At 40.2% G+C, this 72,089-nt stretch overlaps 2 protein-coding genes across 3 annotated transcripts in view; one reads left to right on the forward strand and one right to left on the reverse strand.

Annotated features, from left to right (window-relative positions):
- Positions 1-16,597, reverse strand: part of sppl3 (signal peptide peptidase 3) — a 37,094-nt gene extending 20,497 nt beyond the window's left edge. For both annotated transcript variants that reach the window (XM_080047231.1, XM_080047230.1), the window contains exon 1: positions 16,153-16,597. In XM_080047231.1, coding sequence (XP_079903357.1) covers positions 16,153-16,178 — 26 coding nt within the window. In that variant the 5' untranslated portion in view covers positions 16,179-16,597. The remainder of the gene's footprint in view (positions 1-16,152) is intronic.
- Positions 16,598-29,408: 12,811 nt separating this feature from the next.
- gnaz (guanine nucleotide binding protein (G protein), alpha z polypeptide) lies at positions 29,409-60,389 on the forward strand (the record flags this gene model as incomplete). Its single annotated transcript, XM_080046826.1, has 3 exons — positions 29,409-29,531; positions 45,601-46,932; positions 60,045-60,389. Exons 2-3 carry the CDS (start codon positions 46,210-46,212, stop codon positions 60,387-60,389), a joined length of 1,068 nt encoding a protein of 355 aa, XP_079902952.1. The 5' UTR covers positions 29,409-29,531; positions 45,601-46,209.
- Between the last annotated feature and the right edge of the window lie 11,700 nt (positions 60,390-72,089).

Below are 72,089 nucleotides of genomic sequence, written 5' to 3' on the forward strand. Positions count from 1 at the left end.
GTCTTCTAACTTTATAACTCGCATGTGGGTATTTTGACAGCAAATGTTATATACTACTAGGGTTGCAAAGGGGTGGAAAGTTTCCGGTAAATTTCCAGAAACTTTCCGGAAAATTTCCAACGGAACTTTCGCTCGGGAATTTTGGGAATATTCAAAATTGTGAATTATAGGAATTAACTAAATGGCGGTCATTTAAATGATTTTTTTTCATATCCAAACATAAATCTAATAAACACTATATTTTGTCATAGGCAGACATACATCCATGCAAACTAATACAATTAAAAAACATTACATTTGAAAAAATTTATTTTTAAGTAGAACTTTATCAAGTTTTGATTATTTTATGAACCCCCCCCCCCCCCCCCCCTTCTGATGGAGGAATGCACAGTGAATGTAGGGGGCGTGGCCTCAGTACACCTGTAGTAAGCAGTGTGTGCAACCTGCCCAGCTTACTTGCATGAAATCAGGTTGTTTTAAATCAAGATTATGCTAAAATATATTTTCCCAAACTATATTTAAAATCACTGTTTAAGCCTCTGTAAACCTAGTCTAGTAAAAATCAATATGTGATATCAAGTTGGGTTTCTCAATAGGCTTTAAAAAAATCTGATTTGAAATTTTATGTTCATAAATATTTTAATACTTGGTTGAAGAAACTGCTTTTTACTGTCTAGAACGTTTGCCAGGACTGAAATAACATAGTTAGAATGACTTAGTGCATTTGGGTTGCTTTAAATTGAGTAAATTCACGTTTATTCCCGTTAATTCCCAAAATTCCTGTTAATTCCCATAAATTCCCGTTAATTCCCATGGAAAGTTTCCAACTTTGAAAATTTCCGGAATTTTGCAACCCTATATACTACGCATACGTGAAGTGGAGCCGTGACGTCAGCGTTACCAGGGAAAATGGTGTTTACAAGAAACCAAAACCGTTGTGTTTTCCAAAAAATCCTCCCTGGGAGTAATCTCAAAAACTTGCGGTTTCATGCTTGCGTTTGCTGTTTTCATGTAAATGATATAGTGCAACCGCGAGAATATTTCCGCGTTTGCACCGTTTCGTGTTGTTGTGTAAAGTGCCCCTAAGAGTATTGTTATTTTACCTAGAAATGTATATTTACTGATTTGAACTGTTGATTTGTAATTGGGTTTACATACTTGACTGAAACTTTAATGGAGGCACAGAGATCTTAGGTCTCCCCCTCCCCTTTGTCCTGCTCATCAGTGACCATAGAACAAAGGTTTTTCACACCTCCACACACACACACACACACTCGAAAGCTAATTCGAGTAGCAAACACACACACTGTAGTAATAGTGTAATTTTGATTTTAGATGTGTTGATTTCATTACTTTGTTATTAAATTACATGCATTTTCTTTTTGTAACTAGAAGTTTCCGTCATTCATTTGTGTGAATATTTTGTGGCATGTCAACCTCTAACACGACTGTAGCCCCTTTTACACAGCCAGTGAAAGCCGGGAATATGCCGGCCTTTCGGCCCTCCGCCCTGCTGTATAAATGCGACAGTTGCGGAACGAGGGAAGAAAGATGCGAGTGATCGTTCCGGGAATTTTACTACCTCGGGGGGGTAGTAAGATTCCCGACACAATCAGTTCCGCCTCTCTGTTTAAATGCTCCAGCTTGTTGTTGCGGAACAGGGGGGCGTTTGACGTTCCATAGTCTACGTTCTAAACATGCGACCATGTTAGCAGTTGAAGGACGTGTGTTTAACATTAACCACGGCGGCCTGATGTCCCGTAAAAATCACCAAATAAAAGGAACGGTGTATAATCTAGCTCAGGGGTGGCCAACCCGAGGCTCGCGAGCCGCATGCGGCTCTTTGCCCAGCTTCGTGCGGCTCTTCAGTTCATATCAAATTATGTGATTATAATTTTTTTTTTTTTTTTTTTTTTTTTATACTTTTTTTTTGTGTTGGTCTATGTGTGTGCATGTTCGCAAACGTTTCATGCGGCTCTTACGTTCGTTTTACATGTTGTCTATTATTTCCTTTTTTATTTCATTAATGTGCAGGCCCTATGTGTATGCCTGTTCGCAAATGTTTAATTGAGGACGCAACATAACGTTCGCAAACGTTTGGTGCGGACGCAACATAAAACTGCCCGCTCAGCTTGGAGGGAGGTTTTCCGTGAGTAAACTATTTGTGTCAAGTTCGTTCCGAAACAGAGTGGGAGAGTTCATATTTTTTGTTGAACATTATGCCAAGCCATTCTGCCTTATATGCCAGGTGTCATTTGCGCATTTCAAGGCTTCAAATCTTCGGCGCCACTTCACCTCTCTCCATGCTAAAAGTAAGTCCCACAAAGCAACATGCATAGTAAGAGAAAAACGCTATTTTAAATTGTTATATTTTTGTTTGTGGACTTGGTTGAACTGAGAGTTTGTGTGTGAGGCAGTGCACACAATGTTCATTGTTGAAAATGACTGCCCTGTCGTCTTTAGTACTGTAGGAGTCCAGTCCTGTCATTATCACAGGGGCGGCCTTAACGATCTGGGGGCCCGTTTCAAGTCCTAGTGTGGGGCCCCCTGTTTTTTTTTTTTTTTTGATAAATAATGCTTGTGCATGCATGTGCAAGCTCCCCGCGAAAATAAAAACGCCCCCCCCCCCCTGAAATCTTACTGGCCACCCCAGTGCCCCCCCCCCAGTTCAAATGTTATTTTTTATTTTCATTTTATTTTTTTAATTAAATTTTTTTCCTGATATGTATCCTAGTTCAGAGATGATATGTATTTTTTTTTTCTTTCTTAACTTTTTTTGATAGGTAGTTGCCAAGTTCATCACACAAACACTCCAATCCACTGATATGAGATCAGTTTTCAATTACTAAATTAATGGTAGGCACTAGAACTGGTCTCTGGTCAGCAAAGGTCTTGAAAACAGCATAAGTGTGCTTGTGACATGCGTGCCACCCATGCATGTGTATAGGCACGTGTCCCAGCAGATTTTTGAAATCTGAATAAAAAAATTAAAGTTTGTAGTTAGCGAGTGTAACATGTTCTTAGCAAGGGCAGACTTTCATAAATAAAGGTTTATTTTTTTAGCAAGATATTTGTTCAAAAGCTAGTGGTCATCCGTCCCTCTGTGCAGTTGTTAGGCATCTGGCTGCTAGCAAGTTATGTTGTCTTGCTAATTTTACTATTCATCTGAGCTGAAATAAATATTGACTTTTTCCTTTATTATCTTCGCCAGAATGCACCAGAATGCTTAGATTACATGTTAAAAACACAAAAAAAATCTTCTGGGGGGGGATGCCCCCAGACCCCCCTTCAGGGGTTTAGTTTTCTGACAAACATTACAATGGATACTAACATGATGTGGGCATTTGGGATTATAAATCATCTTTGAATTGGTTGTACAGCATATCACATGCTATTCATTCAGGGGTGCGATGGCCACCCCACTCTAACTCTGTGGCCCACCTTGGCCACCCCCAGTCAAAATTTCCTGGAATCGTCACTGTGTGTACCCGTGTGTACGATGTGGCTCTTTGCAGTAACACAGTTAAAAATGTGGCTCTTTGTCTCTGACTGGTTGGCCACCCCTGATCTAGCTGATCATAAGGTCCGTTGCTCAATCCAAACCCCCGCGCTTCATTTTGCAGAGTGTATGAGTCTATTTCTGCCCAGGAGAAGTTGTACAATGGGAAAGCTAGGCTAGGCTAAGTAAGGGATAAAGTATAGCGAACGGGTCACTTGCTAGAAATAAAGACCGACAAGCTGAAGCAGGAGTAACCTAGTAACGGGGGAATAGTCTGCTCGCCCCGCTAGACTGTCTGCTTCAGCTGACTGAGGGCTCCGGCTCAGCTGTTAGCCACAGAGCTACTGTTTTGCTAACACATTCCGCTGCCGCTATTATTATCCTAAGTCTGAACACTTTATTTCTGTCTACAGTAACGTGACTTCACACACTGTGTGTATGTGTATGTTTATGTCTGATTGGCAGATCGCTGCCCTCACAAAGAGACTCGCTCACAACCAACCTGTGTCTCACACACACACACACACACACACACACACACACACACACACACACACACACACACACACACACACACACACACACACACACACACACACACACACACACACACACACACACACACACACACACACACACACACACACACACACACACACACACACACACACACACACACACACACACACACACACACACACACACACACACACACACACACACACACACACACACACACAGGTGAAGCGGTCGGATTGATTTAGTCAGTTTGGTTAACTGTCCCAGTGATGTTGGACTCAGCGCGTAGCGAGATCAACTGGCACATCGTGGGGTCAGTAAAATACGGCCCTCTTACTGCAAGCTCCAGCACTTCTGCTCTCAATTCAGTGTTGTTGTTGTAAAGCAGCTGACCGGCGCGGCGCTAAATGTTTACGTCACACCTGACGCTGTTTACAAGCACCTCTTTCATTCCGGAACGCTGTGTAAAAGGAGCTACTGATGCGCCAGCAGGCCGGCGTTGCTTGGTTCTGTGTAAATAACACAGAAGCAAGCAAAGCCGGCATATTGGAGTGATGTTGTTCCGTCAATATGCCGCAATCTCTGTGTAAAAGGGGCTAATAATTCATTAGCCTTCGGTATTGTGGTTATATTATCAGATTTATAAGCTCAATAATAATTGATTTATTATTAGATGTTATAGAGTGATAATTCGACTAGGTTTGATTAATATTGATTTATTTAACTGATCACTAGACTAATCATTAAAGACAAACCATTGATAAAACGAGACAAACTTGCTAGTATTTTTCCATTCTTAAGAGAATGGTGGCAACTTTAGTAAATTATTAATGTATTGTTATTTTCAGATTTATTTCTAATAGCAAAATTAATCTGAATGAGCCTGTAACCACTACAACAAGTATTCGAATACTCGCTCGAAAAGACTAACGAGTATTCAAAGCCTATAAAATGGTATTCGGGACAGCCCTACACACCACGTACAACAAAATTAGCGAAAAGGAACACCACCGGCCAACCCGAGTGGATGAGACTTCTGGATACTTTTTTTTTTTTTAATTTTTTTTCGTGGCATTTTTATGCTTTTATTGATAGTGTAGAGACAGAGGTGAAATGGGGCAGAGAGGGGAGTGACATGCAGAGAACGACCGCGGGCTGGAATCGAACCCGGGTCCGCTGCTGGCCGAGGCCCATGGGGGGGGGACGCCCTACCAACTGAGCTAAGGGCGCCCCCTGACTTCTGGATACTTGTTCACCAAAAGATACAGCACCAAATAAATAACCAGTTTATTTCACCACTACTTAACACATTTGTTTTTTTAAATTAAAGTTTGATTCCAAAGCTTTGAAAAGCTAAAATGTCTCCCACTCTACTAACACAGCAGCAACCCAATCCTGAATTGGTCATGGTGAAACAACACGCATTGAATAAAAAAGGTTGGCCTCTGCGACAGACTATATCACAGCAGGCTGCATTTCAGTTTGTGTTGGCAATGTCAGCAAAACCTGAACGAGTGTAATATGATCAAAAAAGGTTGATTCACTTGAATAATATCTGTTAACAGGGCACTAAGAGGTTACTATTTCTCATGTGTGTAGTGTAGAAATATCAGGCCCTGTCAGTAAAATTGGAGCATGCAGAGAATATTGTTCCAGTTTCACTGGGCTGCATTACTGTTTTTTTTCTTCTCCCAAGACTGAGAGAACAGCCCTTGCATAAAAAGTCTAAGAGCTCTCAATCATTTTTCATTCTGGTGCGCATGTGACACAATAATTTACTGTTTTCATTGTGATGCTGAGGGAAGGAAAAAGCAAGAACTGCCTGTCTCTTTCTTTCATTCATTCAGTAGCACAGGAAAGACTAGGGGTGTCCACGAGGGGAGGGCTAACATGTAGTTCACTGTGGAAACAGGACACCGGGACAATGCTGCATCATGTAGCTTTGACCCGGTCTTGTTTGTCCAATACAGGCATCAACTTAAGGACATAAAAACACACTCGGAACGGTTTCTCTTTAGGCAAGGCAAGGCAAGGCAAGGCAAGGCAAGTTTATTTATATAGCACAATTCAGACACAAGGCCACTCAAAGTGCTTTACAGGGGCAAGATTAGAATACATAAAACACATTATAAAACATTTAAAAGCGAAAAAATAAGCAAATAAAATAAAAATTGCAGGTTAAAATGGAAACACATTATAAAACATTTAAAAGCGAATAAAAGAAGCAAATAAAATAAAAATTGCAGGTTAAAATGGAAACAAAAAAGTCTTCAGACTCGATTTAAAAGAACTGAGAGTTGCAGCAGACCTCAAGTTTTCTGGGAGTTTGTTCCAGATTTTTGGTGCATAATAACTAAAAGCTGCTTCTCCTTGTTTAGTCCTAACTCTAGGGACTGTAAGTAGACCTGTCCCAGACGATTTAAGGGCTCTGGACGGTTCATAACGTATCAGCATATCAGTAATGTATTTTGGCCCTAAACCATTTTAGGGATACTTCATATAGAAATAGAGTCCGGTGTGCTTGACCTAAGATGTAGTTCATAAAGGACATCTAACAATACAGCTCATCTAAATTTGATTCCATTCTAATATTTAGTAAAGTGTGTTTTTTGTCATTCCTTGCCACCAGTTTGGCCATGAGCATTTAGAAAGTGATCAGGAAACTGACCTTGTTCTTCTACAAACAGAGTAGACACTTATGATGTCACTGCTTCACTGTCAACACAGTGAGCACATAGATAGCTAGTTTAATCTACCACAGGCCTAATTCATATTCTAGTATCGAACGTCTTCGTCTGAATTCTGCCCACAGTGGCTTGTAAAACATGGGTAAGATAGATGAATGGAACATTTAAAAACAAAATACAATCCCGGACTGTTGAGGGCTGGATGGCAGCCCAAAGTGCAATAAGACGTCCTTGTTCACTGGCTGACTAGGTTTTCAATAACACAATTCCAATACCGTATTCCATCAACCATGTTGCATGCAGGACTCTTTTTTAATTTATTTTGGAAACGCTGCCCCTGTGAGGTATAGATATATCTAGAGATTGATTGTCCAGGAAAATGTACTTAAATCTCACCAGATTATACACATGGAGATGATTCAGGTTACTCAAACTGAAAAATTGTAAGCACCTAGAAATGATCTAATCTTGACTTTAAGTCCTACACGCATGCAGTGGTCACTGGCTGCCTTTGGACCTGCCGTTGGGAAATTATATATATATTTGCCTCCACTTTCTCATCCAACTATGAATGTGAGAGGTTAAATCCTTCAGGAACAAGAATGTAATTTATGATCAACGTGATCTTTTTTGCCTCCATAAAAAAACAATTGCTGCTCTGGTGCATGTTGTTTACACCCTTTGATGGTATTTGTTGTCCCTCTATGTGAATGAGTTGAGGCATCAACATAGAAATGAATTGAAAAGGAGCAACGTCATGTGAGGTCCAAGGTTTGTCCCTGAGGCTACGATGATACGATCCAATTCTCAGCTCCGGAGTCACAAGAATGCCGTGCACCACCATGCTTTTTAGAACATTTTAGGGAAAAGACGGATCTAAGCTAGCAGCTGGTCAAAACATCAATCCTGAGGTCTAAATCTAACCATTCTGTTCAACTTCTCACAGCACATGAACACAGTGAGTCTCAGCCTCAAAATATAACATGCGCTATAGCCTACAGTCCCTCCAAATTAAAACTCTTCAGGCTTATGAATTCCGAAGGCTTTATCTGAAGTGGTGCTTCTGTTCAGGACAACAAGCAACAAAGCGAGGTATGTTGAGTCTTAAGCAGAGTTTTCAGCATCACAAAAGTGGCTCTCTTTTAACCAGGCTATAGATCACCATGCTAACTAATTTTAAACACTTAACATTATCTAATTAGGTAATGGTCAGACTTTCAGACGGAAATCAGATAAAAAGCAACACTCTCTTACCAACCAACTCCTTTGGAAATGTTGTGGAATCGACAATAGTCTCCACGTGTGATACATTGTGATCTGCAAAGTTGTTGAGACGAATGTTAATGAACTGAACTAAATTCTTGCAGTGAAAACTTTTTTGCCAAAGTAACCTAAATAATACACGTTATTAAAGCATAAAAAATATAAAATACTGTATGCTGCATTTTTCACCAAGTGTTCACAAAACATGTTCAGGTCATTTGCACACAGTGGTAAAAAAAAGAAGCCTTCTATAAAATTGCAGGCAGCATACATTAATGGTTTACTATATTATTATTTAGAATGATGTTCTTATTCAATGCGATATCCTTTATTCAGATACCCTGTAAAGGTTCACTAACCTATCACCACATACCATGTGACTGGAGCCTCAGGCTAACATGAGGGCGATAATGAACACAAAATGTGTCACTGACACTGCATCAATGTTCACATGAACTTAATAATCATATCAACTTTTAAGGCAATTTAGGCCAGAATTCTCACACCTTATTTGCAGCAATAGCGACTTTTAGGAATACCATATACATAAACCCAGATTGAGTACGAAAAAATGCTCAGCTCTCACTGTCATCTTTGTTCTTTGATGTACCACGGATTGTCATTACAAAAGATACATGGGCTCATCAACGCTAGATATAACTGCTAGGCTAATTATGTATAGAGGCTTATTTCAAATGTGCACAAGTCAACATTTTAAACAAAGCCTTCTTTGTGAGTGGTGTGGATGATTAATTACTTACTCAGGGTCTGGAAAGGCCAAACTGGAATTAGATTGTACTGTGGATATTCTTTATAATAGGATTTTGGGATTAGATTTTAATAATCATGTTTCCAAAGGAAGGATGTTTTTTCTTCTTCCTTAAATTCATTAATACAAATGCTAAAGGGAAAGGAAAGACATACATTTGGACTACTGCTAGCACCACTGTTTGGAAGGGCATATTCAAGATTAAAATTTGTGACAAACCTTTATAGAATCAGTGGAATCATAGTTCATGGACAATATCCCATAATCTCTGAAGCTCTTGGTTACATTGATAATGGATGGAGACAACACCATTTTATAAGTATGTACTGTGAAGTAATAACAGTAATGACTGAAGGCAGGCAGCACCTAGGATTGACATATTGCCCTATTGTCAGAGGGCTATTATTTTGACACAAATACTTTTTATGTCCATACACTTATTTGCTTTTTGAAGTCATAATGTACAGTACAACACAACAACCTTGGTGATCATACTTGTGAGAACCACTATGATGCAATAAAAAATAGTTGCAGACAGTGCATAGCAGGTAGCTAGGCCTGTCGCGATAATTACCGCTATATCCACTTATTATACGATATTGCCTCGTTCGGTTACCAGTAGGGGTGTGAACGTTTACAAAAATGTCTAACCGTGTACACACACACACACACACACAAAAGTTCGCCTGTCATGTGCGCCGTCATTACCGGCCTTCATTAATTTCCTGATTAATATAGCCTCTCGCACAAATTTCTACATGTCCACGTTTATGCAGGTTGAACAGGTGTTATAAAGTTCGGGCTACTTACAAGCGTAGTTCACGACAACCGAGTAACTTTAATATTTAGGTTATCTTTCATCACTCGTCCGTGGCTGTGAGTCGAGCCCCAGCACGGCGACTCCCCGCATGTGTGTGTGCGCCGATACACACACTCACACACTCGCCGAGGGACAGACCGATTAGGCAGACTAGCTTTTATCATCCCCAATTAGTTTATTAGTGATGTAAAATCAATAAATGCGTGTCTCCAGAAAATTTTTAAAAACTTTGAAAAAGGGAAAATTAAAAATTTGAAAAAAATAAAAAATAAAAACGGTTTTCGTTTATTGATTTTTCCTTAGTCTCGCAAAGCCAGACCAAACTACAGCACGTAGTATGGTCTGGAAGCACTCTGTTTAGAGCCGTCTATTCGGGTGGGGAAACCGGGGGAAACTGGGCTAGCCTGTTTGTATTTGTTTAAACCAATCACAATCATCTAGGGCGGGGCTAACCCCGGGAAGCAGCAGCGGTGTCCTGCAAAATAGTGCCGGGGGGGACTTATTTTGATGGAACGTCTTCACGTCCAGAGACTGTCAGAGAAATGGCTAAACCCGCAAACGCCACACAAAAACTATTAAAGACAAAATAAATATACATAGTGTGTTGCTTTCTAACCAGCATGTCAAGACACCATACACTTTAGCCCCCGAGGAGCTCATGGGATAACTTAACCGGAGTTAACTAGCCACGTAGTGTTATCTCTGGTAACATTATCATCGGCGGTTGAGTAGAATTTCTAGCATTCGAGAACTTATGTCACCACCTCCTATCGCTGTAGTCAGAGCCGTAGTCCGTCTGTTTACAGGCAGAACAGGGTTTTGACGTTGTGAGCGCTACACCAACTGCAGCAAGTAGCCGTAAGAGTCGCTAGGTGATAGTGGAAGCCGTTGGAATCTTTCCCCGTCGCTAAAACACCGCTGCTTAGTCCCTAATTCACCAAAGAGAGGGAACGGCGGATCTTAATCTAGCTGGTTATAAGGTCCGGTGCTCAATTCAAACCCCCACGCTTCATTTTCCAGAGTTTATGAGGGTATTTCTGCCCGGGGGTAGTTGTACAATGAAGTTGGACAGCTAGGCTAGGCTAATCTAGGCTGCGTCCCGGACCGCCGCCGCCAATATTATTATCCCGAAGTATCGCCACACTTTATTTCTGTCTACAGTAATGTGACTTCTCACACCCTGTGTGTGTGTGTGTGTGTGTGTGTGTGTGTGTGTGTGTGAGAGAGAGAGCGCTGCACATAAGCACACGGGTTGACTGTGAGCGAATTGTTTCCGAATTTGAGGGGGATCACAATAGGGGAAAGCCAGCAACCGGAAAAGGAGGAGGCTGCGTCAGGGCTGCGTAGCTTGCCGCCGCAAGCGAATAGACGCTGGCGGAAGTGGTCATGCCAGACAAATTTTTCCTAAACGGTTATGATTTACTTAACGGTTACACGTGTACACGACACCCCTAGTTACCGGCCATCTGAAAAGGTGCCGAAAAGGTGGAGCTACACACTGCCTTTCCTACCGTCAGCTAACACGCCTAAAAATGCGATTCTAGATATTTTTATATCTTTTTCACATTTCAATTTGTGAATATTCTTGCGCATTAAAAATTCTCTTTGAACTGTTATGCTGTACAATCATATCAGTGGAATACAATTGTCTTAAAGTGATGTCAACAATATTGTTTATCGTGACATTTTCTGGGAAAATATATCGGCCAATAAATATTTTATTGTGAAAAAACTACACGTAGCCTCAATTAGGCATTGAGCTGACACTGCACGGATACAGTAATGTAACCATTTCTATCTTGTGACAATGTTAAAACACAGACCGCAAAGCTCACAAATCAATCTTCTCAGTGTGTACCATCTACAGATTTAACTTCAAAACGATAGTGATTAAACTGTCATTTTATCAATTAGTTGATGAGCAAACAACCATGTAAGTCATTTATAAAGTATAAATACCAGGGTTGCTGGTTACAGCTTTTTGTGTGTACTCGCATACAGTATGTGTGGGAAATACTGCTGCCGAGCAGAATTTCCGACTTTAAGTGAGACATGGCAGACAATGCGGCAAAGTGGTTTAACTATAATATCCCTTTACCCGCCTTTGGTCTAATTTTTTGATCTAATTGAACCAGCCGTGAGATTTTGATTCTGAAGTGTTGTCTGCTACTTCACTTGTGCTTAAAACTAAAGCTTGATTTGTATAGCATCTGCATCAATGTGGCTGCAATAATTCATGTGAAGTAAATGTCATCACCTACAGTAAACGGGCGTGTTTGCAAATTGACGGCCTGCATCACTTCTAGTATTACTCTGTAACTGGGGTGGCTGTGGTAAGCAGGTAAAGCAGTCGTCCACTGATTTCAGGGTTGGTGCTTCAAACTCTGCCTTCTGCCTCATGTCTAAGTGTTCCTAGGCAAGAAACTGAATCCCAAATTGCTCCCAATGGTTAGCTTGCACCCTGCATGGTAGCTGCTGCTATCGGTTAATGATTGTGTGTGTGTGTGTGTGTGTGTGTGTGTGTGTGTGTGTGTGTGTGTGTGTGTGTGTGTGTGTGTGTGTGTGTGTGAGACAAATTATGTAAGGCACTTTGGATAAAAGCGCTATATAAGAGTGTAGACCTTTTACCATGCCATTTTGAAAGCAAAAGGGGTATTTTGACGGGAAGATCTTGCCCACAACACATCCCATCATATTTACCGTTGATTGTTCACATGGCTGCAATGCTTACCATATACTTCCCTCACCACATCACAAAAGTCCTATCTTTCTCAGTAATATTTTAACACTTACTAGGATATCATTGTTATGTGTGCTCTTAAGGCCAGGACACACCAGCCCGATAATCGCCGTCGTCAAAAAAAAAGACGAATCTGTTTGGTGTGTGCCGTGACGTCGGCCGACGTAGAGGTCGTCGGGCTTGTTTTGAGCCTGTCATCGGCGGCCGACCGTCTTTCATTTGGAGCAATTTGATTGGTGGAGGGCTAGCGAATCAGTGAAGCCCGGAAGTGAGGCGGGTAGCACAAACAGCTAACAACAGCTAGCCATCGTTTTAATGTGTTTGTTTGTTTCGTTTTGAGAGTACTCACATGCGTCAACCCTTGTTGACTGCTCGACACCATGCTCGACACTCTCTGCTAAAAATTGTGCTCTTATGGTCCATAAATATAAATACGTATTTCTATCTATGTTTATGCTCTAGAGAGATGTCCAATCATTTCCGGCTTTCGTATTTTTTCGGGCCACAATACAGATTAGCGCCGCCTGCTGTTGTGGAGACATTACGTCCCGCGAGCGTACGGAAAATAAACAGTCGTCTCGGTGTGTTCTTTGGCCGCGACGGGAAGACTGGAGCTTCCTGAAACGGCCGACTCCATTTTTTGCGTAGTCGGAACATGTCGGACTGGTGTGTCCTGGCCTTTACAACCACTGAAGATAAGATTGACTGGCCCCTTTGGCTGTTCAACAAAGCATTCAATTGAGATGCTGGAGGAAAGCAAAGGCAACTGGACAAAAGCAATGGCTACAGCAACAGTTGTGAATTAAAATGACACAGAATGAAGGTCAATATGATGGAATGTCTATTTTGGGTCTCAATGTGATAGCAAATCATGGCAAAATACAATGGTCGTTCAATAAAGATGATTTCTCTCCTAATTAGCAGATAAAAGCTTTGACAAGCTGGCCTCAACAAGTGCAACTACTGATTACTCTTTCACATACAAGAAAAAGAAGCACACAACCTTTGACAGTTGCCTGGATGGATAAATACAATGAAATACTTGATGAGAACTGCGTATGGCTGCTCTTACCCAATACGTTTATGAGGCTGTATATAACTGTGTACATTTCAGGAACTACTTCACAATTTCACCCAACATGGTGATTTTACAATTGAGTACACTTGCACAGCATGCATTTGACAAGCTGCAAAACTGAAAATGAGGAAGAGAAAGTGGGAGAAAACATCTCCCTTGAAAAACAGATGTAACAGTGTGATGGTAACAAAGTAATCTACCAATGGTTGTAAATCAGGCAAGCTACTTGATGCTGTGATAGCTGAAACTACAATTTGTCAGCTCTCAAACGAGACACCTTTGAAACAATTAGCCAGTTGTTACCACATGGCTTTACAGGGTTTGCTGTGGTTTACTTACCAGGGATTCATCCAGGCATCAATATAGTACCTATAAAACTAATTGTGCAGAACATAATGTGCAAATGCTTCCAAGCACAGCATCCTAACCAAATGTGTACACAGTGTTGTTAAAAGGTATAGTGTTCTAAGACCTGTTTCAATCAAATACCACCAACACAATAAATTGTATCATTCACACCACTGGTTGCTGAATTTAAAAGGTTTCAGTATTGAAATAATATTGCATAACTTAGTTTTTTGTTATCCTCTTAAAGAAGAACTGCTCCACTATTTCGGCACCCTTTCAGACCGCTTGGTACCCCAACAGTATAGTGTCGAAATAGGAGTGGAGAGTCTGATTTAAAATTGCTATTGCTCATTTAAATAAATATACAGAACACATCAAGTTCAAATAGAGTTAAGATAAGAAAAGTAAAGTAATTTTACCTAACTGATGAAGTACAAAGTAAAGACACCACCCCTGGAGCAGGTAATGGAAGTGAATATTCTGAAGTGAAAGTAAGATGGTACAACACAGTTAACTGAAAGGGCGCAACAACATAAATCTGAACATTTTCAGTTTTTGTTTAAGGGCTCCTACAATAAATAAATGAACACAGTTGTTCAAAACAGAATGTCTCACCTGTCACAGGTACATCGCTATTGCAATGATATTTAGGTCTATTTAGATTAATTACTATGTAGGAGGGTTGGGTGATTTAAAAAAGGGGTAACATCATAGGAAATGCACTTTCTGTCTTAATAGGAGATCAACGATTCCTCTTAACATATGGTCTATGTGCTTCATTGAACAAATGGACATGCTTAGCTCAACTCAACTGGAAGCTACCACATCTACAGTATATGAGAACATTCTGAAGCAGGTGGAATTGGTATCTCTCTGTTTTTTGTTGTTGACGAAGGCTAATCATTTTGAATTTCTGTTTCCCTTTGTTCTAAGCTTGGTTTAAAAAGCCAAAACACCTTGTATTACTTCAGTATATTAAACACTATTTCCAGCTGGCATTAACATGTGATCGGTCGCCTGATAACCTATCTGGATAAGGAAAAAAACATGTAATGCCAGGTTTAAATGTGCAAAGAACGCATTGTGATTGGAAATGCAGTCAGATCAGCCTGACCACCTCTAGATTAAGTCAAAAGCTACAAGTTGTAGTAGTTGCTAGTAAGTCCCGAACCACAAAACAACATAACACAGATAACTGTCCGTTACAATCCATCACTCACTGGAACAACAAAGGCCATGCAAATATTCGCAATATTATCCAAACAATACAGGAAATATCTGGAACAAAATCCACACTCAACCCCAAACTATTCCCCGATAAAACACAATAGTGGTAGGCCTGTAAGCAAATTTCCTAACTGTGCAGCTGTGTGACTTAGTATTTATGAAAACTACAGTGACCCAAAGCCATTATATTGACAAAAAAAAGAGTCACTGTTCACAAACACAAGTGATGTGACAAGACTATAAATGTGACAACAAATATGATGACAATAAAGAAGAGCTGGACAAACCGGCATGAGATCAAGCCCTAGCAGTTCACTGGACATCTAGCACTCAATGAACCATGGCTGCTATAAAGGAGTCATTGGTTTGGGCTATTCATGCACACAAGAGGATGCTGTTCAAAAACACTTCACCCGTGTTGCGTGGATCAAACAAGCATAATATAGACTAAGTTAGTTAGCTAGGCCTCAACAAAAGTCGGGTCAGTTTCATTCATGGGTACAGCGCATTTCATTGATCCTGTCCGTCTGGTTTCGTCTAACCTATTTTTTCTCTAAGCACTACAATACACAACTTTAGCGGGTGTGTGCCTCATTATACTGCCATTATCATTTGTTAAGACCTGCCATGCCAAGCTCACCCTGAAAACTGGCATTTTTTTTGGGACCTGACTGCGATGCCAGTTAGCTAGCTTAGCTCCACGACTGAACCTTTGTTATTGTGTGCAGCGGCTCGACGACGAACGTAACCATTTTATCCGCTAACGCTAATTTGTTCGCACAGCTACCGTCCGCTAATCTGTCTAACACTGGCATGCGACCTAGTGGAACATTTCAGTTAATTTGTTATGCCTTCGAAACAGCCATTCATTGACTGGCCAACCCAAAAAGCGTTTGCGGGGCAGCTAGCTTGGTTTTGGGTAGCGTTAGCGCAGCATCAGCTGGTGGAGCTGATTAGCCGCTGCTAGCTAACCAGCCAGCTCGAGTTAGCGGTTAGCGATAATTTTTTTTTGGATGAGTGACATTTTGCTCTTTACACGGTGACAAATGCATCTGAAGGCGATAGTGAGAATAGTCAAGTATAACAGTGAAAACCAGTCGTACAATCAAATGGTTCAGTGACCTATATCACGCTTGGCAGTAGCAGCAGCTAACGTAAGGTAGCTGCTGCTAATCGGCAGCGCGACGCCTGTGCACACTCACCAGGATGAGTAGCCCTGCTCCGCCATATCGCTGCCGAAAACAGAGGGCTCCGCGACTGTGGCTAACACAGATTCAGGTCCCGGTGACAACCCCGTTAGGACCTCGGTGAGGTTTTTCAGTGTATCCTTCACAATCCGACGTCCTAGCTGTTACTTTTAGGTGACAACATGGTGATACATCCTGGCGGCAGCTAGTGATCACTAGCTGGATATCGCTGCGATTGAAATAGGAATGATGATTTGCTAGGTGGACAAGACAAAGCACCCCGAGAAAAAAAACACTGTTATTTGTCGTCGGTTTTGCTACTGTCCTGCCGTCCCAGCCGAAAAGGCTCGGTCTCCAACGATGCTACACCCACTGTAAATCCATATTCAGCATGATGTATCCAGGATAGATGTCGGTTATTCCTCAAGTCTGCACCCCTAGCTGTTATGGAAGACGTTCAGCTTTGTTTTCTATGGCGAGTCACGGGAACGCGCAAAATCGCCCTGCCGTAGAGCTTTACAAGTAGGACGTGCACTGTAGCGCTTTTGTGCACTGAGGACGTTTGCAATGGTTTCCCTTAAGCTGGCAGTATTGCATCCTATCCTATTTTATATACTACTGTATATATGATCCTATCACACACTTTACAACCAAAGCCGCGAGCATCACGTCGATTATGGATAGAAATCGACGGATAGAAATTTTAGTAATTACCCAATAATTTCATATTAATCGCAAAACATGATTTTAATCGCAGACGAAATAATGTAAAACCAAGAACCCATTTAAAGATTGTAAAAACAAACATTATCTAAACATGTGAAATGATGCATGTGCTTGAGGTACATTTATATTTTTTTGCAAAGACTGTCGGAAAACAAATGTTTCATAAAGTTATCTGGACAATTTGTTGATAGAAATCTGTAACAGGTTCTTTGAAACCAGTCCAGGGTCTGAAGCCCCCTGTATAAAAGACATATACAATTAAAAACAATAAAATCAACACAACTGAATATGAAACATCATACCTGTTATTTGTTGCAATAAGCCCATTTTTTAAAAAAAAACGATTGAGAATATTTGAGTCCTTACAGTCAATTGGCCTCAGACGTTGTGGCACCCCCTTTCCTTAGTCTGATCAGTGTAATTACAGAAATGCTAGATCCTACGCTGGCTGTCATTCTCCTGTATTGGATGAGAAAGTATCAACCAATTTCAGCAGTGCTTGAACTGAAAAGAAATGTCGTTGTTCTGTAACGGTGCAATGACAAATAAAGTTGATTCTGATTCTGCTCGCAGTGCCGATGGTCAGAGTAGAATCCTTATTAGTAGGGGAGACCGGGGCTAGTAGGCACACTTTTTACTCTAGTGAGAATTGCCTAAACATCATTCAATAGTCATTCCTACATTAACCCTCTGAGCGCGCATATCTTTATTAATATCTCCCTGAAGATATGACTGAAACAAAAAATTAAAACATCATCTCAAACTAGAGGCTCTCCTGTTTCCAGGGAATGTTCTTGTGATACTGTCAGTCCCTTACAGGCTTAGAAAACACCATGAGAAGCAAGACCCAGAAGCTCCCCAGCTACCACTTAGCTTGTAAATAGTGCATGCCATAGAGTATTACATAGTGTGAAAGTAGTTTGTTATTATTGTTTTTATATTTACTTAATGGTTTGTTTGAAAAATGTTTTGTGATGCTTCCTCTTTTATTGTACATCCCATGAATCATCATATGTGGTTCAAAGTCTTCATTCAGTCTAATTTCCTTATGTTTTTTGAAAGTAGAGACAACATTTCTACCAAAAAGCGTCTGGACCAAATTTTATATTAGTCATGTTTTGTGCACTCCCCTACTGTGTTTTGGAAAATTTCCACTGCATTTTTGAAGCTAAGGCTTAGGAGAATCAATTTCAAGAGCCAAAACAACTCAACAGGATGACTAAATGTTCTTCTTTCACACACATTTCCAGGTTTTTCAAAAATCGCAATACATTTTTCAGCATTTAAGCCAATTATTTATATACACAATGGTCTAGGACATAAGTAGACCTCAGAAAACAAAGGCCTAATGTGTTCTGAACATTTCCATATAAAACACTTTGGTATAATTTATCTTCTTGCACATTTGAAATAGGTATATAGAAGTATGTAAAATCGGAGAAAATACCCCTAGACCTCAGAGGGTTAAATTGAAGCTTAAGGTGTTGGCTTGAAATGTGTACCCCTCACTTTTTCTAACTTATTGTAATGAAGAAGAAATTTACCATCAAATACACTCTAACACATTGTGACAACCAACCCCATCAAGGGGTCGGTTTGTCACAATGTTATCAATGATATGTTAGAAAGCAGAACTAAACATGAAAGTTTATTTTAATTGTCAAGTTGAAAAATAGGCCTACATAACTTTATGCATCTTAACACAAAATGAGCAAGGAATAAACAAACAGGAAATCCATATTAAGACCAGACTACTGTATGTAACCACATAAAGAACAAACCAAATAGGTCTAACAATAATAGCCTACTCAAGTAGGCTACACACATCTTCTGTTTCCTCTTCCCCAGTTGGTGTGGAGTGCACTGTGGTGCAGTAGCATTGGCAACTGGTCTAGTTTGGGATGCACTAGGTCGTTTTGATTTTGTTGCCCTTTTTCTCTTTTGCATGATAGCTGCCTTTTCCTGCTCTATTCTCTCCTTCTCTGGGGTGTCAGTGAGGATACAGCTTGACATTTTCTGTTGTTATTGGGTTCCTTTTCTGGCTGCAGCCTTTGGATAACATGTGACAACTAACTCCGTAAAAAATGTGACGACCAACCCCAACTGTAATTTCTTGCTAGCATCAAGGCCAACAACCATCTGACAAATAATTAGCTTGCTAACAACAATCTAAACTGTAGCTTACCCTTCACACTTTTTTAGGGTAACAAGTGTTTTGTTATAAACCCATTGTGTAAAAGCCTAGAAGAAAAATACAGAGGAGCTAAATATTTTCAATTCGACTTGAAAAACACTAACAGTCCTCTCACCTCAAATTCAACCGTCTAACTCCAAGGAAGACTATGTAGGTGACCTCTGATACCAATTCTGGATATTTACATACCACAATTTAACAGACAGTGCCTTCTTGTTCCGAGATATAACGATTGTGACAACCAATCCTTTTTGGAAAAGGGGTAGGATTAAATAAGTGTATACTTCTTCCTGCTCCTTTTCAGGCATATCTCAGCAATACAGATAATTTGTTTTATTTAATTTTTTTGTGAAAACATAATTTTTGTTTATTGTATTTCCATGCTTTTCATTTTGTTTTGTATGTTTGATATGTCTGAAATAAATTGAATCAAATCAAATCAAATCAAATCAACCCGTGTGACATATAACCCCGTTCTCCCCTATATTCACTGCAATTTGCAATGGTTGCAGAAATGGCACACATATGCTACCTATCCCCAGGGGAGTTATCTGATATATGAAGCTGAACCTTTAATAGGCCTTTAATAATAAACACAATACCAAATGTCCCAGTTTCCCCAGTACCCGTAAAGTGAAATGCACCCAAGTTGTGCAGTGCTTAAATATTACATCTATATAGATGTAAAAAGGTTCAGGTCTTAACTATTGACATATTGATAATAATACTAATAATTCATTTTATTTATAGGCGTCTTTCAGAGCACCCAAGGTCACCTTACAGGGCAGAGTTAAAAAGAACAAAAACAGCAATAATAAAAGAACAAGACAATTTACACAAATTACACAAGTGGGATGAATATGGGTGAAAGACACCGGTTAAACGGAGTATGCCAGTTTAAAAAGATGTGTTTTAATTTGGGCCTTGAAAGTTGTAAGGTTGGCAGAATTATGGATGACTGGTGGGAGGGTATTCCAGAGGTGAGGGGCAGATCTGCTGAAGGCTCTGAACCCCATAGTAACCAGGCGGGCGGGAGGCACAGTGAGCTGAATGGAGGATGAAGACCTGAGAGTGCGGGTGGGTGTGTTTGTGTGTAAGACTCCAGATAAGTACGAAGGAGCGAGGTTGTGGAGGGCCTTAAAGGTGAGGAACAGAATCTTGTAGTGGATGCGTGTTTTGATCGGGAGCCAGTGAAGCTGCTGTAGGACAGGGGTGATGTGGTGAGAGGAGGGTGTTCTGGTGATTATTCTTGCTGCGGAGTTTTGGACTAGTTGTAGTTTGTGGAGGTTTTTTTTGGGGAGACCGAAGAGGAGGGAGTTGCAGTAGTCTAGTCTTGAGGTGACTAGACTGTGGACCAGGATGGCAGTGGAGTGCGGAGTGAGGGAGGGCCGGAGACGGTTGATATTGCGGAGGTGGAAATAGGCAGTGCAGGTGATATTGTTTATGTGTGATTGAAAAGACAGATGGATCAGTGTTTCCCCAGCAATGCCTAAGATGTTGTGTGTACAAATGAGCAAATATTATGATTCCCTAAATAGGGCGATTGGTCTAAAACCTCATTGGCACCCACAAGAGACTGCAACATACAGTATCCCTCAAGTTGTAAAACATTTTTTGGATGGAACATGCAACATGTATTTTGTATCAGTCGAGTCAGAAGCGTGGCTCTATGGTTGGCATTGTTACATGTTTCCACTTTGGCCCAAACTAATATATCTCTGCTATCACTGGATAGGTTGCAAGCAAATTTTGTACAGGCAATCATGGTCTCCAGAGGATGAAGTCTACTGATTTCATTAATCACTTTTTGTTTCCTGTAGCGCCAACATGAGGCTGACATTGTGAGTTTTTGTCAAATAATTCAACAACTATGGAATAAATTGTGTGTATTTGGTGCATGCATTCCCGGTCCTTCTCCGCTTGGGGATCCCCTGAATCTTCATCTCTTGTCATCATCAGGTCAAAATCAATCAATTTGTGCAATGATTAATACATTTTCTATCGAACGGTTATTTTTTCTCAACAATGAGCATTATTGCCTTACAGATACGTTAGCTTGGCTTTAGACTCTTTGTCTTGTGCTGTTCAAAGACCCTTATCAGTATGCAGCACAACTTAAAGACGTAGGGTTCAATAGAATCAGGAATCGAAACCTTTCGATGGAAAACCAAAAGGATTCATAACAGTTTATATCAGACAATATTAGTGGTGCAAAAAGAAAGCCTGATGGAATGTTTTCCTCAGAGTAGCAACAATATGCTCTGTTAATTCAATGTAAAACTGGCCATCAGACATTAATATTTTATATTTTGGCCAGATGATGGGGAGAGAGTAAGGGTTACGAAAAACACTAGGGTTCATCCTCCATGGACCATTACAAGTCTACAGGAAATTTCAGCAAAATCATGCATATAACAATTTGTCACAATGGGGGTTGGACTTAAAGAAAGGGTTTCCAAAATAGAAATGGTCTATCCTCTGTTGAAGTGGTCCGTAAAGTTCATGGCAATCTGCCCATTAGATTTTTCTTGCGTTCAAGTGAAAATTGTTAATGTGATACTGAGCGAATCAAGTGATACATTAGGATTCTTAGGTAAGTCTTACACGTTGAATTGAGTCCAGTGGGATGAACATTCATGCTTGACAATAGAAAAACCCTCCTATGAGAGCTTAGCTGGCGCCAGACGAGACCATGTCTTTCCTGTAGATAAAGATGGTATTAGGGTTTCGAAAGGGGTCAGTGGGATTCCCATTTGCCAAAGGGTGTGGGGATTACAAAAGTCTGCAAAGAGCTGCTTTTCTTACAGATTATGCACAATCTGTTCTCAGCAGCACAGCCACATGCATTCACGATAAGATACAGTCGCAGCATTAACTTAAAGCCTTTTTCATGTGAGGGCGTATAAGGTTATTCTACAGCTTCAACCTACACCCTGCTACCCTGGGACAAAAACCCAGGGTAGCTGTTACTTACTTACTTACTTAAAAGAAGGACGTTTAGAATAACTAATTAAGTATATGTAGTTAGGTTATTACTAACTAAGTATAAAGTATACCACATAACATCTAAATTATCCATTTTAGTACACATTATGACCCCACTGTTGTGTAGAACATCAGTGAGGAATGTCAATTGTTGAATTATTTACATTTATAGAAGTCACAATTTAGGTAATACCCAGGGGGCAAAGTGATTTTATGGACATGGAGCGTTGTAAAAGGTTGTTCACGAAAAATGACATCTAGGACCTTCCACGATCACAACCTGGGTGGACAACCTTGTCAACAAGCTGCTGGAAAGCTACAGCGGGCCGACATAGCAAATCAGAACCACTGTTTAAGTGAATGGGGGTGAATGGGGATGGGCTAATGGGGAATTTTTTTAACTTATAGATATCATTGTGAAACTTTGCCAGTTGATTACTGCCATTAAAACAAAAACCTTTTGTATTACAGTATTTTCCAAAATGTTTAAATAAATATGAAAAATCATCAATATCTTACTAATGATGCGTACATTTGCATATCTGCAAAGCCCCAAAATCTAGATGTTGGAAGAAAACAAAGTCAATTTGTTTTTAAATTTTGAAAACAAAACAAGTGTCCAACTGTCTGAAGCCTTTCCTAATCACAGTTAAAATTTGATCAATAACCCATAGAAAATAAATTCTTTACACAGTTACATTTCATGTCCCATGGACCAAAAGTGTCCTTTTGGAGTCTCCAGCTGGTATTTTAGGAAACGGCTAGACATTCCCTTGGAAAAAACTGTAAAAAATTAATTTTCTATGGGTTATTGATAAAATGTTAACTGTGATTAGGAAAAGCTTCAAGCAGGTGGACACTTGTTTTGTTTTCAAAATTTAAAAACAAATTGACTCTGCTTTTGTCCAACATCTAGATTTTGGGGCTTTGCAGATATGCAAATGTAGCATCATTAGTAAGATATTGATGCTTTTTCATATTTATTCAAACTTTCTGGAAAATACTGTAATACAAAAAGTTGTTGTTTTAATGTCAGTAATCAACTTGCAAAGTTTCATAATGATATCTATAAGTTTAAAAAATTCCCTATTTGCCCACCCCCATTCGCTTAAACAGTGGTTCTGATTTGCTCTATGTCGGTCCCCTGTAGCTTTCCAGCAGCTAGTTGACCAGGTTGTCCACCCATGTTGGGATCTTGGAAGGTCCTAGATATCATTTCTGGTGAACAACCTTTTACAACGCTCCATGTCTGTTTAAAAAAAAAAAGGGGTTTTGCCCCCTAGGTATAATATCAGAGATACCAGGAGGGGGTAAAAGCAGCAGATAGAAGTTCTGTTCATAGAACTGGCAGCCACAAATTTGAAATGAATGGTAGTTTAAACATCAGCGGATAGTCTCAACCAACTACTTAAATCTTGAAACTTGGCAAGGTGAAAATAAATCATTCACTATTTTTGCTAACACCAACTGTGGCCTAGATCAGTGTACAAAGAAAAAGGGGCAAGTGTAAAGATTTTTAATCAAGTCTTTGATTGCTGAGAGGATGTTTAAATGATACGGGTTAAAGTGGTTGGCATTACTTCTACAAAGTCAATAGGTTGTGCACCGATCTCATATTGATGTCAGCTACATGGCAGCTCCAGAAAGGTGTCACTTATAATGTAAGCGTGAATAACAAGAGCTGTGAAAATGTTGATAAGAGCATATTAGCCAGCTCACTGGTGTTTGTTAAGTAAACCAAAGATAAGAATTGAGGTGTAACCACCATTAAGTAAATATATGATCAACTAAAGAAACAGAAACTACAGAAATGACTGCGTCCAATTTAAGATTTTATTGAATACAAAACATTTCTTCTTTCAAATTAAATTTGGTTTGTGTTGTTCATGAATCAAAATTAAGTAATTTGAGGTTGAATTGATGGGGATTGGTGTTAGCAAAAATTATTATTATGTTTTTTAGCTTGAAAGAACATTCAAGTATACGAGGTTTTCTTTTTAACAATGTAGTACATTTACTTGGCCACTAGATGTCATGTCAGCCTTTACAATAAGAAAGTCAACTCACGGTCAGACCAGAGCCAGTCACACAAGGGTAGGTGTTTTTATACCATTGAACAGTTCCTTCAGGTTTTTTCACTTCTTCTTGCCACATTCCCATTTTGATCTTAAACTTTGAATGTACCATTATGATTTTTTATAATCGATGCAAGCAGCACTGTGTTGTAGGTCTTGTTTTGAAAATAAAGACCTTAATTCGACATTTTATAGGCCAGTGCTAAATGTTTTGTTACTTTTGCTGACATTGAGTACCTGATTACACTTCTGAACTGGTTACATTGGGAAGACTGATCTGCAGAGGTCCAGCAGTCAGGTAATGTGGCTGAGAAGGAAAAACATTTACGTACCAATTATTTTAGTTGTTGGCTCTGTAAATTACTCCTAAACATGATCCTAACAATGTAACCTATCCACTTGCTGCACTGCGGTATTTACAAGCTGTGTGCAAAGTTTGATAGAGAATGAATAACTAAAAGAATGCAAGAATTGCTTAGTCAAATATTTACTGTGTTATTTATGTAGATCGTGGCATTCATTCAAATGCAGTAAATTCATGTTTTACAGGGTTGCCCACTTCAAAACACAAAACTAAAGTGAAAGCAGAAGGTTTTGTTTGAGTTGTTATATTGCAGTGTTTTGGATCAATGTTGGCACAAAGCAGAAAACACTTTGGAACAATTCAGTGTGTGCACTCTGTTAAAATGCTCTCTGAAAACATTGACCTTTAAGGAAGGCTAATTTGGCTCCATGATGGATTTGTGCCACAAGATCACCAGGTGTTTTGTGACGTGCCTCCCACTCATGGTCAGGTATTATCCCTGGCTGTGGATCGCTAGACCAAAACACCAGTGACATGGATTCCATTCTTGCTGTTAAGGACACCACCGACAAAAGCAGAGGCGACTTTCACATCCCTGCACTGTAGACTGTTCTCGGCCGCAAATGGCCTCTTCACTGGCTGCTAATCTCCTTTTCCCATAGAAAGTGTAGTTCATGCAGGAAAAAGCTAAAAGCAAAGATGCCATATCAGATCAATAGTCTTAAAGGCGATGTCAGCGATTCTGGAAAATGCTTGTTGTCAAAATCACTTTTTGTCAAAATCCTTGAATAACTCCTCACAATCCGCTACCAGTATATACTGTACTGTTTGTATGCTGAGAAAAACTCCAGTGTTAATAAACAGCCTAGTGCTGTAAACGGGCATGTTGCTAGCTACTGTGGGCCTTCTTTGTTAAAAAACACTTTGTTTAAATACCAGTTTACAGAGCCTAGGGTGTATTAACACCCTACGGAAAGGTAACGGATCGTGAGGAGACATTCACTTATTTCGACAAAAATTGATTTTGACAAACTCCACCTTTAAACAGTGGTGCAGATGTTTGTAAGTGAGAAACAAAAGGCTACTGTCAAGAGACTGTGGCTGGTTGTTGAGACTGGAACACTGCATCATCTCTTTCCCCCTTCACCCTCAAGCAGAGTCAGGGGGTGAACGCCTGTTTGAAGCTCTCCCCCTGGGCTCCGGGGTTCTGTGGGATCCGGGTGTGCTGACACTGTTAGCACGCCTGATATGAGAGCCTGATCAAAGCTGGCTCATTCTGCCTGACCGATTTCCACAGGATTAAGGATTAGGGAGACAGGAAGCTGGGAGAGGCACAGAGGAAATCTAGGAGAGACAAAAAGGGATATGGAGAGTGAAAGGGATGGAAATATGTTGAAGGAGAAAGAGGGGTCATAAGTCACAGGCAGAGAACATCTTGAGAAAGAGAAGGCAGATAATAAAGTCAGTGGCGTGATTGACAACACATAAAAAGTCAGTGCAGCAGTAGGTAGACTACAAAGTACATTAAATAGAAGATTATAAAGATGTTTTTCTATAAAAACAAAGACCAAAAAAGAGCTTTTGGAGTGATTTAAGAGACAATCTTGTAGCTTTAGCTCTTCTGGCTGGATCTTGAGGGAGCGAACCAAGTTCTCCCAGAGGACTGGGCTGTGCTGCAGCTCATGAAGCGGTAAGTCTGATAGCTAGAAGCCAAACCCTGCAGCATTTTACAGTGAATACTAGTGAATTCTAGTGAAAGTCGTAGGAGACCAAAATATAAAGTCTGTGAGCTACTGCGACCAAAAGGCCAAGAAGTTTTGAAAACATTTCAAGAGTAAAAGTTGTCGCTAAATGGCAACATGGCTTATCATCGTCACATACTGTATGTTTACATGGAACTTGACTGAGAGATAAAAACCCTTTGTATTGAAATACACCAGACCTCATGTTAATGCCTCTATCGTACCGGGAGGTTTTTCTCCTGTGTGTGGTGGTCAAGGAGACAATCAAAGGTTTGACGTTTGAAGGTGAAATGCAAAGTACATACATTGGGCGTAAGTGGTAACATCCTTGTTTGAAGCTGAGGATATTCTAGGCAACGTCTTGTCTGATCCTCTGCATATCAAAGAGCTGTGAAGATGCTGTCCTGTTCTTTTGTCACACGGTTCGTGACTGATACGGATAGGTAGCCTACTTCCCAGTGTGGGTTCTGGTGGTCTTGTAACAGGTTGTGTCAAGTTTCAAACACCTGACTAACGTTTTGTGGCTGCGCTTTTGTCTGGTTTCTGTCACTCATTTTTGGGAAGTTCAGAGCGTTAAGTTTGAAACCAAGACTGAGGAAGTGACTTTTTTATCAAGAGTGAGCTGCTGTTTAAGGTTATTAATGATGTCGTTTGAAATAGGGTAATCGGGATAAAGAGACACAAGCCCCTTTTACACAGAGATTGCGGCATATTGACGGAACAACATCACTCCAATATGCCAGCTTTGCTTGCTTCTGTGTTATTTACACAGAACCAAGCAACGCCGGCCTGCTGGCGCATCAGTAGCTCCTTTTACACAGCGTTCCGGAATGAAAGAGGTGCTTGTAAACAGCGTCAGGTGTGACGTAAACATTTAGCGCCGCGCCGGTCAGCTGCTTTACAACAACAACACTGGCCGGTGAATTGAGAGCAGAAGTGCTGGAGCTTGCAGTAAGAGGGCCGTATTTTACTGTCCCCACGATGTGCCAGTTGATCTCGCTACGCGCTGAGTCCAACATCACTGGGACTGTAAACCAAACTGACAAAAGCAATCCGCTTCACCTCTGTGTCTGTGTGTGTGTGTTTGTGTGACAGGTTGGTTGTGAGCGAGTCTCTTTGTGAGGGCAGAGATCTGCCAATCAGACATAAACATACACATACACACAGTGTGTGAAGTCACGTTACTGTAGGCAGAAATAAAGTGTGGATATACGCTCAGACTTAGGATAATAATAGCGGCGGCGATCCGATCGCAGCCTAGCTTAGCCTAGCTTAGTCTAGCTTAGCCTAGCCTAGCTTTCCCATTGTACAACTTCTCCTGGGCAGAAATAGACTCAGGTGTTGTGCACTGCCCCCTCCCCCCTCAGTAACCTAATGGTCTGTTGTTATACACATACTTGATCTCTTGGCACGTTGGCACTTCTTATTGATTATATCATTTATTATTTACTCATTTTTGCACAATATATGTTGGTTTGCACTGTCTTGTCCTGTCTTGCACCTGTCCTATTGTAAACTCCACTGTACCAAATCAAATTCCATACATGTTCACATGTCATGGCAAATAAAGTCTTCTGAATCTGAATCTGAATACACTCTGCAAAATGAAGCGCGGGGGTTTGGATTGAGCAACGGACCTTATGATCAGCTAGATTATACGCCGTTCCTTTTATTTGGTGACTTTTACGGGACATCAGGCCGCCGTGATTAATGTTAAACACACGTCCTTCAACTGCTAACATGGTCGCATGTTTAGAACGTAGGCTATGGAACGTCAAACGCCCCCCTGTTCCGCAACAACAAGCTGGAGCATTTAAACAGAGAGGCGGAACTGATTGTGTCGGGAATCTTACTACCCCCCGAGGTAGTAAAATTCCCGGAACAATCTCTCGCACCTTTCTTCCCTCGTTCCGCAACGGTCGCATTTAAACAGCAGGGCGGAGGGCCGAAATTCCGGCATATTCCCGGCTTTCACTGGCTGTGTAAAAGGGGCTACTGTGAGGGAGCAAGAGTGACAGGGAGAAAGAATGGGGACAATACACCACCTGCCTGCCAGAGCGGATTAGAAGGGCCAGATGATAGGTCAGGGAGAAGCAAAGTTGTTCACCCCCCGCCAGATGTGCTCTTGCGCTGGCCTATAGCCGATTAATTATCTCACTGTTCATGACTCCAGGGTTGGTGTCCAGGCAATTACATTACACCACACTTCAGGAGTAAACTGATCTGGGGAGCTTTTTCTGATAAATATTGTGTGTGTGAGTGCGAGGAAGAGGGGAGGAGCCTCTTTACACACTGGTGGCATCCATAATGACAAAGCGATAATTCACATCGTGCTCCAGCATCCATCATCACTACGTTTCTGTGTGTCCCTGAGTGCGTTTTTCTCTGTGCCTGAAGTCGAGCAAATCGCAGTAATTTTTTTTTGTTTGTTTGTTGTTGTTTCCAGAAATGAGAAGTGGAAGACATATATAACACTTTTGTTTTAAAAAAGCACCACACACTCACACACCCTGGTGACATTGCTGCCTCATTTGCTCGAGCCTCTATCAATTCCTGGTTATAGCCAATGGCAATAAAGGAAGTGGTCCCACACTGTCACAGAAACAGTTGGCACGGAAACAGCACATTACACCATCGTCCAATCCCCCTCCCATTCCTTTGTCGTCATTGCTCCCCTCCCTTCCTCTGCTCTCCTCTCCAGCACCCTCCTCCTTCCTCTCTCCCTATCTTGTATGTTTTTTCAGTCATCAATGAAATCACAATCAATCCTGCTGCTGGCCCATCAGCAGGCATATAAAACCTACAGAAAACACATCTACTCAGGGTCTTACCTCTATTCTACCTCAGCAAAGCTTAAATTTCTCAATGGCCAATGTATATTTCATCATCGTAGCATAAAATAAAGATACACTGGATGCTGTAGCTACCCCATCAAAGCCTGTTTTTTCTCTCTCTCGCTCACTCTCTCTCTCTCTGTTACTCTCATGATTTAATCCTGACCATTTCCCCCTTTCTCTCTCTCTATCCCTGCTGGCTCCTCCCTCCGTTTTCTGTCCTGCACTCCCTCGCTCTGCCTCTCTCTGTCTCTGACACACTCAAGCACACGCACACACATATATACACGCCCTCCACCCCCATCGCTGCAGTGTCTCAACTGCCTTGGAGCAAACAAGAGAGGATATAGAACACAGACGTTATCAAGAGAGAGAAAGAGAGAGAGAGAGAGATGTACGTGTGTCCCTGTGAATATGAGGAAGACATGAAGATGAAGCAGCAGGACTAAAGGTGGATTTCACAAAGCCTTTCTCTCCCTGCAAGGGGCTTGTCTGCAGTATCCTTTTGTAAATGGATGCTGGCTTGTGAACACGGTAAGCCTGAATACTCTCAAGCAGACACAGCTGTGTTTTTTAATTTTTAATTTATTTTATAAGCACTGCAAGGCTGGCCTGCTTTATACACAGGGGAGTAGCCCGATGGTTTTTCATTGTAGCCATTCTGAGGATGAGTGCAAGTGTTTTCCTGATTAAAAGAGGGACGGTGATGTTCAGAGATGGCACCAAGGCAGGCAGCCTGTCCAGTCCCCTCCTCCACCCTACTAGCTGTGTGCCAACAGACGCTGCTATCTTATGCTACTGCAATTTGACTCATCATCTCCCTAGAGCATCCTCGATTCATATAGACTGCTGTTAACTGAGTGCTTAGTTCATGTAAATACCGTATGTAGGACAAGAGAAGGATGCTTCATAGATGTGTGTGTGTGTGTTAGCTCGAAGGTTTCAGTGCTCTGGCCAGGCCAAAAGCTCTGAAATGTACAGAGGATAAATGAGTTAGTAAAAGCAGCATCACACACCATCAGGTGCTCAGTACTTACAACTGGCTGTAGGAGACAGTTGAATGTGAATTTGCAGTGGGAGGTGTGTGAATCCCGCTGAGCTTTGCTCTGCAGGCACTGTGGATAAGCGGGTAAATTGTGGCCTGACAGCGGCACAGGGACGTTGTGGGATTTGCCCAGGGAGTTTGCTGTCAGCTGTTCTATGGAGCAGAAATGTTACATTGTCGTTCATGAATAATATCAAACTGTTGTTTTATTTTAATTTGTGTCCCGTTGTTTGTATTTTTGAATTTGAATCTTAAGAGAGAGAGAGAGAGAGAGAGAGAGAGAGAGAGAGATATTGCAGAGCATTTTTGTCTCTCAAAGGCAAGACGATTTGTGACATCATTTTTCAATTTTTTTAAAAGAGCGTTACTGTATTATTATGAATTTTTCTATGAGGGTGGAGATTGGTTATTTAGCATCAGGAGAGCATGTGTATTTGTGTGTATTGTATGTGTATTTTTGCTTGAGAGAGAGAGAGAGAGAGAGAGATGCGAGAACCAGTGTAGGGAGGGGTCGAGGGGCTGGGGGGGTTTAACAGTAGGGAGGCAGATGGGGCAGAGGGGCGGAGGTTGATGCAGCAGAGAAGAAAGAGTGAGAGAGAGAGAGAGAGAGAGAAAGAAAAAAGGAGAGAGAAGATTTGGAACTAATTGGACAAAAAAGAGGGGAGAAAGACCATGATAATTTTACGGTGGTGGAAAGACGCGCGTTTCAGAGCATGTGACACAGAAAGAATGCTGGATGTGTCTGTAACAGTTCCACCGGTAGCAGCTCTGTGATTCAAGGCAAAGATGGTGGATAAATTCCACTGTGCGTATGCCTTTATCTCCCGAGAAATACTGATACCAAAATGGACCAGGAATATCAGATTGATAGTTTTGCTGAACCTCTGTAATGTTGCCCGATTGTGGTTTGTGAGAAAATGCAAAAACTGGATAGGCATATTGATTGCTGTCATGGTGGAATGCTGACAGATTGGATCAGCCTTTATGTGGCACTTACTCAACAAAATGTTTTACATTCAGCCTTTTTAAAGGATACAAACCCCATTTTTATGCATTTATTACGATCCAGTTCCACATTTCAGATAACCTTTGCTGATAATTCAAATAAATTAATATCCATTTGTGTTTGGATTTCCTTAAAAGTTCAAAGAGTCTAAGTGATTTAAGGTGGTAACCAAAATCTGCAGATATTTAATTCTTCATGATGCCAGCTCAAGAGAAGGTGCATGACATGTTGCTACCATGTCATTTGTTGGGAAAAACAAACGGTGGCCTATATCACAGCCAGAACTGGAAACACGACAATTGGTGTTTTGAATGCAAACAACATTTTGCAGCCGAGACGGCGTCCCATTGTCTATGTTTAGCATTCACAATTTTGAGTGTCTTTGATGCTCCTGTCCAGTTGTGATCTTGTTCTCAGCTCAGTATCAACCTTATCATCCCCTTCAAAGCTGCACTATCTGGTTTATCTTTTCATTCAGACATTCAGTAAAAATGTTCAGTTCTTCTAGCAACATGCCAAAAAACGGTCAGAGGTCACCGACAGCCTTGGTTTTAAAATGATGGAAGACAAGGTCCAGTGCGAAATATAAAGGTTAATCACACGCTTACATAATGGGCCTTCACAAAGTGTCACACACAAACATGCACGTGCACACACTGAGAAATGTCATCACACCTTTATACACACTGTTTGAACATGATATTGTAAGAAAAATAATTGTTCTGATTTGGTGGTTTTGTTAAGACAAACAGAACAAACATCAAGATGAAATCTTATATCAGTGGAGTTTATACAGCATCAACATATAATGTTTTTGTTCTCTTTTTGGCTAGATGGCAGTATACGGTGTGCTGCCACTCAAGTGACCTTCATGCATACAAAAGCGAGAGCAATAGTGTGACAAAACCTATGCTGAGTTGAACTCCTTCCACCTCTTTTGTTACTTGCTACAGTCACTCTACTGGGTGACATAATGCCAGGGGACAGCACGGACGGACTTTGTTTTAAAGTGACAGTGGCTGTTGAGGTAGCAGCTCTTGCAGTAGGGAGCCCAATGTCACCGTCCAGTGCACTGTTAACCATCTTTAACCTTGTAGGTGAGCATACTTCCGACTTGGACAATTACACTCAGCTTTATTACAGTTGAGTCCCATGAGGCCAAACGTTGTTGCCCTCGGCAGCCAAATTAATAAAATGATTAATCTGAGATGTCATTTCTTTCCTTGAGAGGGATTAACAACATGCATCCTTGTCATTACATTTAGGAGCTGTGAGAATGATCATGGATCTTGATGAAATAGCCTTTATAAACCATGGAGGAAATATGTGTCGGTAAAGTTCAAGTTGCTCAGTTGCTGTGTCACTCTGTGTGTGTTCAGACAGGGCATTGCTCCGATTCGGCTGGCTCAGCATTTGTGTTTGTTTTGGGTATTTAATCCTGGCCAGGTACTGGGGCAAAGTGTCATCTCTACACAAACGGCTGCGAGACACAGTTTATTTCAGACAGGTGCTGATGTAGAGAGGACTAATGAATTACTTAACAGTAGGGCAGCATCAGTGAGGAATGGCTGCCAGTTGAATTGAACAGAATCTTAGGGCGTGGCTCTGCAAATGATTTAGGATTAGGTTGCCTATAAATTACCTTTTTACATAAAATAACATTTGTCAAATCCAACTCAGCGCCCCACCCACACACGTCTCTCTCTCTTTCTCTCTCTTTGCCCTATTTTCTAATCTTTGCTGGTAGTCGCACACAGGGGCCTGTCTGTTTTCCTGTGGCCTGCTAGTGAGGGCCTTATTTCCAGCACTCAAATCTGAGAGGGCAGAGCAGAGGGGATTAACAGAGCAACTTTGTGTTCCATTGCACACACATAACCGCGGCCATATGACAACAAGGACGTGTACGACATAAGAGGGATGATGAGGGAGTGTATGGCCTTCTACACACCAGTGGTGAGGGATGTTGGTCTGCAAGGAGTGTCCATGTGTGTGTGTGTGTGTGTGTGTGTGTGTGTTTATGAGTGTGTGTGTGTGTGTGTGAGGGGGGGGGGGTGCATGAGCACATATATGTCTACATGCATAGCATTCTAGGATATTAATAAAGGCTTTCAGGAAACAAGCCCAAATTAAAGTTTATTGCACAACAATTAGTTTGTTTTGATGAGGGCGTGCAGGTTTGTTTTTCCATGGAAACACCTGAAAGTGGAATGAAGCTGGTGGTGTACGTCAGTGACCTCTACAGTCCTTTTTACCAAAAAAATGTTTCAATAAATCACGAGATAGGCTAGAGTTAGAGTGTGTGCAGTGGTTTTGTGACACATTTTGATTTCCTACATTTAATACACAGTTTATTTGTATTTCCCTGTTTGAACAGGTGGCATTTTCTCCTATCTCCCTTCCCCACACATTCATCATGTAAACACAATAAATACAGTTAAACTGTGTGGGCATTGTTGGCTGGCATCTGTTTGGGGGGGTCGTTAATATAGCAAGATTATATATAATTGAATTCAAATACAGCATTGGCTTTTTTGGAATATTATTTCATCATGGTGTAAATCTTGTAAAGTCTCTGCAAGGGCTACCACCTGTCCCAGTAGCATTTATTTCATAGTGCCATTCGGGTGGGCTAACATTGTTGCAAGTGCTGCAGAATGAGATATTTTTCTTTTTACTGTTCTAGTTATCAGATCACTAACTGCAGATAATGACTGGGGGTTGTCGAAGCCTGAGAGTCTGTTACCCACAATTTCCTTCTGTTGCAGAAGCATTTATCTTATCTGTCATGACCCAATTGAATATTACGTGTCTGAATGCAGATTAGAATGCTCACAGTGCTAACCTGAATTGTTTCGATTGTCTGGAAACGTCTACATGCACCATCAGCAACTTATAACGGACAGATAACCAACGGCTACATGTCTACTCCGTTTTACCACACACACACACACACACACACACACACACACACACACACACACACACACACACACACACACACACACACACACACACACACACACACACACACACACACACACACACACACACACACACACACACACACACACACACACACACACACACACGGGACTCTAGTGTCCACCTTGTGCCATCTTATCCCCTCACATCAGACAGCCTTCCCATAGCTCAGCCTGTGCACAAACATGCCATTGTCTGTCATCGCCGGCTGGCCTTGTGACTCAGTGTGACCCGCTGGATTGGAGAAGGGGGAACACAGCCATTGAGATCAGGAACGTTAGGCAGAGCATTATCACGAAAACGCATCTAGCATACAGAGACCTCACCCCCACAACATCCCCACCCTCTAAACAGCCCACTATTTTGGGGGAGAACACTGCCCATCATTGTTTTCCATAATGAATGAGCAGTGTCCTCAGATGTGTACAGTATACTAGCATCTTTCTCTGCGTTCAGGATGGCACGTCAGGAAGTGATAACATGAAACGTTGAGCAAACAATTGTGAGAGCAAATTTAAGTGGTTACGATGAATCTTATATTCATGTAACCATTTTTAACAAAGACGATTCAGTATACTGTATCTGTTTGCCTGTGTCAGATTTAGCTTTAACTCCCAGATGATTTTTGACACATTCATAATGAAAAGATAGACATGCATGTTACAACTGTACAATTGATTTGTGTTTCGCTCTAAGCTGCATTATTCAATTTTTTGTCACTCAACAAGCAACTAAAAGCTGCCCTCAGCTACAAAGCGACCACCATATAACTGGCGTATTAAATCGTTATGGCTAATGTGTAAGCAGACAGTTGTCTAGTATCATATCCAGCAGACATGGAGCAGCATTAGCACTCATTTTGGAGTTGTGCTTCTGGCCTTCCGTTGAACATTAATCTAATACAAACATTTTTTTTTAGTTCAGTATTGGTCCCTTAACATTGTTTGTCTGTCTACCATATTATATATATATAATGCCTGGGCTTAATCCTTCTATTTTATTTAAAAACAAAAGGCTGCCTTATGTTGATGAGTGCAGATGCAACTTAATCAGCGAACAATTTGCTAAAAGTGGCTCAAGTGTTATGTAGAGCAGTTCATATTTCTCTACGATTTCAACCACTTTTATATTAAAGAGAGTAATTTGATTCATATCAAATGTATTAATACAGATTTATGTTTTTTTGTCATTAAGGCACTCAGATCTTGGAAGATCTCAGTTCTACTCCAAGCACACAAACAAAAACCTTCAAATGGTGTTGGATATAATGACAATATGGATCTTAATTGGGAAATAAATCCTGCATTATCCATTAGACATAATAATGTCACCTCTAATATGATTTTGAAGTGAAGGTGCTATCTGACAATCAAGGCTTTCAGACACCTTCCCCCAGGAGTCAAAATTAAGATTCTTTAAATGTGTATCCACTTCATAGATGTGGTTTAGTAGGTATCTTTGTTCTTCTTCTGTTTTCATTCTATATTCCTATAGTCCAGAACAGATGACATACAATGAGACAGATTTTAGTGTTGGATTCTGGACTGAATTAATGTAGGAAAATCAAATCTTGATGCAACTCTTTAAGAGATGAAAAGGTAGCGATGCAAACTGGTGAACGGTGTTGAAGATGAGTCTGTCTGCGACCTATATCTCATATGATTCTGAAGAATGATAGACTGGTAACAACGCTCTGAGTCATCACGCAGGCACAGGCCTTCAAAGAAAGTTTAATTTATATCGTTCCAATGAGATTTCCACAGAAATGCATGCATTTTGGTCATAAATAGCAACAATACAGTATCACATAGCACCACAAAGGCATCACATGAAACATCGTTTTTACAGGGTCTGTGCTTGGAACTAGTGGTAGGGGGAAATTGATCTATAATTCCATGTAGAGGCTAGAAGTATGAAATTGACTGTCTGCCCTTTGCCCTGGATTCCACAATGTTACAGGCTTAATACTGTATAGAGGCAGTAAATCTATGAATTGCACTAAAAAAACAACTACGAGTGCAGTTCCCTACTGATCAACTACCTATACTATGCAACTTCCCATGTGTCCTTTGGCAATACAGAAATCTCTATAAATATGATCTTCTATGCTGGGTTTCTGCCTTGCATGTACTGCTTCCCTTCACATGCAATGCAATACTGATAACACTAAAAAGTCAACTATCCTATTTTTTAGCCAATCTCTATTTCCTTATCTGGCCTTTGAAAGTGGAACAAATTATCCACCCTCCATCCTAATTTACTAATCGCTTCAATGTGCCATTTCCCATTTGTTCTAATAAAAGTAAGTATTCTGTGGTAAAAAAAAATCTATATATATATTAGGGGTAGGCCTATTGTATTTAAACAGCCCTTTTTGTTTATTTATGGTTCCCCAATGTGGTGTGGTGAAAAGATGTTGACAGACTTCCATTTAATTTATAAACCCCTATGTTACAGTACAGTACTTGCTGCTGTAGGGGAATTCCTGTAAATCCTCCTGGAGGCTGTGAGGCAGTAGCCCTAAATGGATTTCATTTAAAGGATAAATAAGAGCACACAAACCAAACCTTAACAATGGGTAATATAACTGTCTGTATTGCTCCTAGCTTATTTGACACTGGTGCTGTTTGTAAAATATTTTTTTATTATTCCAGACTAAATGATTCGATCCCCCTTAGAGGAATACTTCAACATTTTGAATTTTTTGCGATTTTGCCTCACTCACTGGCTCAATATAAGGCGACAGAAACCTTCCCGTTAACTATGTGCACAGATTTTATTGAAGTTAGGGGCATAGGTAGCTCATCCGGTTTAGCTTAGCTCCATTGCCGGAAGCCAAGGAGAGCAATAACGTGACTCTGCTGGCTTCGCCTTAAATAAGAATTGAAAGTTTCTAACAATCTATCCGTTTTGTGATAGTTTTTTGTGTCCTCGGTCGGAGCTGTAATCCTTGAAAAAGTAAATACACTTCACTTGCATTAGCCAGCTTTCCATTCTTTATTATTTAGTATAGACAGTAGTATTGACAAAGACGACCAATGAAAATATATTGCGTCACCATTTTATACGGTATACTTAAAGGAGAAGTAAGCAAAATGGTTCTTTTAGCTTACTTCCTGTCAGCGCCTGCAGTAAGGTCCCTTTGTCACCACATACCACACCACAGCGGTCTTCAAGCAACGGATTTCCAAAGTAGTCGGGAGGAGCTGGGGTGGAGCATAGTCTGAATCTTGTGTTTACAAAACAAAACCAACAAATGTTACTATATAAAATATAGGCATAGCCCACCCCCTGTGCAGATAAACACACCGCCACACATTCTAGTGAGGCAGAAGTGATCATTGAGAGGGATTATTTTGTGTGACTCTTTGTGTGACTTTTTTTATTAAAATGTTGCATAGTGTACCTTTAATGTCTGATACAATAACCCTGTGATACACCATGTCAAGTTTAGTTGTATTGACAAAGTGTCACACAGTGTTGATTAAACTTTATAGTAAATTTGGAAGCTTTACTTTGTTTATTATAGTGATGTCCTACAGTACATCAGAAACAACTATATGAAACAGTCCCTGGCATCTCAGGCCAACATTATTTGAGTCATGTGTAGCCCATCAACCACAAAGATGATCTGGTCCACAGTATTTTGCTCTGTATAGCAAAGATTGGAATCGCATGTCTTCTAAAATTTAATGTTTCTTTAGAATGAAAAGTTACATCTGAGATTTTCTTCAAATTAAAAACTTGTTTTTTTATCAGTTCATGCAAGTTGTAGCATGTGTTTGCACCTAATTAAGGCTTCATTTGTTGATTCAGTAATCAGTCACAAATCAATAAGGAATACTTTCTTTTAAATATACTAATTTAGAAATTAATCTAATGGGAATGTGTGGTTATAGTGGTTTCAATTAAAGGCAAGAAGATGTCTGCTCTTGATTAAATATTTTAAAAACGCCGATTACAGCCTCAAGACTCTGATTGCTTTGTCAATTTAAATATACCAATGTTCAACTATTCAGCCCAACACAAGTTATTTGTTTTTAAAATAAACTTAACTCTGCTCTTCCCAAAAGGAGTGCAGTGTTTTTGTTTACTGATATTCTGATAGTGTGTGTTTCAACTGTCAACAGTGTCACTACCAGTTTAGTTTAAACTTTGCATGACTTCGAAAGAAATGCTAACATCAATGGAAACGTCATTGAGCCTTCAGCAGGTGTGTACTGCCAATGTTAACGTCAACACAAATCCCAACAATCCACACACCTGTGAATGTCATCCTGACCTCAACCTACATGTTCAACAGCCTTGTTCATGCATGCCCATCCAGTTCAATGCATTTCTATCATGTGGTTCTATTTAAACATGAATAACAATAGTTATGATGATACCCTATCCAGCCTGTTTTCCCCTGGTACATCTCAAATCCCAGGCCTGTGTAGAGAAAGTGCCAACCATCATGTCCATCCGAAAGGGGATTATTCAGCCCCAGCAGCCGTTCGGCAGATTGTCCTTTATATATGTCTTCATTTGGGAATTAAAGCTTTCCATTTATTCCTTTTTGTCCCTCTATCATCAACTGCTGGTCAAATTCTCTCTTTGGACCACCTGTAAAACTGTTAAGCTCTGTCCATTGAACTGAAGGCAACAGTAGTTGTAGGAGAGCATGCCAATTGATCACCTCAGATTTTCTCACTAATGCATTGCTTACTCACCGCCTCTGTGGCATCACATACATTAATAACGTCTGTCCTGCCGTGCCTCTTGGCTCGCTCGGAGGCCTTCACTTCTCGGCCGAAAAAACTGTCTGTCCCAGGAATCTCACAAGGTCAATTTTTTTTTTATCTGCTGATTTCTATGCATCTCTTAGTCTTTCACGACACAGTTTGTATTTCCTCTATAGTTAGAGATTTTATGCTACTTTGAAAACAAATACTACAAATTTGTATGGGGAAACATGTTCATAAATATCAGACACGACCCAAATGTTTGATCAAAATTTTACTCTAACTGCTTAATCTTGACACAATCACAGGAGGACTTAATACGGAACTGGAGATTAGCTACTGTTTCCCTCCCGAGGTTTTCGGATATTATTGTTAAAACCACTCTGTTAGATTCCTGACACTGTATATGGACATGGACCAGGCAGTCTTAAGTCTTTCGGTAACCTTTTTGTCAGGCAGCCAGGGGAGTGCTATAGTCAGAAGCAGGAAGCAAACTTCTAGCCACTAACAGCTGCCTTTGGATGAGAAAGCATGAACGCTGTGCAGCTGATCGTGAGGCATGTGAGCTGTTTTGTTGTTCTGTGTGTGCATGTACTGTATGTGTGTTTTGCTGGAGGGACTGGGACCGCTGGAATGCTTCTTTATGTAATGCCAACACCCATTAGTAAGACAGAGATAACACTGTGCTTTTTATTAGTATTTATATAACAGTCAGTACTACACAATGCAAGGCCTGTTGTGAAAATGTATGAGCCATGGTAAAATGTTATTGTGCAGTCATTGAAGAGTCACATTTCCTTAGTCAAGGTTAAATTGGCATAGCAAATTACTTTCTTTATAATCCCAGTGAATGTAACAACAGTTCCCAGATTGTTTTTCAAGAGTCCCTTGCCTGCTTGGCTAAGATGCATGAGGTATTTGTGTGGCTTTAGTTAACTATGATATAAGTGAATACTGGTTTAAAAGGTTCATAAATGAGAGCAATGTTTACTGGTCCACTGTTTTAGACAAAATATATACAGTACGGCTGACAGATTTTGTGAAGTGCAATATTCTTCCTGCTGCCTGTACACAGCAGGTTCGTCCTCATCGAACCATTTCATCCGATCCTTTTTGAAATGCAAGACTGCTGACCAAAGCAGGAACACACACCTGCACGCCCTCATTCATTAACCATTGCAAGCTGACTAAAAGCTCCCCTGTGCCTTTCACCTTTCTTTTAATATCACAGACTTTTGCTTTTCAATCTTGAAAAATAATACAATTTCTATACAAGCGGGACTTTCCTACATTTTCGGTCTTATCACACATGATTACACTTCGTCAGAGCATAACCTACATTCATATAAGGGATGGGTATACTCATGTACCCAACTACTCGGTGTTGATAAAAATTCTCTGAGACAGATAACAGGCAGTCTTGCCTTAATCATTTGCTAGCCCCATTAGCACACGCCTTTGTGGTGATAGCAGAGCGCACATTTGTCTGCTAATAGCAAAGTTAAGTTGATAATTGCTTTCATTTAGTGTAAAGTAAAGGATTTCGCAAGCTGATGCTGTTTGTTGAGCTGGAGTAGAAGCCGCCATCATGGCCGAACAGCCACGAGAACGGGAAATATATGTAATGAAATCGCAGCTTAATGGACAGATTTCTCTGATGGACAGATTTCTCAATGGATGTGAATATTATCATCACAATTCATAACTGGGATTTGATAACCACTGTCCTTCTGAAACGCAGTGCTCATGAGCGGCCTCATCGCAGACTATTTATTAACTTATTGGTTCTGCTTGTGTTTCCAGTCGGACACGGACCCCCGGTATGTTTTTTTTTAAAATTCCAAGTAATCGATTTCTCAATCATAGGGTAATGAGAGTACTCGAATACTGAAAATGCCCATCCCTAATTCATATGTGGTTAATTAATTTAAATCACGTGTCAAAATAGCACAGTGAGAATGATGTAACCACACATAATGGATTCAAAATGTTTATGTAGCTATTTAAAAAAAAATCCTAACAGGTACAATTGAATGTTATATATGCTTAACAATGCCTACTGTACTGGAAAACTCTGTATTGTAACCATGTACCTGGTGAGTTGCTCACTGAGACTGCACACAGACGAGGGTTTAGCGGCCAATCTTTTCCTCTTTCTGTGGTTGTTTGAATATAATGGGATTATACCTGAAAATTGACTTCCTGAACACCTTCATACTTCATTTTGTCAGGTATCCACACTGTTAAATACAATATTACTTGTATGTCAGTGATTCTTGAGAAGTGGGACAAAACAGGGTGCAATGTTGAAAAAATACAAACCCTATGTTTAGGCAAATTAAATTACATGTATGTTTCCAACATATACTAAGCTACTGAGCTACACTTTGATACAACCTCCCAGCTTTTATCTTTTTTATGAAAATGGGCAAATGTATTTTCCCTCAATTTATGCTAGACCCATGAGAAGAATTGTGATCACAAGTATTCACCAAGACTGACAGAGTGAAAATGTATATGACTATAGATATTTTATGTCGATTTTCCTCAATGTTCTTCAGTTGAACTGTGAAATTGAATGTTTACTTGAAAATGAACAGGAATCAAGATGTGTTTCAAAACACAATCTCATGTTAGGTGACTGGTTAGATTTTCACATATGACCAACCATTCCTCAACAACTATGAAACATCATTATGTATTGTTATCATACTAATATAAATCTGACGGAGTTGACACATATCTGACGGAGTTGACAATTATATCTGACAGAGTTGACAAATATATCTTATGAATTTGATATATCAGACAGTGGTGACAAAAACCCAGATAACCATACGTAGAATAATCAATAACAGTCATTTTATAACAGCATGTTATTAGTTGAGCGTTAATTCAAGATTCACATTACAGTATTTCAATCAGACATGCTCTAAAAGACCAAGACTCAGACCAAATCGCCTCATTTTGTACATCATCCTGTACTTTTTTAAGAACCATCCATGACAAAAGAAGATTGTGAGAGTTTCCATAAATACAGTATTAGAAAAACTAAACCCTATTTCTGTATTTAATATAATTTTAATAACTTGAAAACCACCCAAATATGATGCCTTCACATTGAATGTCAACTCCTTCATTGGCCTGTCACCACCGTCAGACAGGAAATCTGACGGAGTTGACATCTGACAGTGTTGACATGTTTAACGTTTCTTAAACAAAACAAATGGAATTAATCTAGTTAGCCATTTGTTTTTTCTGTTGATGATTGGTGCTAGTATGAACTACTTCAGGAATATAGAATTATCGAAACATTTCAAATAAATTCTTCAGAAATTGTAAGTCGGTGTTGACATATCATGGTTGTGACGCATGACTTTCAAGACTTGGAATGTAAAATATTCCAAAACTACAACACTTATCAGAGCCTGTCTGACTCTAATGTACTCTGCAGAGGTAGAATATGACAAGAGGTCCTTCATAGTGACAGCTGCCCCTTATTTTGGCTGATTTTCTTACATTTTAATGGATTGTCTGACCGTGGTGACAAAAAGTGTCCCACCACTTTGAAACCATATAAAACATGAATGTGTTGAAGAAAAATTGTTTTTATTGATATGAGAGATTATTTAGTGTTGCTTATGATGAAAAAAAAACACTTTTTAATAATTAAAGTACATTTTTAATAGGTTTTATTGCATATGAAAAATTGAAACCCTCTCTGTGGACACACTATTTTGGACGTCGTGAGAAGATAACAAGTGTCATGTATTTGACAAAATAATGATACAATTAAATTTAAGGGGATAATTGTGCTCCAGACATTATATTCTTAATTCCTAATAACATTTACAATTTTAAATATTAAAGTTACAGTATAGTTACAGTACAGTTACATATGGAAGACGGCCTTTTGTCCCGGTTCTCAAGAATCACTGATGTATTTGATCACCAATGTGAGATATCTGTGAGTGTATTGAGACTGTCCTGGCTCAATATCTAGGTACCTTAAAATGTATATTTCTGAACTCAGAAGTTTTTTTCTCGGAAAAAACACTGAGCCTTTGTTGTAGTAAAATCACTCAATCTAAGTCGACTGACCCCATTTTTCATAGCATTTTTGCAGACTTGGCAGGATGGCGAGTGTAAGGACCTTTTTACAATAGAAACACACTGTGACTATACTCCTCTCTAAGAAAGGCAGTGATTGTAATTATCTGTAACATTGTAAATTAATAATGGGAGGCAGGCCCCTGTGCGAGTGGTGGAGGGAGAGCTGATGGTGCCTTGTGCAGCGGGAGCTGAGAGGGAAAGGCAGGAGAGTGACCAGTCTCAGTTTCATCTTGGCTATCGCATTACCTCAGCCCTCATGATACATGGAGATGTTGGCCTCTCTCTGGGGCCCCCAAGGCTCTGACTCTACTGACTTACTCTTAAAGTGACATGCCTTTAATTCAAAGCACAGCTGACTGTGTAATAACTGTGTAATAAAGGTATCCTTGTAAAACTCTTTTTACATTTTTTGGAAGATGGTTTGACATACAGTATATGAGGATAGGTATGAGTTATCATAGGAGCTTAGCCAGGAAATGTCTAGTAGAGATGACAACACTGCAGAAAACTTGTTTTCAAGCTTTAGGCGCATTCTTAACACATTTTTCTTAATTTTTTGTTATTTTTTTTACAGAAGTCTTAGCCTTTCATCATCCTGTGTTATCATGATCTAGTTATCAGGGTGCAGGAAATGTCAGCATTTGTCTTCTATATGCAGTGTAATATCATTACTTTTCATAAATGTTATTAATATGGAATTAATGCGATAATAATATACACTTTTTTGTGCCTGACTTTACCACTTGCTTAGCAATTATCTGAAGTGGTGTATCTTCAAAAAGATTAGAAATGCAAGGGCTGCATATTAATGAAATAGCAACTTGAAAAAACCTCACGCAGCCTTAATGTGTTTCATACGGCTCTTGATATCAGTGATGTGCATTAACAGGTTCGGCTGGCTATGCCATTTTGAGAGAATTGTCAGGTGCCTGGAGCCAGGAAACTGTTTGTGTTGTGATGCTTTGTTATGGCTTTGTTCTGCTCTGTTTGTCCTCTCAGTCATTGAAGACTGGACCTCGCTCACTGAGCTCTGAGAAATGTTCCTCCCCCCTTTATCTGTCTCCCCATGTGACAGGTCTGCAGAATATAGTTTCGCGAACAAAACTAGGCCACAGTATGATTTCACATTTGTTACTCAGCCAATAGCATGCAGTCTGATTCAATGTGCATCTATTTATCACAGACCCACATGCATTCAAGCTAAAAAAAAAAAATCATAATTTTTTTTGCAAAACATTTCATATCATATATTATAAGACTGTATATTATTTGAATCCATGTCCCACCCGAAAAATTATTAGAATGCAGTATTTGTTTTAGTAAAGTAAAAGAACAGCAGCTAAAATAGCCGCAGCAGAATGAAACCAAATATCTCCATTCATATTTTTCTTTTCTTTTTTCCGATCACTGTGTAGAATCTCAAGGATAACAATAAAGATATCAGGGCGAGGAGAGGGGGCTTTACAGCAGTATGGGAAAAAATTTAAAAGCACCTGCTGGTTTGAGCCTGTTATTTTCCACTGTGACAGTAAAAAAGAAAAATCACTTGATGTTGTTTTGCCGAGCAGCTCTGAGAGTATGGCAGACAAAGAGGACAGTCAGATCCCCTGTGTTGCAGTATGAATAGTTTTTGGTTGCAAGGAAACACATTTGACGTGTTAATCAGCTTCCTTTAAAATGGTGGAGTTTGTTTTTCTCTGCTTGATTCTATGTGAGTGTTTGACCTTGACTGTGTATATAATGAGTGTATGTGTGTGTGCAGTGGTGTTAAATGGGTAGGCGTGGTCAGCTCAGATCTACTTTGGCTTAGAGTCTATGGTAACACAGGACAGCAGACTGAGAGATTTGGGCTTTGATTGTTAGGAGCAGAAATGTGAAGAGGCACTGTATACAGAAAGTAGCATGTGTGCATTGCATTATACATGTGACTGTATATGCTGGCAGTACAAGTAAGTCAGTTTACATTTGATGACCAAATTAGATTTTTATTTTGTTTCCTTTGTTTTTATTAAAATAATAGTTGAGTGGTCTTTAAAATCGGATTTGTTTCTTTCGATGATTGAAATAAGAAGACTGATGTCACTGTTGTGCCAGTGTTTTAAATTGTGGAGCTACAGCAAAGAGGCTATTAAACTAGCTTAGCATAAAAAGTGTAAGGAGAGGCAAACATCTAGACTGACTCTGTCCAAAGTTCAAAAATAGGTTAATCAGCTTCTCGAAAGCTCAACAACTGAGACAACATGTTTGTTTAATATTTACAGCAATGAGTCTATTCAACGTTAAGCACTTCTGTGCAGATTGCCTCTGTCCATTCTGCTGGTGGCTTGTTTCAGTCAATGAGCACAGGTTTTGGTTTGGTCTCTATACATGCAGCCTAAAATCGCACATACTTTAACATATATGTTTTTGTTGTGATTAAACAAACATGATATATAGCTTTGGAGATAGGGTGTTCAACATATCTTTAATCTTTGGAACACGCAAGACTAGCTAGCTTTGATGTTAAGCTAAGATGCATACCTCCTGGCTCCAGCTCCACACCTAAGACACAGATATAAGAGAGATATCAAATATTCCAAGAGAAAGCAATTATGCTTATTCCCATACATATTGAACAGTTGAAAACAAATATAATGTTTCTGTCAATTATGTGATGGAAAGTGATGAAACTGCAGCATATAAGCAAGTCTTAACATGTTATTCATGTTTCTCCCTTGTCTTTTGTGTTTGCAGAAGCCTTCAGTTGCGGGGGAGATATCACACAACAGAAGAAGCATCAAAGATTTTTTTCACGAAGATCAAACAAAACAGGCCAAACACTGAGCTGAAGAGTTGCAGAAACCCAAAAAAGGCAATGCACCACAAGAGCCATGTGGGATGAGAGTGAGGGAGTTTTGCTTTTCACATGCATCAAACCCAAGCACTTTATCTACTGACATACGCCAAACTTTCTCAAGCCCACGTTCAGAGTTCTTCCTCAAGGGGAGCCCCTGCTATGAACCCCAGCTCCCTTGACTTCGGCAGGCAGTTCAACCTCAGTGCCAGGCGCTGTGGGGGCATCCCACAAGTCTTGGTTCTGCCAACACAGTACTCACAGACTACCCCTTAACTAAAATAATGAAATACTCCTGAGTCATTTCTCTGTGTGGTGGCTCTTCTGTCTAGTGTTAAATTGGTCTGTTGTAAAGTTTTGTCTGCCTTCTCTCAAGCCAGTTCCTACCTTTAGTCCAAACCCTCCACAAAGTGGCCGCCAGCTCCTTTTCTGACACCACTTCATTGTAATTTGCTTTCCCATCAAGCAGCAGCACGAGTTCCTTTGTGAACACCACGTGGTGGAGGACCATGGGATGCCGTCAGAGCTCGGAGGAGAAGGAAGCGGCTCGGCGCTCAAGGCGAATCGATCGCCACCTGCGCTCAGAGAGCCAGCGGCAGCGGCGTGAGATCAAGCTCCTGTTGCTGGGCACCAGCAACTCGGGCAAGAGCACCATTGTCAAACAGATGAAGATCATCCACAGCGGAGGCTTTAACCTGGATGCCTGCAAGGAGTACAAGCCCCTCATCCTGTACAATGCCATTGACTCGCTCACCCGCATCATCCGTGCCCTCACCACCCTCAAGATCGACTTTCACAATGCTGATCGCGCCTACGACGCTGTGCAGCTCTTTGCCCTCACAGGGCCAGCGGAGAGCAAGGGGGAGATCACTACAGAGCTGCAGGGTGTCATGAAACGTCTGTGGGCCGACTCAGGGGTCCAGGAGTGCTTTCAGAGATCCAATGAGTACCACTTAGAGGACAACACTGCCTACTACCTGAATGACCTGGACCGCATCTCTGCAGCCGAGTTCATTCCTACAGTAGAGGACATTCTGCGGTCCCGAGACATGACCACCGGCATTGTGGAGAACAAGTTCACCTTCAAGGAGCTCACCTTTAAGATGGTAGATGTGGGTGGACAGCGTTCAGAGAGAAAGAAGTGGATTCACTGCTTCGAGGGCGTGACTGCAATCATTTTCTGCGTTGAGCTAAGTGGCTATGACCTCAAACTCTACGAGGACAACCAGACGGTAAGAAAAACATGCTTTAAGGACCCAAATTCTTCTTTCACAGTAAATGCATGAATTGGGCAGAAATACATGCTTGCACCCAGCAGCCCCTCACCCTAACACAGTAGTTTGAATGAGGCAGATATCTACCCATTAAGCACAAATTATACAAATACTCTCCTATGAGGTTTTTACACCATTTGTGAGACCTTCATTTCTATGCATTGTATAAGAACATTTAAGAGGCAGGAATATCAGTCTCATGGAGATACGGATACTACTTGACTGATAATCTTACTTACTGCAATGGTTTTAAATACGAATCATTTTGTTATCTTGATCATAGTCCTTGCAATTAATTTGAATTATTTACTGTCAAGTGCACAAGTACATTAAGAGATATTATATTACAAGTCTTGTTTTATGATTACTTACAATAAACACAATTGCACTTCCAATTAACACGAAAAGCGCGATCAGGATTGTCACAATAACTAATTAATCAGTGACACAAGTAAGTGAAGACATATTTATTTCACATTATTAGCATAACAGTTGTTTTTCATATAATGAACAAAGGCAAAATGCTGTGAGGTGTCCATACTACCAAATTAGTAATATTTGTATAAAATGGTTTTAACTGGTCTGAGAAACAAAGAGTACAACAAGCCTGTTCTGCAGTGTCATTTTATCTCTGTAAATCCCTGTCTTCAATACCAGTGTGCTGTGGTTACTTGTTTGTTGTTGCTGTCATATGCATTCTTTTTTTACGATAATGGCTATTTGAAATGAATAATTTCAACAACTCCATTTTTGGTGTTGTTTGAGGCTACTTATATTTACATTTAACACAACCATTTTTTTTAACTAAAGAAACACTTTGAACATTGAATTTCAGTAGCAACAGTTAAAGGCCTACTTCACCGGTTGGAATATGAAGGTGTATTGAACTCGGAGATCCTATGTAGTATAAATGTGCAAAAAAAATTGAAATCGGATCATCTTAGCCTGAGAAAAGGCAGAAAGAGTGTTTTATGGTCTCACTGTCTAACCCTACAGTTTCCTTCTTGTGACATCACAGTAAGGGTTAGAATTAACAGGACAGCTGGGCCAAGGGAAGACTAAGGGAAGACTGAGGGAGGAAAAACCTCATTCATTATATTATAATAGTTATTTTATAATGATAGAACGCTGGTTCCGTATGGGTGAAGTATTCCTTTAAGATTTAAAAATTAATAATTACAGGCTTCATCTCAGTATGTATGCCTTTTATATTTGAAATTACTAATGTTAACTTTCGTCATGTATGGTGGTAGCCAAAGGCACAATATTTTGCTCAGTGAATGATTCCTAAACCATCACAACTGCTCAACAGCTTATCATTTAATGTGGGGAAACAAACACGCAGAGTCTTAAAGTGAATTGTACTTTATGGACGTGTATCTTGAGCTGGACTAGTCTAAAGTTATAGTTATAATTATGTAAAACTTCAATTGTATGTGATAAATGAAATGTCAACCCAAAGGGGTCACAGGTTACATGACTTATCTTATCTGTTGTAGAGACACTCAGATGTGGATATTTGCCAGAAGAAGAAAAAAAAACTGAAAAACTATGCTACACTTTTTGGTAGATATATTTATTATGGACTTACTGTTGATTGCATTTATTTTATTAAGAAGCTGAACAGCTATTCAACCAACCACATTTTTTCATCAAATCATAATAAGCAAACGTTTGAAAGACACACAGTAATTGAGTAGTTTTCCTAATATCCCCAGATTGCATCCTTTAAGCACCCCTTTGATGCTTATATACCATAAATAATGGTACTGCATACTGTAATTCATCTTCAATGCATTCCATATTCTACAGAACACAATTTCGAAAACCGTATCCAAATTTTATTGTCTTTATCCAGAGTCCTTTGGCTAGGGAAATAGATTCACTCTGCCTTAATGTGGTGCGAAGCTATTTCAAATCTGTCTGAATGAAAAGACTGTGTTTGTTATCTCCTCTTCCTAGCCGTGGAATTTGAACAATTTGCTATCCATAGCATATCCATCCTCTTATCTCAGTGTTTTGGAATGTTTGGGTAGTTCTTGCGTGTTAATAATGATAATGGAAGGTCAACAATAGATATTATTGTACTTTTTCAGTCCAGACCAACTATAAGGGGTCAGCTATGTTCTACTTCTGTAAAGGCATGCTCACATTTTTCCACCTGAGGAGGTATCAGTATCCATGATCACCTTGATACAGTCTACGCAAGAAATAATAGAGGAAACATTGTGATTCCTGTGAGTGAACTGGCCTCCTAATTCATAGGTCACCCAGATTAAACAGGGTGTACACTGTGCCAGGTTGGAACATGAAATCAATTAGTGGTCTAAGTTAAAAATAAAGTTGGAAGAGAAAAAATGGAGTATGGTGTTAATTGAGTTCACAGAATAGTCTGAGGCTGTACCTGTGAGAATTAACAGATTGTAAAGGCGCTGTGTAGCAATGGGAGTTCACAGGTGCTATAGAAAAAACAACTTGTATTATCCTAAGATGGAGAAGAAAAGCAAGGATCAGAAGTGCCAGAAAGAAAGACATTCTGCAGAGCCTATAGTACATTGAATAGGATTTCTGCATTTTCATGGTTGGTTTGTTTTAGTTATTGACTGCTTTAACAGTGATATCAGGTTCATCATGCAAAGGAAATTATTTGAACCCATCACGGTTGTTTATTCAGTTAGTTTACGATAAACTTGTGATTAAGAGGTACATCGAATATTACTTGCTATGATTTTAGAGTGGCCACTTTGACATGCTGCCTTATCCGACTCAAGTGAAACCCTTGAGAGACAAATAGCATGTCTTTATGTTCCAATTGACTGCATTAGGAACGAGACTAACAAGATATAAACAGATTCAGTCCATATGGTACATCTTGTACACTTTACATTTAGATGTATTTTGAAGTACTTTAGATATGCCATGGTTGTCTGTTCTATATGGGCCACATCCACTAAGAATGGATTGCGCGTGCAAATACCCAAATAAATTACAACGAAATAGTACCTGCAATCTGTCCCGTTTTAGCACCATATCCACAAAGGAATTTGCACTAAGTATATACCAGCACTAACACGCCCCCGAAGTTTGGCAGCCAGGCGCAGTTTGCCCTTGTTTTGCGTTAAAGTGAGTGAGCAGACAGGCACGCCGTCAAAGGGTAAACACTTGTACAGTTGAGTGTTGAAGAGAGAGAGAGAGACAAAGAGACAGAGAGAAGGGGAGTATGGAGGAATTGTGCGACATTAGTACACAGGTTTCATACGCAGTAATTGTTCCACTAAAACAGCCTGTTGCAATTAGCGCTGGCCTTTGAGGATAAGGTGCTATTTGCAACAAGGCTTATTTGAATAGGAAGAGAGCAATTTTGCGCTGGATTTGGAATATACCCTTATTTAAATACATGCAAATGGGCCAGACGACTATATAAAATAGGCCCTAATCCAAGCATGAACTCACTGAGAGGCAGGGTACACCCATTGCTTATTGCCAACCACTTAGCCACATTAAATTGTTGTAATTGTCAAAATGAGTGATGAGAACATGTAACTGATAAAATATTATGAATGAATATTAGTGGTGGGCCGATAACGGCGTTAACGTGCTGCATTAACGGCAGACTCTTATCGGCGATAAAAAAAATATCGCCGTTAATCTCTTGTTCCTCTTATTTTAGCGCGGATGTATACCTGGCCGAATTGCACTGTAGTGCACGAGTCAGAACGAGTCCGACTTCGCACCTGTGTAGCCTACCACATCAAACGTAACGTGCTGACATGGATGCAGCTAGGAAGCCGCCGGGTTTGCTTCAGGGAAAATGTATTTTTAAGAAGCTTCCCAATGGAAACCTCGACAAGACCAAGGTTGTTTGCACCTTGTGCAATGCGGAATTGGTTTACTGTAGGAGTTCTAACAGTCTGTGCTCTCGGAAGCGGCCGGGGCATGCGTGTGTGCAATGGGAGAGCTTTGTGTGGAGAGAAAAAAAAGAGGCAAGGGAAATCGCCAAAGCCAATGCATAGCCTCGACTCATTAAAGGTTGAAAATCACTGAATTACACAACATGTAGGCTAGCCTATGGCTTAAGGCTATGGAAATCATTATGGAAACAATATTTTTTTTTATCAGTGATAGCTCAGCTGATCTCGTTGCTATAGAGACCACGTCCGTCCGCTTTGTTTGACAACTGACAGAGCTGCCAAGTCTCACCCTTTTGGCCGTGAGACACACTCATATCAACCAGCTCACACTCTCACACGCTAGCCTACAACTCAAATTTCTCACGCGGAGAAGTTAATCCCCAAAATAACGATTGTTTTGCGGGACTTTTATTTTGACAGTCTTATATTGAAAAGCTAACGGACATGAGTTCCGTGACATCCTCTTTCTGCACGCAAGTTAACTTGATGCATTAGGTGTGCACCTGCACAGGAGATGAGCCCCTGGTCTGATGCGCCACCTGGCTTGAGAAACACGTTCTCAAAGACTTACTTTGAGTCATTATTTAGGGAGCACACACATATTATGAATGAATTCAAATGAGCCATTTTAATCTAGATTAATCTAGATTAATTCCAAAATTAATCTAGATTAATCTAGATTAAAAAAATTAATCTATGCCCACCTCTAATGAATATAGTCATGGTTGAGCATTTATAATATTTCTTCCACCATGTCAGTCATATTCAGTGCATATTGCCCCCAATATTTGGGAATTTTAAGACATTTAAATAAATATGTCGAAATGTTGTTGTTCTCAACTCCTGCCGCCGCAGGAGTTGAGAATATTGAACTTTTTGCCGCCGGCCGCGCCGCGATAGCCAATCAGCGTTGTGCTCCTCCCGACGTCACTCGCTTTGGGACGACGGACAGAGGAAATTAAGATGGATGAAAACATGTTGGTCACAGTCTACTCCCATAAGTTCTGTGAGCCTATGTGTCTGTTACCTGGTGTGTACAGCTATCAGTTTTGCTTTATGAACCAAGTTAGCACCGGTTAGCTTGGGTAAAGCACAATCAGCACAGCAGACTGGTCCCCTCAGCACCGGTTAGCACCAGCACCAGCATATCCCCAGAGTAGAGAAGGCTACTCTGGTCGGGCGGCGGGCAGCGGAAACAATATGACCCAATGTGACCAAATATGATCACGCGGCGCGGAACCTGCGATTGCCGCCGCTCCGCGGAGTGCAGTGTGTTCGCACATTTATGCAATCACACCAGAACAATGTGAATAGATTTTTAAATTTAAACGCGTCAGAGACAAAGTATCCATTACATGGAAACCTTAGACGTACACTAGACACCACACAGTTGTGGCCGTCCAGGGAACAGACCACACCCTCATAAATCTACAGGACAATCAGACAGAAAGCAACTCTAAATGTCACATTCACATTCACACCTAATCTAAATGTTACTGGATTGAGTGCACGTATGGCACCCTAGTTTTCCCCACAGTGAATTCTTGCATCTTGGAGCCCCCTGCTTCCATAGCCACTGTAAGCTGACACAACACTGCCAAACAGCTGTTACCTAACACCTAGTCTAGCCTTTATGCGCTCAATACATCTGCAATGTGACAAAGAGAAGAGTGTTCCTGTCTGGGTATGGCTCTGGTTACAAATCCTTATGGAAAATACCTGCTGAAGTGGAATCTAACAGCAGTAAAAATGGGTCAAATTGGGTTAAGCATCAGTTATGACTGAGGTTGTGAAGGTTGGTACAATGTGAGGGTAAAATATTAGGTGATTAAGCTTAACCTGATTCTGGTGCACAGAGATAAGCTTCTGTAGTATATAAATAAAAAGTAAATTGGAATAAACAAACCGATATTTTATTTTAACACATTAAAATGCTAAAGTTGCCTTATGTTAAGCAGAAAACATGCTTCTAACACACAGATAATTATGTTAATAGAAAAATAAACACAGCTACATGCTCCAAGCACAGACTAGGTAACAATAAGTGTACATAATTCAGACTACCAGAAATCAGATACTGATAGTTGACGTAACCAAGAAAAGCTTCTAGCAAACACCAGAATTTTCGGCAGACTGATCTCAGGGGAAATATGTACATATGTGTGAGAAAACGTCTTCCCTGTGTTTAATCAGTCTTTAAGCAACGGACATGACCCAAATGATTTTTTTTCTTAAAAAACAAAAACATGACAGTATCCTTGCCTTAACTTTTTATATCGGCTAGTTTAAACAACAACAACAACACAAATCTAACAAAAAATAAATCAATTTGAAGTAAAACTGGTAAAAAGCATATATGCCTACTGTATAGTTATATATATTTATGGCTAATTAATGGCAAAAGTGTTAGTAAGGGAATCCTGTATTGTTAAGAAAATATTCGATTTTAATTCATTTTAATTGGTTTAGCAGGGGCTGTCATTTTCCTCCAGCATCACCAATATTAACTCTTTCATTCAAAGAAACGCTGACATCTAATTAATGACCTTCCTATCCCCATGTAAGCATATATGACTTTATTTACCCATGCGCTGAGTTATTAAGTACATCATGTTCTTTTTTATGTATATGAATGAGAGACATTTCATAAATTGATGTAAGCTTAAACTATGCGAGATCATTGAACACTTCATATTCACCGATTCAACTCTAAAACAGAGGTGACTCATCAGTTTCTCTTCGGTTTCATAGTTAAGGTTGCAAGCGCTGCAAATTTGTGAACAATGGTAGCATAATGCTTTGTTGATGAGCGTGTTTGAATAGAGGCTCCATGATCTATGTCTTATCAAAAAAAAACAACACAACAGGACTGATTGTGGAAGTTGGAGAGTAATTTTGACAACATGGGATTTTGACAACAAGCCTTCTCCAGAATTAACAGCTCCAGGGAACATTCTGTATACAACTGTTTCACCTGCTTTTCTTATAAGAGGAAAAGGTGTAATTTTTATGATGACAGTTTGTAAGTATCTTAACCCTCAAAGCTTCATTCAATGTCACACAGAAAACAAACTAAGTCAGAAGAGAATGACACGGTTCAGTTTCAATGCACCAGCTCACAAAAGGCAGAAAATACACCAGAATAATTACAGTACAACATTTACCCATCAGCCCATTCCCCTGATGCATTTTCCCTGTCCCATCCCTGTCTACATAATGAATTGGTTGCCATGGTTCCTGTTGCTTAGCAACAGGCCAGTCAAATGCTCCTAATCCAGCGCTGTTGACAGTGAGCTGTGACTAGGGAAGAAAGATGAGAAAGGGAGAGGAGAGGAGAGAGGAGGAGGGGTAGAGCAACAGGGAGGGGGGGGGGGGGGTGTACAACAACCCCTACAACAACAACAGAGAATAGATATGAGGTGTATGTGTGCATGTATTTTGTACGTGAGTGTTTGTGGGTGCCGGTATGTTTGCTGAGGCTGAGCAACTGCAGTGAATTCTTTATGTATGGGAGGTAAAAATGAAAAGCCTAGACAAGAGGTTAGTGGTTCTTTAAGCTTTGTGTTGGACAAACATCAAGGCTGACTGCAGTGTAAGCTTTTTCGATTGTTCCAATTTTTTTGTATTAATAACTTGCACATAAATTAACTGAATGTAAAATAATAGCTGATGTTTCTTGTTTTTATGTCAAAATTTGTCATGTGAATTCATCCTTTTGAGCCACAGTGAAGACAATGTATAAACTGATCCCACACAAGCCTTCCCCATAATAAAACAGCGGCAGGTGTCAGAACGGTGTCCCCGAATGTATTTCAGCTACACAGCATCTGAACCCCCTTATAGGTTGTCGAAGGCACTACAATCATGTAATTGAATTGCTTCATGTGACATAGGAAATGGCATGAGACTGTTCAAGGACACACCAGGTGAAAAAATCATGACATGCTTTTCAGGCTGTACATGCTAACACAGCTTTCAAAGTAATAGCGAGACCATCTAGCTAATGCTTTTGCCAAAATAACTACAATTTTAATGTTCGTTTTCACATCCAAACCAGACGGTTTTGCTGCCTACCGTCACAGAAACGCTAGTAATTAAACAGAGAGGGGAAACAGAATGGGAGCAGCCTGAATAATATAATTTTCAGGTACAGCAGAAAAAAAAGATGGTGACAGAAAAAAACATCTTGGACTGCCTTACAATAGGGGATATTATAAGGCATTCACATTTTAAATGAACCGTCATGAATTACGAAGGGGTGGCTGCACAATTAAATGATTTGTATTTATGGGAAACAAAGCAATGACACTGGGATGAAGCTCCTCATTAATACTTAAGCTTAATTAAGGCCTGCGCCTCTGGAGTACTCTGACAGGAGGCGTTGAGGGGGAAAAGCAGCGTGTGTGTGTGTGTGTGTGTGTGTGTGTGTGTGTGTGTGTGTGTGTGTGTCTGCGAATCAGCGGGAGTTTGAAGCAAAGGGGGTCTGCACGCTTCAGTGCTCCTGGGTGTTGCCCTCCCCCTCCACACTCCCTATTTAGCAATAGCTTCGCAGCGCCAGGTGAAGAGACAGGAGACTCCCAGGCCTGAGCTGGCTGTCTTCTACTGTACTTTCTTGGTGGCTGGGCTCTTGTTTTGACACTCTAGAAAAGAAGGAAAGAGTTCAAAGAGACTGACATGACTTTGTGTTGAGTAGCCTACAATGTTTAGGGGTTGGTATATTAGCTAGGGTTGGGTATCGGTTGGGTTTTTTCCGATACCGGTTACTACTCGGTACTTTTGAAACGGTTCCGGTGCTTAAACGGTACTTTAACCGGTACTTTGAAGCCTCAAATTGCACACACTGTTATAGCCAGTGCCAAATTTAACACAATTAATTGTAACAATATAATTACGAGTAACTTACAAATAAACTATTTTAAAATTTAAATAAAATAAAATTCACACAATTTACATACTATCTAATACAACAATACTGTTTCAAACAATATAATAATGGAGATTAATGTGGAGACTAGCAGGTAATCTAATCTCTATCTTAAAACTTTAGCTAAAAGTAATAATTTTGATAAGAAAGAGTCCTTATGACCTGAACAATACAACACCTTAAAAATTTAAATAGATACACATATAAAACACCCATTTAAAATTAAATGCAGTACTGGATTTACAGTAAGGGAATAAGTACACCCAATGAGAACCACAGACTGAAAACAGTCAAGGAAGAGCGTTAGCCTTTTGGAATATTAACAGTGCTCATTTGCATTTAACTTGAAACAAAATTCAACTGACATAAAAAATACAAAGAAGTCTTCAGTAAAGATAAGATCACAACTATTAACGTTGTCAAATTAACCATTTTTGTGCAGAAAAATTGTCATGTTTGCCCTCTCAGGATGGATACGAGATCTTTAATGTACATGCTGTTCTAATGTGCAGCGCGCTGTTTATTATTAATATAACGGCCCGTCATCAGGCACATGTAGCCTACCGGATGGTTTTATACATCGATCGCTCCATAAAGTTATCCAAGTCAGAGCTTTTTGTATGGGCAGAGATCGTTATTTTAAGTGTCTTTATGAAGTTTCTTGTTAAACGTTTCCATATCACCGGGCCGCCGTGTCCCGCTGTGTGTTTTTTTGGGTTCGTCTCCACCGCCGTGCGTAAAGAGCAGCTGACGGGAGGAAGTATGCAGGCGGCCGCTGCCTCATCGTCAGCCTACACGTGCCTAATACATCCGTGACAATACTGCTAGATCGCGTGTCATTCGCAAAAAGAAATGCATTGCATTGGCGTTCAAAAATAGTCTGACATAAAGAGTGATCAGTCTGTGAAACTGCGAACGTGAGTGACTGTTGAGCACTCGTGCGCGCGCTCCTCGAGACGGTCGGGCTCGTTCTCGTCACTCACAGCCCGGTGAGAAATGCTCCTCTCGGTGTACACAGAACAGCATCCGCGAGCGGACATGCTTCATCAATCATGACATAAAGAGCGATCAGTCTGTCAAAATACAAACGTGGCTACAGCAAGGGCGGCACCGAAATGAGGCACCGAAACTTTTGTTCTTATTCGGTCTGGTTACTACCGTTTACGTCGGCACCGGTGCCATACTGGTACCGGGTTTCGGTGCCCAACCCTAATATTAGCCCCCGGGAACACACTTATGCCTCGTTTCCACCGAGTAGAGTGGATCGGTCCGGGTAGTTTGGCTTTTCATTTGCCAAAAGTTGGGTAGGGTACGGTTTAAGCGCACCTAACCGCTCTAAGCCGCTCCTAATTTCGGTACTCCGCCGTTGTTGTACCAGCCGCCTGAAAGGGTGCCGATAAGGCGGAGCTACACATGCCGTCCGTTTATTGGTCGAAAGAATGATTTCAGCCGTGTGTAGTAGGGTTGCTGAAATTTCCCGAAATGGCCCCTTTTCAAATCCCGGGATTTCAGAGCTCCTCACGGGATTTCCCGGGATTTCCCGTTGAAACCATTATTGCCCTTTAATACTACTTTAATGGGACTAAATCAATGCCAATAGATAAATAAATGCAGCAGAACACCGCTATATTACATCACGTTTTATTTCTACTTAAATAACATGAAGAAAAGCCATTCAAATTAGGCAAAATATTTTCCAGAAGTTAAATAGGCCTATTGAAAACGGTGTTTTTATGAAGAAAATACGAAAAATGTTTCACAGAGGTTCAATATCAAAACATGGCCAAAAAACGGTGTTTGGCGAACAAATGTATTTCAAACAATCTATTTTTATTTCTATGAACGAAATCAGTTTAAATTGAATATTTTCCAAAGGATAGGCAAATAACAAAAAATGCACTACCGATTGCTCTTAACGTGTGAAATAAGACATGACAGAACTAACAGCCTATTCAAACTGACACGCTAAGCAAGGTTACTTTCCAGCTTTCCTTTCTTTTATTTTCATGAAGTGTGACTTCAAGAAACACTGCTCAGCCTGTTTCTGAGCTTTGTCACGAACTGACACCGAGAACGCTCTTTCTTCCACGGACGTCGGCTGTATGGTGGAAAGTGCAGAGTAGAGCTGCTGCAGGTGTTTGGGTCGCTCTTTGGTTGCCTCGAAGAGCGCAAACTCGTTTGAAATTATTTTGTGGAGGTCATTCCCATACTTCTGGTCTGGCTCGGGACATTGCATGCAGTCATTAGCCTCGTTCGACTTGGAGCCGTCTTGCTCAGACCTGCGCAACTATGAAGCCCGTCTTGCTGAGCGCACAACAAAAATGCTGTGCGCTCAGCAAGCCGAGCGTCATAATTGCGCAGGTCTGAGCAAGACGGCGACATCTCTAACGAGGCTAATGACTGCCTGCTGCAGATGTGCAGTAAGGCTCTGGGTCATCGTCTGCTCGCTTGGCTCTGGCTGATACGCATATTCTTGGGTATCATCAGACTCTTCCTCGGACACAGCACTTTCAGTATTGTAGAGGCGCTGGTATTTCGTATGCCTGCCTGTCTAAATAATATTTAAAAATATATCCCCCCTCAAAAAAAACGAAAAAAAAAAAAAAAACGGGAGGACGGGTCCCGCGGCCAATTTCCGGTACTCCCGGACTGACTCATTTCACGGGAATCCCGAAATCCCGGGACCCGTCCAGCAACCCTAGTGTGTAGTCACCCTCGGCAAGAGTGACGAGAGTCTTGTGTTTTGGCGAAAATGTGAGCGCAGCACTGTTTATTGTGTGGTGTTTTTCCTCGTCATTAAATTAATCAGTTGGCTACACTGTGTCCCACTGCTACGGTGCCACATAGCTGCCGCAGCCAGCGCTGTTCGCTCGCTGTCTCTATCAGTTGCACCGAGCCGTCTCGGGGGGAATAAATAAAGAAGCGGCTGGTTTGACCAAGCAAAAGCGAGAGACCGCTGGCTTAACCAGAGTTGTTCCACAGCCCGATAGTTTGACCCATATTCTGGCGGCGGCTATCGCAGTCAAGCCTAAACCCCGCCTTACCAGTAAGGGTAGGGTCAGCGGTGGAAACACCACCGAGATTCTTAAAAGTGAGCTGTCCCGCTCTGAGCCGCTCCAACCCGACCTCTACTCGGTGGAAACGAGGCAAAACTCAAGGAGAGCTCATGTGAGAGGATGAGAGGAGTGGGGAAGACATATAGGACGAATGAACAGTTATAAACAGTGCAAAACTGTGATCTGACAGACTCTGCAGACACTTATTACAGTAACTTTTATTGTTAAAAAGATTCAATTTGTTTTCCTCTAAAAAATTACATAATTTTTAAGAACGATGAATGGTTTTTGTGATAATATTTAACAATGCCAAGTGGTTAATCTGTGGTACTTTTATGTGTGTTTGTGTGTGTGTGTCTGTGTTTATCAGTAGATAATCAAGCTTTACTTTCAATCTGCATGAATTCTTGGACCCATTCCGTTCAATATATCTTTTTTTCATGCTCTGCAGATCTTGTGATTTGCTTTGAGCATCATGTTGTTTCTGTAACCTTTATAAACAGCAGTCTTCTCTCTGACATCCTCCCGGTCACAAGCTGCTGGCCAGTCGCCACATGCCAGCAGCTGCCATGAACAAATCAACTTTCTTTTTCTTCTTGTCCTCCTATACATTCAACATCACATGATCACAATCTGTACAGAAGCACGTGAAGGCGTATGTGGTCTTGCATATGCACGCAGGCGTTTTCTTCTGCTGCAAAGCCAGCATTTTATTTTATGAATAAAATCGAGACTGGTGCACATTTTCTGCGTCCGATCGCTTTATAGTTTTTTAACTTTGACAAAGAGGGCGGTGGTAAAAGAAGCAATCAGCTCTTTCAGGGAAGAATGTGAGAGTTCAAACTCAGGTCTTCCTCCGTCTGAGTGAAGTCTCTGTTGACATAACAAAGAAGCCGTAACTTTGGCTAGTGAAGTGGATATCTGTGACCTGTGCCGGATAACTCTAGATCTCTTATCTCGTCTTCATTTTCATTCTCAAATATTGCCTTGACCTTACATAGTCATATTTTCTCTCTTGAGTTTTGCAACAGTCCCGGTTGTGTGAATGAGCTCCAATTGTGTGACAAATTGGGCTGATCTGGGTCGTTGCCTCAAAGGAAATGATAAACTTTTCTTGGCTGCAAAATCCTTTACTTAGAGTCTGATCTTCATTTCCATGTCCTTTTTTTCTCCACACAGAGCCGTATGGCCGAGAGCTTGCGCCTGTTTGACTCCATCTGCAACAACAACTGGTTCACTAACACGTCGCTCATCCTATTCCTCAACAAGAAGGATCTGCTGGCTGAGAAGATCAAACGCATTCCTCTGACAGTGTGCTTCCCTGACTACAAAGGTCAAAACACCTACGAGGAGGCGGCCGTCTATGTGCAACGGCAGTTTGAGGACCTCAACCGCAACAAGGAGACCAAGGAGATATATTCGCACTTCACCTGTGCCACTGACACCAGCAACATCCAGTTTGTGTTCGACGCTGTCACGGATGTGATCATCCAGAACAATCTCAAGTACATTGGCCTGTGCTAGGACTTGAGGCTGGGTGGGGGTGGGAGTTTAGTGGGTAAAAGCAGGTTCCTTGGCAGCAGTTGGCCTGCTATCGGGCTGGTTAAACAAAAAGGCATGTCAGTCAGCCGGACTGCTTATCTCTTTGAAGAGGTGCAACAGAGAACTGCAAAGGAAATCAGGTTGTGAGAAGGTCAGGGATGGACAAGACTGTAGATATAAGTGATTCAATTAAGAAAAAAAACAGAGCTAATACACCATGGTCAAGGTGGGATTTTTAACCAATGTGTTTGCACTGAATATGAGTATGCAGAGACACCCAAACACACAAATACACACACACGCGTGCGCGTACACATACACACTGATGCACATCTATTGGTTTGCTCACACACAAGATATTTGAATCAACAGTCAAGCACTTGTTTGACAAGGCAACACTGGAAATTGTAGACAACTAACCCTACCTGCCTGCCAAACCTGTAGTACTAGGTCTGTACAGGTGATGACCTTTGTCTACTTTATTTAATTTGCCGGAGTCAATTAATGCTGCTTTAAAATAAGAATTTTGACAGAATCTATGTTCTCTCTTTGGATTTTCACCCTAACAATGGTAACCAGTGAGTGCACCTGGTGAGATGTTCAGAGTCTGTATTTCTAAAAAAAAAAAAAAAAAAAAGTCAGTAGACACGATGTCACAGGGTTTCTGCCTGAAAGAGGAAACTGCCACAGTCTAAAGCTGAAGTGAAATACGTTTTCTACACATTTTTCTGTTTTGCCCATTGGTTAAATCTGTTGTTCTTTTCCCCTCTTTCTTTAATCTTCTTTTGTGCTTTAGAAAAGAATATGTCTCTTGAACCTGCCTTTCATAGCAGGTCACTGACTTTATAATACCAGGAGAGTGTTATGCTCCGTGGAGTCAAAAGTATTCTTTATGATCATTCCAGTTTCCCAGCAAGAGACAACAAAAACAGTGCCAAGATCAATTTGTAAATAAAACCAGATCCCACCCAATACGTTAAATTTTTGTTTGTTTTTGTTTTTAAATACATTATTACATGCATGTTTTTGTTACATTGGGATACTAATATATTTTCTTTGGGATTATGTTCCTCTTTTCTTAGGTTTAAATAATATATTCCCAAAATATATATATATATATACACACAATCTCTCTCTCTATATATATATATATATAGGCTATATATATATATATATATAGGCTATATATATATATATATATAGGCTATATATATATAGGCTATATATATATATATATATATATAGAGAGAGAGAGAGAGAAAGTCAAACACTGTGTACGATTGTACAGTTGTCAGAGAGGAATCTATTGAAAAGATTTATATCAATATAAAAACAGTGATTTTGATGTAATGATGATGATGAAGAAGATGACAATGAAGATGATAATGGTGATGATGATTGCATTGACGACATGAAAAAAAATCTAATTACAAAGTAAGCATGAGAGGTGAAAAAGGATCAAAGGAGAACAAGACTGTAGAAAATGATTAAATCAAACCTTGAAAGTTCAATCTTCCTTGCATTACCCCAGTGGAAATTGTTAAACAGCCAGTCAGTATGATGTGTAAATATACTGTAAGGTACACTTTTTGTTCAAACAAATGAAAATAAAGGTTGAGTTGCGATTACTGCAAGTGAGATAAAGAGAGAGCGAGAGAAAGAGAAGGGTGACCACCACCCAACTCCACTCCTTCTCTTACCCTTTCTTTTCAGTTCAGAAGGTGATGTGCAAACAACTCTGCTAAGGGCTTCAGGCTTGACTTAACGGGATGTCCACCTCAACATAAGGCAAAATAATAAAAAAAAGAGATATAAAAAGGACAATAACTATGAATAAACAAACTTATGCAAATTTCCATGGTGTGGTAAATGTGTTTTTGGGCGGTGGTTGTGTCAAAAGTGCTTTGAATGTGTATGGGATGGGAATGTTCCTAGATGAAGGATCAGTGCAGGCCCTCCACACCACTAATGTTATTTCATACTTGAGCTGCAACAAATGATTTGCAACACAGAATGGAAAGTAATGTCTGAAACCCTTGCTTGCTGCCATCCTCAGTGACTAGAATTGTAACATAAAAAGTGTTTGTCCTCCCCATTCAACGTAGCAACTGGGGCAAGAATAATTTGGACATAAAGTATGCAATTAAAATCATTCCTGAAAGAACCTGGCCTATGTGTGACGGGGTGACAGCGTATACAGTGCCGTACAGATTCCTCTCTAATTAGTGTATAAACCCTAGATGACCCACCCTGTCTGCTCAAAGGTCTGTCAAAGATTTTTTTACTGCAATGTTAATTATTTAAGACCAAGAAACCACACAAATTACATTTTATTATCATGTAATATTTATGCAGTGGAGTTATGGTGAACCTCAACCACTACATATTACGCTAATTGTTTTGAAGGAACACTTCAAATGTGTCTTCATAAAGGAATTTAGACAATAATTCACAATGGCTCTGAAAAAAACATCTAACAGTATAATGCTGCAAGCATGCCCTACTGTTATAGTATTTTTTCTTGTGTGCTATAAATGTTGTCCGTGTTTAAACATTACTAAAGTATTCACGAGGATCTTCAGTACGTCAGACTGGGAACCATACATAAAACATGACAGTACTTTTTGGCTGAGTTTTTTTTTTAAATCATCTTTGTCTAGATTTAGCCTAATTTAGATCCTTGTGTCAAAAGAAAAATGTGGGATTCATTTGTGGATTGAATTTAGCAACAGTGGGAATTTGTTCGAGACATGAACATAAATAAAAATCCCCTACTCAGAAGGGAGGGTTTTGCGGAAAGCGTGCCTTGTGACTGTCATGTGGTCAGAGTGGTTGCCAATCGTAAAAAAAAAGAAACTAAAAAAGAATTGACTTGAGTTACAGAATGGGAGGATGACTGATGGAAATCAAAGGAGGTATAGAAATGTTCTCTATCTATTAAATCAATTGAGCCGAGGAGTCATTTCAAGCCTAATTTCAAATGCAAATTGGAAACTGGCGGGGGACTGGGATTTGGAGTGTTTCGTCAGAAGGTGGTGCTAAGCAGCTGGTATTGAAGTAATAGAGTGGAAATTCCCTTTCTAAACAGGGGTCACAAACTGACACTAAGTAAAATTACTAGGAATTATCACAAACAGAAATACTAACTAAATGCAGATGTACAAATAATCCACATTACTTTGCCAATACTGCATCTGCTACAGTCTGTCTATGGTCTAAGACCAAAAAACCTCCGTCACAAATTATAGACGCAATAACAATATTATTCATCTTAAATACCGCAGAGTCGTAGTGTTTCCAGTCAAAGATGTATTACACAAAACTTGCGGATAAATCACATTACATTTAAAGTAGGACACTGCTGAATTGTCTTAACTGCAAAAACAAAACAATAACAGATACAGTAAAAAAGGAAGTAAAGTAATAGAGCTTGAGGAACATTTGATCACAGAACCACTTTGATCCATCCAATATGACAATGAGGAATTATTCAAAATAAATATATATTCTTTCTGGTGCAGAAATGTCCTAAGCTCTCAATTTTCTTGTATGACGACAATACAAGTGTATGGGTAACATAATGTGAACATGTCAGAATTCAGTATGGAAAAGTAAGGTAGACAATTCCGCCAAACGATTGGTCGAATAGATCACACAAACCGATAAACCAAACAATTGAGATGTGATGAGATACGGAATTTGGTGAAATGGGAAAGACTATAACGGAAATACTCCTGCCTTTTTTTTTTTTTTTTCACATTTTCGTCCAAAGAGCTTTGCCTTTAGATGTAAACTGGGGCCGAGCCAAACTCCCATTTGACATCAGTATTGAGACATCCCATATCTAATAAAGGGAAAGGATTGAGGGCATTCGTAAAAATGTAAGTAGTCCCCGTAAAACAACCATGGGCACAAATAGAAATTCTTGGCACTGTGGTGACAGTTCTGAAACAATAAATATCTATAATAATCCCTGGCATGTTCAACGGACCTGTCTATTTCAAGGCCTACTGAATCATTCAGGAGGCCATTTTCTCAAGAAAAAAAAATGAAAGGGGGTGAGAGAGAGAGAAGGTGAGAGAGAGAGAGAGAGAGGAAAGGAGGCCCTTGCCATAAGCTTTTCTTGACCCTTTCCATGCTGTTGACCAACACTTATTTTCCATCTCTACTCCCCTGTACAACATCTCTTGTAAACTGGTTTTCCTCAAACCACCACCACTAGGGTTATCTAGGGATTTCTCTGCATCCTCCTGTCTTCAGCTCCCGTTGCCTTCCTGAGTCTCCTCAGTGACCTCAACTTACACCTGGCCTGGTATCCCCTATGGACCTTCTCCCCTTTTCTCCAAGCTTGTATGTCTACTCCCACCTACTACTTGGCTGCAAACCAGCTTCTGAATCAAATCAGCAAGGCTTCAGGCAGTATGGCAGTGAGTAGGGGAGACCGGGGCTAGAAGCTTAAGGTGTTGGCTTGAAATGTGTACCCCTCACTTTTTCTAACTTATTGTAATGAAGAAGAAATGTACCATCAAAGACACTCTAACACATTGTGACAACCAACCCCATCAAGGGGTCAGTTGTCACACACTATGGGGTTGTTTGTCACAATGTTATCTTAATGGGAAACATCTTAAAAAGAAGGCAAAAAAGCAGAACTAAACATGAAAGTTTAATTTAATTGTCAAGTTGAAAAATAGGCCTACATAACTTTATGCATCTTAACACAAAATGAGCAAGGAATAAACAAACAGGAAATCCATATTAAGACCAGCCTACTGTATGTAACAACATAAAGAACAAAACAAATAGGTCTAACAATAATAGCCTACTCAAGTAGGCTACACACAGTTTCTCAGTTTCTTGCTGGTGTGGAGTGCACTGGGGTGCAGTAGCAGTTTGGGATGCACTGGGTCGTTTTGATTTTGTTGCCCTTTTTCTCTTTTGCATATAGCTGCCTTTTCCTGCTCTATTCTCTCCTTCTCTGGGGTGTCAGTGAGGATACAGATTGACATGTTCTGTTGTTATTGGGTTCCTTTTCTGGCTGCAGCCTTTGGATAACATGTGACAACCAACCCAGCAAAAAATGTGACAACCAACCCCAAATGGAATTTCTTGCTAGCATCAAGGCCAACAACCATCTGACAACTAATTAGCTTGCTAACAACAATCTAAACTGTAGCTTACCCTTCACACTTTTTTTAGGGTAACAAGTGTTTTGTTATAAACCCATTGTGTAAAAGCCTAGAAGAAAAATACAGAGGAGCTAAATATTTTCAATTTGACATGAAAAACACTAACAGTCCTCTCACCTCAAATTCAACAGTTTAACTCCAAGAAAGACTATGTAGGTGACCTCTGATCCCAATTCTGGATATTTACATATCAAAATTTAACAGACAGTGCCTTCTTGTTCCGAGATATAACGATTGTGACAACCAACCCGTGTGACATATAACCCCGTTCTCCCCTATATGGCTTTCCGGGGGGATTTTTTTTATATCATCTATTTTCTCTATAACTCTTTTTTTTTTACATGTATTTTTATTGCTTGTGAGACGAGATGTACACTGTCACACATGTTGCAATATTTCACAGAAGTTACATTTATTTTTGCGACAATGTACAATGAAACAAGAATTGTACCATTTTAACAATTTACATTTTTATATTTTTATAAACCATACAACCCTAACAATCCCTGTGCCGTAAAAAAAAATATATATACAAATTTTAAAAAAGGGGGGGGGGGGGGGGGTGTTCTCCTAAGATGAAAGTGTTTTTGCTTTACGTTAAAGCTTATATACTAATGAGAGAGGAAAGTGACAAGTTTGTCAAAATAAACCAGTAAAGGGTCCCAGACTTTGTTGAATTTTTCGGTTGATCCTCTAAGAAAGAAAGCCACACAGATGCCTTCGGTGGTAATTGGGATTTCCATTCCAAGAGAATTCTCCTTCGAGCAATTAGAGTTGCAAAGGCAATACAATTTTTCTTGTTAGTGGCTGTTGCAGTGTCGTTACCTCTTACCCCAAATACAGCCATTAAAGGGCTAGGTTGTAGATGTAGGCCAAAAGCAACATTCAAAATCCCAAAGATTGATTTCCAAAACTCTTCCAACTTGGAGCACGACCAAAACATATGAGCTAAGTCTGCGTTTGTGGCTTTACAGCGATACCACGTCTCATCTAGTTCAGGGTATATTTTAGGAAGTCTGACCTTACTATAGTGAGTACGGTGGATAACTTTAAATTGAATCAGATTGAGACGTACACAAGAAGCGGTACCATTTACACAGATAAGAGCTCTAACCCATGTCTCATCTGAAATGACTGTCCCTAATTCTTCCTCCCATTTTGTCTTGATGTTGTCTGTTGGTACACTACTAAACAACATAGTTTAATTATATAAATTAGAGATCGGGCCCTTCAAAGTTAAGGGAATCTTTAGTATGACATCCAAGTTTGAACTTTCAGGTAATTGAGGGAACGATGGGTTGTACGTTTGAATAAAGTGGCGTATCTGAAGATATCGGAAAAAAATGGATTTAGAAAGAGAGTGTTTTTTGGCAAAATATGTGAAAGTAGGAAAAATATTATCTATGAAAAAATCCTTGCATGTAGTAAGATCCGTGTGTCCCATTGTATGAATGTGACATCTCCCCAGGATTTTGCTTGGCTGAGCAGCGAAATACCCCCTTCAGATGACTTTGCAATGGGATCTAATCGCCACACACTCTTCTAATATCTTCAGCACATTTCAATAAATGAAATTATCATTCTTTAAACCTTTTGTGTTTTGTTCATGAAGTCTCTCCTGATTGACAAGGCTTCATTGAAATTTGTCTTTTCGCATATCCCCTCTCAATACACCACACTCCAGAGGGATCATCTCAAAGGGTCAGCCATCGTACAGCCCCTCCTGGAGAAGTTTTACAACTAACACCCTCCTATCCAGTGCATGGGATCGAACCAGCAACCTCATGGTTACAGGTCGGCCACTCCTTCGTTTAGGCCAGGGGTGTCCAAACTACGGCCCGTGGGCCAACTGCGGCCCGCTTTTTATTGGCCCGCGGCCGATTTTAAAAATATAATGTAATATGGCCCTTTGAAAATTTTTTTTTTTTTCTTTTTTGCATTTCTTAGTTAACTCACTAGTGCAGGGGTGTCAAACACTGATTGATTGGCCCTTGGCACATTTTAAAAATATAATGTAATATGGCGCTTTTAATTTTTAAACAATTTAAATGCACTCATTATATTACTGAGAAATATGTCCCATAAAAGAAAAAGAGCAACAAGCCCATCCCAGAGGACCCTGAATAATATTTTATTTTAAATTAATATTATTATGGAAAATCTATGTGTCCTTCTCCAATAGCTTCTAATTCATCTGACACAGTGTCTCCATTTTTTTTTTCATACAAAATTCTTCAGATTTAGACTCTTAATATCCCTCTCAAAGTGCACCAGATTCATGCATTTCACTTTAAAAACTTTAAAAAATCTCCCGGGGGGGCATAGCCCCGGACCCCCCTAGGAGGGTCGGGACCTCGGCTGGATACTATTTTCACCCTGCTGGACATTGGACGCAAAGGCAGAAAACACTGGGTGTATCATTGGCATATAAACAAGAGGGGAAATGTGTCTGTTTAATGTGCAAGGAAAGTGTTGCCGTGAAGAAGGATTACAATTTACGAAGACACTATGAAACTAAACATCAGAGCAGCTACATGTCCTGATAAATGTGTTATTTTTGCAAAGTGGCCCGGCCCTTCGTAGATTTTTCTGTATGTGGCCCTCAGTGAAAAAAGTTTGGACACCCCTTGTTTAGGCAGTCCTGCCTCTGGGTAAAGACAGGAGCCCTGCATTATGATAATGCTAGTACTCTCTGCTTTGTTTACTCCACAATAAGAGAGATGGCAGCTGAGATTCATCTACCGGCCTACCAACTGGTCACTGTCTCCTTCCCTGACCCCTCTGACATGAGCTTAATTTTTCCTTCAACCCATCTTAAATCAAGTCCTAAAAGCAGACTTGACTCCTGCTCTTTTGAACCCCTCCATTCTTCCCCTACATGTTCTACGTTGTACTTCCTGACTGATATCATCCATCCCTCCCTTACATCTGGCTGTGAACCATGTGTCTTTCGAGTCAGTCAGAGGCACTGCTGTCCCAACAAAGCCTCTCTTGACCCATCCCACATCCATTATAGACTGCTGTTGCACCTCTCTAACATGCTAATGACAAGCAGGCATGATCTAATTGGAGTTAAGAGACTTAATTTTTGACAAAGGTGGTGAACAAATTCTCCAACCAAACAATGCTTTTTATTGGCCCGCGGCCGGTTTCTAAATGTATAATGTAATATGGCCCTTTTAATTAATTTATTTATTTTTTAAGTCAACCCACTAATGCATTCATTATATTACAGAGAAATATGTCCCATAAAAGAAAAAGAGCACCAAACCCATCCCAGAGGACCCTGCATAATATTTTATTTTAAATTAATATTATTATGGAAAATCCATGTGTCCTCCTTCAATAGCTTCTAATTCATCTGACACAGTGTCTCCAAATAATTTTTTCATACAACATTCTTCAGTTTAAGCCTCTTAATTTTCCTCTCAAAGTGCACCAGATTCATGCATTTCACTTTAAAAAGTTTACCCCTTTACCCCTGGACTCCCCTAGGAGGGTCGGGATCTCGGCTGGCTACTATTTTCACCCAGCTGGACATTGGAGGCAATAGCAGAAAACACTGGGTGTCTGAATGGCATTTAAAAATAGTCAATCATTTGGGCAGCGCTGACATTGGGGAGGGGCCCCCCTTATCAAATTCTGCTTAGGGCCCCATGAAGACTTGGGCCGGCAATGAGGGGAAATGTGTCAGTTTAATTTGCAAGGAAAGTGTTGCCGTAAAGAAGGATTACAATTTACGAAGACACTATGAAACTAAACATCAGAGCAGCTACATGTCCTGATAAATGTGTTATTTTTGCAAAGTGGCCCGGCCCTTCGTAGTTTTTTCTGTATGTGGCCCTCAGTGAAAAAAGTTTGGACACCCCTGCTCTAGCGTGTCAAAAGACTACTAGTCCACTGGAAAGCATCTTCAATAAACAGCTAAAATTAATGGCCTCATTTTAAAAACAAAGGCTATTTTTGCCTGCTGGTTTCTACCAATATGAACGTTACAATCCCAGAAATATGTGTTGTGCTGACACCATTTGCTGTTATTCGTGGCTAGGGTTGCAAAATTTCGGGAATTTTCAAAGTTGGAAACTTTCCATGGAAATTAACGGGAATTTATGGGAATTAACAGGAATTTTGGGAATTAACAGGAATAAATGGGAATTTACTCAATTTAAAGCAACCCAAATGCACTAAATCCTTCTAACTATGTTATTTCAGTCCTGGCAAACGTTCTAGACTGTAAAAAGCCGTTTTTTCAACTACGTTTTATAATATTTATGAACATTTAACTTCAAATCAGATTTTTTTTAAAGCTTATTGAAACACCCAACTTGATATCACATGTTGCTTTTTACTAGACCAGGTTTACAGAGGCTTAAACAGTGATTATAAATATAGTTGGGGAAAATATATTTTAGCATAATCTTGACTAAAACAACCAGATTTCATGCAAGTACACTTGGCAAGTTGCACATAGCACACATCCTACTGTAGGGGAACTGAGGCCACGCCCCTACATGCACTGTGCATTCCTCCATCACATGGGGGGCAATTTACTTCATTTGTTGAATGGGTTGGGTCAGACAGTAATATTTTACTCAACATTCATCTTTTTGTTGTTCAGTGAAATTATTGATTGTTCATAAAATAATCAAAACATGATAAAGTTTTACTTACAAATAAATCTGTTCAAATGTACAGTTCAGTTCAGTTTTATTTTGTCAATGTTACAGGTAACAACGAAACGTTGTCAGAGCAAACACAAACAGGCATAAAGTTTTAGTTGTCCACCAATTTAAATTTACATAATTAATCTGATCTCCATGAATCAATCAATCACCCAGTATTTTACACATGGTAACTACTCATATATCTCATAAATACCCAATAGACTCCCCATAACCCATAAGGTGCTTGGTGCAATAAATAAATGAATATACAGTATACATCTGATGGTGGTAGGGTTATTGAGTGTTATGCAGCGATGCAAAGTCCATTTCATAGTTATGGAGGTGTATGGGATGCAATTATGTCATAGAGGGGTGTCCAATGGGGATTGGGGGGGCAGACTGTCCATTTAGCAGCCTGACTGCCTGGGGGTATAGACTGTTGACCAGCCTACTAGTTTTGGCCCTGATGGACCTATATCTTCTCCCAGATGGCATTGGTTGAAACAGGTGGTGTGCTGGGTGTAGATTGTCCTGAAGGATGTTTTTTACTCGCCGCATGCAGCGGGAGATGTAATGCTTTTTAATTGTATTAGTTTGCATGGATGTCTGCCTATGACAAAACATAATATTTATATGTTTAGATTAAGGTTTGGATATGAAAAAAAAATTATTTAAATGACTGCCATTTAGTTAATTCCTATAATTCCCAATTTTGAATATTCCCAAAATTCCCAAGCGAAAGTTCCCGTGGAACTTTCCACCCCTTTGCAACCCTATTCGTGGCCAATTTGAGGCCCTATCTGCAGGCTCTGTTATAATTTTTATAGCTCCAATAGCTCACACTGCATTTTGGGCATCAGAAAGATGCGGGCCCACAACCCTCTGCTGACACAAAGGGAATAAATGTGACTGATATTCAACTCAATAGCAGAGGTTGGGTGTGATAGCACATGGCCGGCCAATGTGGACTGAACCATTAAAATAAGGCAGGGTGAGGGCTCGGCCACACAATTTTATGAATATTGGAAAGAAAACCATTATTTTTATTGGAAATCCCCATGATCGGGGTGCAGCTTCCTACAGTATTGTTTTGTTTGTTGCCAATTCACCCAGTGGTACAACAGTAAACCAGACTAACACCTCCTGCATCTTGAGTCTAACGAGAAGAAACAATCTGAAAGCTGAGTTGCCACAAAGAGATGCATTGATACAGCCAACACAAGCAAACAAATAAACTAGCACCCCCTAGCTATCTAGGACTGTAACACTAAGGGCGTACTCACACTAGGCCATATGTTCCATGCACGGTTGGAGAGGTATGCCACAGCCAATGTACAGATGCTAATGAGATGACACACGTTCCTGTTGTGCATTTATTAGGGATGCATAGTCGGTTAAGCGTTTAAATGTCTGCTGCCTTACTAGTCGGCACCAGAATTGCACATTAATTAGACTTGAAAATAAAACGTGTCAGAATTAACGCTGACGCTGTTCTCAATGCCTCAGTCAGGCAGACAGGAGTGCACAGTTTCATACATTAATCATAAGCCTACTGTACATCACATATTGTTCTAATTTTTCATGGCTTTTAGTCCGTTTTATCTATGTGTTTTCCAACAGCACGTTGTCTGTGCTTTGAAAGGGGCTGTGAAGGATATACACTTTTTTGGTCCCACTTTTATGTTGGATCGCTTCTTTTTTATTTCGACCACAGTCCGACATTCTGAGGCTGCAGCGTTAACAGAAATCGCCTAACACTGACACTCTGACGCCTTAACGCTCACACTGTCACCAAACTAAATTTTCCATGGCCGCAACCTCCCCAACGG

The sequence above is a fragment of the Ammodytes marinus genome (genome assembly GCF_949987685.1).
Source record: "Ammodytes marinus genome assembly, chromosome: 18".
Taxonomy (NCBI): Eukaryota; Metazoa; Chordata; class Actinopteri; order Uranoscopiformes; family Ammodytidae; genus Ammodytes; species Ammodytes marinus.